Source organism: Papaver somniferum, chromosome 2, assembly GCF_003573695.1.
Source record: "Papaver somniferum cultivar HN1 chromosome 2, ASM357369v1, whole genome shotgun sequence".
NCBI classification, from domain to species: domain Eukaryota; kingdom Viridiplantae; phylum Streptophyta; class Magnoliopsida; order Ranunculales; family Papaveraceae; genus Papaver; species Papaver somniferum.
In genome coordinates this window covers 78,561,498-78,633,586 of record NC_039359.1, presented here as the reverse complement: position 1 = coordinate 78,633,586, position 72,089 = coordinate 78,561,498, and the positions used below count along the sequence as shown (strand labels likewise).

The 72,089-nt window shown below is 34.7% G+C and overlaps 4 long non-coding RNA genes and 1 other non-coding gene across 5 annotated transcripts; 4 read left to right on the top strand and 1 right to left on the bottom strand.

Annotated features, from left to right (window-relative positions):
• Nucleotides 1-18,992: 18,992 nt before the first annotated feature.
• On the top strand, nucleotides 18,993-19,914 carry LOC113348130. Its single transcript, XR_003359505.1, has 3 exons — nucleotides 18,993-19,021; nucleotides 19,133-19,191; nucleotides 19,697-19,914. It is a non-coding gene; the product is annotated as an uncharacterized LOC113348130 (long non-coding RNA).
• Nucleotides 19,915-20,091: 177 nt separating this feature from the next.
• Nucleotides 20,092-20,627, top strand: LOC113348129. Its single transcript, XR_003359504.1, has 3 exons — nucleotides 20,092-20,167; nucleotides 20,270-20,354; nucleotides 20,470-20,627. It is a non-coding gene; the product is annotated as an uncharacterized LOC113348129 (long non-coding RNA).
• Nucleotides 20,628-23,695: 3,068 nt separating this feature from the next.
• On the bottom strand, nucleotides 23,696-24,396 carry LOC113353603. The gene is made up of 3 exons (XR_003361397.1): nucleotides 24,295-24,396; nucleotides 24,114-24,206; nucleotides 23,696-23,949 (listed from the first exon to the last, which is right to left on the bottom strand). It is a non-coding gene; the product is annotated as an uncharacterized LOC113353603 (long non-coding RNA).
• Nucleotides 24,397-42,613: 18,217 nt separating this feature from the next.
• LOC113353602 lies at nucleotides 42,614-43,054 on the top strand. Its single transcript, XR_003361396.1, has 3 exons — nucleotides 42,614-42,678; nucleotides 42,804-42,875; nucleotides 42,961-43,054. It is a non-coding gene; the product is annotated as an uncharacterized LOC113353602 (long non-coding RNA).
• Nucleotides 43,055-45,017: 1,963 nt separating this feature from the next.
• TRNAM-CAU lies at nucleotides 45,018-45,089 on the top strand. The gene has a single exon. It is a non-coding gene; the product is annotated as a tRNA-Met (tRNA).
• The last annotated feature ends 27,000 nt before the right edge of the window (nucleotides 45,090-72,089 follow it).

The window sequence follows — 72,089 nt, the reverse complement described above, 5'->3', positions numbered from 1 at the left end:
AAGTTGCAAAAGAGGTATATGACTAAATCCGTAATTAATCGTTTATATCTTAAGAAGAAATTACGTACTCTTAAAATACATGAAGGAATGTCTATTATAGATCATATTGATGATTGTAATAAAATTCTCTTGGATTTGGCAAATATTGATGTCAAAACTGAAAATGAAGACCAAGCATTGGGTTTTCTTTGTTCCTTACCACCATCTTATGATAATTTTGTTGATACCGTAATGTATGGAAAAACCACAATTTCCATGGAAGACGTTAAAGCGGCTTTGAAATCTAAGGAGTTAAATAGGACGGGTATTGATGGTAAAGATATGGGTCGTTTGTAAGAGGAAGAGGAAACCAAAAGGGTGGTTTAGGTAGAAAAAGATCAAAGTCAAGGTCTAAATCTAAATCCGGTAAATTCTATTGCTATTTTTGTAAGTAACAAGGGCATTTTAATAAGGATTGTCCAAAAAGGAAGAATGTTGAGAAGACTATGGTTAAGTACAAGCAAACCCAATCCGGTAAATTTTATTGATATTCATAGTTAAGCACAAAGATGAAACTTTTATTAATTTCAAGAAATGGAAGACTATGGCTGAGAAGCAAACCGGAAGACAAATCAATGCTAGGAGACGGAGAGACATAGTTTGGAATTCGTGGAGGTGAGTTCAATGAGTTCTGCAAGGAGAAAGGGACTGTGAGACACCGCACAGTCAGAAAAACACCTCAGCAAAATGGTGTTGCAGAAAGGATGAACAGAACCATAATGGAGAAGGCAAGGTGCAATGCTCTCCAATGCGGTTATCAAGAGAGTTTTTGGGCAGAAGCAAGCAAACACATCAGCTTATTTAGTGAACAGATCTCCATCGACTGCCATTGAGTTAAGACTCCAAATGAAGTTTGGACAGATACACATGCTAATTATGAAGACTTGAAGGTTTTTGGATGTCCAGCCTATCCTCATGTGAATGAGAGGAAGCTAGATCCTAGAGCAAAGAAGTATATATTTTGTAGGTATGCATAGGTGTGAAAGGCTACATGTTATGGTGTCCTGAGAAAGATCAAACAAGTTTCTCATCAGTAGAGATGTGAAATTTGTGAGCAATCAATGTTGAAGCAAAAGAATGAAGATTAGATGGAAGAGCAGAAGAGGGTGTTAGCGATAAGGTGAAGCTTGTGACCAGGTGGAACTTGAGATGCAAGTTCAAGGAAGCAATGCGACTTTCCGATGATGATGATGATCAAGACATTGTTAAGAACCTGCCCAAGAAGAAGAACACAAGTTCATCAATACAATCTTATAAGAGACAGAGAGAGGAGGCAAGTTAGAATACCTCAGAGATATTCATGTTGATTTTGTTGCATATGCACTTGCATTGGGTGAGAGCATAGATAGGGATGAGCCAAGAACCTATAAAGAACCAATAGTGGTGAAGAATCAGCAGAATGGGGAGCTTCTGCAATTGAAGAAATTGAGTCTCTTGACAAGAATGACACTTGGGAGATAGTTGAAAGACCTAAGGGACAGAAGATTGTGGGAAGCAAATGGGTCTTCAAGAAGAAACAAGGTACTTCATATGGTGAAGGAACAAGGTACAATTCAAGTCTTGTGGCAAAGGGGTTTACACAAAGAGAAGGGATTGACTACAATGAGGTATTTTCTCCCATTGTTAAACATAGTTCTATTAGAACATTACTTGCTATGTTTTCTTTGAATAATTTAGAATTGGAACAACTAGATGTTAAGATAGCTTTCCTTCATGGTGATTTGGAAGAGCGTATTTATATGCAACAACCAAGAGAGTTGGAATTTCCTGACAAAGAAGACCATATATGTTTGTTGAAGAAATATTTGTATGGTTTGAAGAAATCTCCAAGGCAGTGGTATAAAAGTTTTGATACGTTTATGTTGGCAAATAGATACGACAGGAGTAAGTATGACAGTTGTGTATATCACAGGAAACTCCAAGATGGTTCATTTGTGTATATAATCTTGTATGTTGATGATATGTTGGTTGCTTGCAAAGACATGTTAGAGATGCAGAAGTTGAAAGTGCAGTTGAATAGTGAGTTTGAGATGAAGTAATTGGGTGCAGCAAAGAAGATATTGGGCATGGAGATTATGGAAACCGAGCTGAAGGAAAGTTGTATTTGTCCCATAAGGCTTACATAGAGAAGGTGTTTGAGCGGTTTGGTATAAAAGATGCGAAACCAGTAATTAATCCTTTGGCAGCTCATTTTAGACTCTCTAGAAGGCAATCACCTCAAACTGCAGATGAGGCAGAGTACATGTCTCGAATTCCATATGCAAGCGCAGTTGGTAGCATCATGTATGCTATGGTTTGTACAAGGCCGGATATCGGAAAAGCTGTGAGCGTGTTAAGTAGATACATGGGAAATCCCGGAAAGGCTCATTGGAAAGCTGTAAAGTGGATTTTAAGGTATCTAAGGGGCAGTACAGATGTTGGTTTAGTGTTTGATAAACACTATGGTGATTCGACAGATGTTGTGGGTTATGTTGATTCTGATTATGCAAGTGATCTTGATAGAAGAAGGTCGTTGACAGGTTATACTTTTACATTGTGTGGTAGTACTATCAGTCGGAGGTTGGTTTTGAAAAGCACAATTGCATTGTTTACAACTGAGGAAGAGTACATGGCACCCGCGAAGGGACTGAAGGAAGGTATATGGTTGATGGGTTTGGTTGGTGATCTAGGATTCAAGCAAGAGAGTGAAGTTTTGTTTTGTGACAATCCAAGTGACATTTACTTGACCAAGAATCAGATGTATCATGAGAGAACGAAGCACATCGATGTCAGGTATTATTTTATCAAGGATGCAATTAAGGAAGGTAAAATAGTGATGCTAAAGGTTTCTACAACAGATAACCCTGCAGAATTGTTGACGAAGACGGTTCCAAGTATCTGCTTGAACTTGGTGTTGAGAGCCCTTGAAGGGCTACAAGAAGACGATGATGATGAATGGTGATGATATTCAAGTCAACGTAGAGATTTGTTGTATTTTGTGGCTTGAATACAAGTGTTAGTCTTGTATGGGCCTTATTCCTTTAGAGCCCGGGTGATAAACTTTTGTTGCACCAAAACTAGGGCATCAGGAGAATAAAAGGAAAACGTATTTCCTTTTGTTGGTAAGAGAAACTCATGTAATAGAGAGAGAAAGGGACGCACCAAAAGGGGGCTAGGGTTCGTGAGAGGGGATTTGGGGGAAAACACCTTATAACCTTGTTTAATCATAGTGGGATCATTTCGTTTTCTTCGCAAGTGGATATAGATCATATTAATCGAACCACCTTAAATCCTTGTGTTTTGTGTGCTTGATTTTACTTTGATTTCATTTCCATTTTCAATTCTTGATTGATTGTGCTTAATTGAGCCATTTGTTATAACATGATATAAGATAAAAATTATATTAGATTTTGGCGGTTAGATCATCCGACCGACTAAGCTTGGTATCCACCTTTAGCAATCATGTCAAAACAAGAAATATATGACCTCTCATTCCCATTGTTGTAAGAAGAAATTAAAAATAATACAATAATGAAAAACGATAAATTATATTTGTCGTCCTATGGATTTAGCCAATTTATAACATGTTTTTCATATTATATTTTTTTTTCAACTTTCTTCTCTTGTTTATGTGTTTTTTTTATTCTTTTTTGTTTCGTTTTGAGAAAAGGATTCCATTTTATTAAAAAACATAACATGATTAGAGTGCCATTAATTAATAAGTAGCAAAGAATCGTGGAACATCAAGAACATACAAGTACATGTCCGAGTATTACGACAAGAGAAAGAGAAGAAATACTAGGCAACGACACATTACAAGCATAAAAACCCGATTAAATTAGAAGAGAGGCGGTTTTCTAGACATAGTCTAATCTTATGATGCTGAATCTTCTTTGAAAAGAGATATTTCAAATCAAGAGTTTTTTTTTCCTAATTCTTCTTAATCGGAAGAGTCCAGGTTTAAATGACAGGAACTCGTCGCTGGAGTGCTTCAACCAACAAAGAACCAAATATTCAAAAATGCAAGGAAGAAATATGAAAAACACGTATCAAAAAACCCATGAAGATGCAGTATGGTCAACAACAAAACAAATGAATAAAAGGTTTGGTCAAATGATTTAACACAAATTATCGATTTAATGAACTTCGAAAATCGATTTACAACGTTAGGATTGTCCAAAACTTATTAGCCACAAGAGCTTAAATAACACATAAAATGTGGACAACATGTACAAGCTACGAGACCATTTATCTCTTTGGAAACCAAAAATATAATAGAAATTTTTAATATTATAATTTAGTGTTTACTAAATCGTGTTCAATAGTTTATCTCTGAGTCTTTAAATTATTTCTGTAGTTCTAAAATTTTCCATTCATTCTCCAAACATGCACACGGTGCATGATCAGTTGGTTAGGTTAACTTGTTCATTTTCTTTTCTCCCCAAAAATAGATAAATTCCAACTGTTAATATGTACTCCATCCATTTATATACAACCGGGAAAAAGATCCAATTAGGAATCGATCCCAAAGAAAAAGAGAGAAGACAAATAGCCAACACCGGGAGAAATATCACCACCCATAGGTCACGTACGTTGAAATTTCGAAAACTAAAAGCAAAAGGGCATTTCGTAATTTATAAATGTACGTCAAAGTCAACAAAAAGCATGCTAGATTGCGACTTCTGTAATCCGTCTTTTCCTTCTCCGGCATCTTCTCCGTTTTAATTTGCTGATAGGAGCTTTGACCGTGTTCTTGTCAACTCCTTGATTAAAACACTTCACTAATAGATATTCCAGTCAGGAGCTAGTATGTTTGGTAAAGTTCATGTTCCTCTATATTTAATTTCACCTATAACATGACATAAGTTCGCCTGTTAATTAGAAGCTTCAATTTTCTTCACACCATTGAGTGCCGTATGTCTCTTAGTCGAGCACAGATGGGTATATATACAACAATGTTGCAATAGCAAAAACAACGACAAAATCATCCACAAATCTTAAACACAAGCACTCCAAGTATAGACACACAGCTTATGTTGATTTTTAAGGCTTGTGACCATAGTTGCTTTTTTAGTAGTGAGTACTTAATTGTTGAAACGGTACGAGTAGTGTTATTTCTTGGTAAAAATGATATTCTGTTCAAGGATCCGTGTATTACAAGACATTCAGTCAAGGTTCAAACTTGAAATCCTTAAACTAATTCAACTTCAACATATCCCGCCCTTTCTTTTACTACAAACAATTTTATGTTTGGCCAATTCAACTCAAAGCTCAAATGACAAAATCCTATAAATACAAAAGAGCTCATCATCCAACATCATCATTCATACCAAAAACATATAGAGAGAGCTAATATATCCTTTTAAACCTAATATTTCTCCAGATCACATTTAACCATTTCCAAGAAAGAAAGAGCTAAGATTTAATTATCCTCTTGATTGAGTCTCATTTTTCTCTTACATAAACAAATTAATAATAAAGAGGTTTAAATTCAGTTCATTTTCTTTTCATTCGCAAAATTCAGAATATGGGTCTAATCAAAGAAAGAAGAGATGTCTTCAACGTAGTCGTATTTGCTGGTTTGTCCATTTTCTTACTCATCAACAATTTCCACAAGGTTGAAGGGATGAGGATATTGCAAGAAGATAAAGATATGTTATTGATGAAAACGGAAAATGAAGGCGTTGTCGACTCGAATAATAGGCTTCAACTTACAATTCATCAGCAGTCCTTGCAGAGCAGGAGGACACTTCCAAATCCTCGTTCACCTTCTCCGTGCACTAATCTCCCTGGTAGAGGTAACACTGGTAGATGTCCATCGAGTACGAGTGCCATGACGACCATGAACGTTGCTGGTATTTTTAAGGATAGTGAAAATACAAAAAAGAAAACGGAGGTTGAAAATAAAAACAGGATTGAGCTTGTAATTCATCAGCAGTCTTTACAAAGAGCAGTTCCGAATCCTGATACACCATCTTCATGTACTAACCTTTCTGGAAGATCTGGTGGTACATGTCCATGAAGTAAGTTTTACTATGAAGATGGAGTTGCATATATAACAAGATTAAAACCAAGAACATACCTATCTAGACTAATCTAACGGATATTTGATCGGTACACTGTAATTATCCGATCCTTACTCCACCCCGATTATTTTTTATTCTTTTTCCTTTTGCATGGGAACACATTTTCGGCAAGATGTGGGAACTGTGAACCATGCAAAGGGGGTGCTAATTTTTTTTTTCTCCCAATTAAGTTGGGTTCTCTTAAAAAGCTTAATTGTAAAGATTTGTTTAACAATAAAGATTTAGTAAACAAATATATTGATATTACATGTATTTGGTTTCAAAATGACAAATGACAATACCACCTCATGACTTATATCCCCATCGAAGGTGGATGTCTATGGGATAGATTTAATAGATGAAGGTACTCCTATATAGTGATATGATCAGCGCCAGAGTCTTAAGTTTGCAATTCATACAACAATAATGACAAGCTTGTAGGGTAACGCAAAAACATTTTACGCGATATAAATCTTTTAAAATTTCATATTTCTTGTAAGTAATCTATGCGTTATCTTTTATATTTAAGTATATAAAATAAATTTCAGCCGACAAACGGGCCCAATTTAACCCAATCTGTATTTCCTTCTTAGCTCTCTAATCTGCAATCTTATTCTTCATCTCCCAACCCATCTGACCTTCGAACTCTCAAGTGTTCTTCACCCTGTCTTAATTGAAAATAGCTACAGATCCCCTTTCACCAGCAGAAACTGATGAGAAAGAAAAGAGGAAGACGAGGATAATTTGGGTATTTCACCATTTTTTTTACGTTTTTGCCACGTGTATAGTACTGCCATTGTTGTAGTATTAGTTTTGCGGTAAATAAGAATTCGTTGCTCGGACTTGAAAATATTTTTAAAACAAAAATATATACAAAATTTGTCACAGGATCAAGAGACACTGGGACTCAGGATTCCACCATTAATCATTCACAGGATTCATATATTTATTCCAAATAGTTATAGCTCAAATAATAAGGACTCTCATTCTTGCCAAGGTAGATTTTTAGAAGATTAACTGTAAATCGAAAGCATGGCATATCAAAAGCACTATGACCAAGCATAAACCATCAAATGAAATGACAATCAATTAAGAAAAATCATAAAACGATTAATAAAAAGTGCAAGTAGTCAAAAAGAATTAAATATAATTATCATATGCGTGAAATATGGCTTCCTCCATCATCCCAGTATTGGGGTTTAGCTACTCATATTAATCATGTTCTCAAAATACATTTTTATAGCTCAAAAAGTTGATTAAAAGATGAGAAAATGCTAAAACAAAGATTCGCAACAGTTATAAGCGTTACAATTGCGCTGTATAAAACAAAACTGAAGTGTAGTAAAGAACGATACAACCTTAGTGATGTAAACAGCGACACAAGTGAACTGCTGCGGGTACTGTTGAAGAACGACGCTTCTGGAGCGTCAGTTCTTCATCTTCTTCCTCCTTCTCGAGCGCAGCAGCAGCAGCAGGAGAGATTTCTCCCCTTCGCTTCTCTCGGCTCCAAAACTTCCCCAAACTCTTGATAACCCTCTATCAGATCCCAAGGGTCCCTTTTATACCCAACAGGTGCAACGAATCACTCGCAATAACTCCACATAATCCTCCATTACTCGGAAAATATTTTTTTTCCATTTTCTTCACTGTCAGCCGAGATATGATCTTCTTCATCCACTCTGCCTTCACATATGAGCTGTAATACTTCCATAGTTGCATAAACACTTAAGAAGATCAGATATCTTCCCCATTTAGTCCACAAAACTTCCCAAAAATTCCTCTCACAGAGAACTCGAGCGTATCTCCCCTGTTTAACTCTCGATTGAAAGTTAGCAGATTCTAGCCAAATTTAACTCATTCCAACGCTCAGAATAATCTTGTTATACTCAATAGATATGACCCAATTAATTCCATCCATTTAGTCTCTCAACAAATCCATCGAAAATCAATTTGAAAATCTGCCAGGGAGAGAATATATTTTCCCGCCAAAACCATTATTTGAATTTTTTGTTTCCCACCAAAATTGTTTTTGATGTTTTGATCAATTGGTGATTATCCAGCCAATTCTAACTGAATTCGATCATACCGCTATCTCTGTTTAGCTCAATGGAAGATACCCAATGATTTTTAGCTGTTTTAGTCTCATTATAAGACCTCCAAAATCCTAATCCTAATTTGACAGCACTATTCACCCATTTTCCCTCCAAAATTCAAATATTTGAAATGTTGAAGATGGTGTCCCCCTAATCCAGTGGTCGCCCCCTTATCCTTTGCTGGAGTCCGAATAACACATGTCCCTTGGGGTGCCTTTAGTAATTTTTCTGGGGTGTTTCCAACACTTTTTCTGGGTTCCTCCGGTGTATTTCTGGGGTGTCTTTAGTACTCTATCCTAGGGTGTAAAACACCACTTTTCGAGCCAATTTCGCCGCAAGAGCTTATTTTTCCAAAAACATCTACAAAAATATAAAATAACACAATAAGTATTTAATCGAGTCTAACAATATAGAACATTGAGAACAAAATAGACACATAAATGCGTCTATCAAATACCCCAAACTTATTATTTGCTAGTCCTCGAGCAAAAATTATTTTTGAAAAGTGACCGAGTTAATCTCGGGTGGGTTTATCAGAGGTGTACCCACAAAAAACCATTTACTCCAAAACCTAGCTATCTACGCAGAACCTTGGAAGGCACTAAAGAATCTTCTTGGTTGGCATACAAACATTGACTATAGGAGGAAGTACCCTGATGCGAAATTCCAAAATTCATATATAAGTGACAGAGCTCTACTCAGATAGTTTCACTATGGACATCATAACCGGAGTCAAAACTAATCACATAGATAGATAATGAGATGGATATAGAAAAACATAGATGGTTTTGATGTTTACTAGGTGAACGGTGTTTCCCATATCTGTCTGAAAGCCACTACTAGGATGAACCTATCCTAATGGACTGAGATACCGGTCTGACTAATATCAACACACTGGCATATACAAGGGAACCAGTGATTGACTACATAGAACAATTTTTTTTTTTTTTGATTAACGGCATGAATAGATCTTTTAGATCCAAACGCATGCTTCTTGTCAGCAGATTACATGATAGTTCCCACGGGTCCTGCGTTCCACGCTTGCTTAGGCGACGGAGACAGGGAGAACACATACATATTGCTATCCAAGTGTTAATGTTTATTCCGATTGGTCTAATTGGTATGGTCTTTTTTTTTTTTTTTTTGGTATCTCAATCACTCTATTCCACCCTAGCAGTGGTAACAACTTGAATCGTGGGCCCTACCTACTCTCTTAGAGAAACATAGTTTAAAAACAAAACAAAATAAGAATAGAAGTGAAAAGGACTCAACGAGATATGGTGAAACTATCATGTTATTACTAACACCTGAGCTCTGTGCTTTTATGAATAGACTCTTTCGATGTTTCCATCTAATCAGATTGGTTCCTCAACTCCTATAACCAAGATGTTCCCATCCACTTAGATTGGTTAGTGGTAACCTTAATAAGCATAAATTTCTAGGCTCTGGAGTCTATTTATTTATTCTGCAACTGAAAAGTTTCTCCCATACCCCCAAACTTAAATCTAACATTGTCCTCAATGTTCTAAAGATAAAATTAAAAGCATGAACAAGGAGAGAAATTGTTACTATTTGAAGAAAAAGATTTAAGGAAAGATATTACCGTGTTGCATGAGATTGGGTTACCTCCCAAGAAGCTCTAAGTTTAAAGTCTTCAGCCAGACATCGGAAGGAATTAGTCATCTCATAGAATCAAAAAGTAACAGTCGAAATAATTGTGGGTCTTCAAAACCAAAAAGAGCTGACAAAAGGAAACTACAATAACCCAAGAAAGTGAACAAGGATAGCATGCCCTTATCTAGTTTCCTGATTAAGATATTTATATCTAATTGTGGTTCAGGTTCAGGTTCTATGAAAGGGTCTAAATAAAATATTTTCATTGGTTGCGCTTCTTCATAGGTGGGATCTGAATCATTAGGTCCTAGAGTCTGGAAAAACTCAAATAAGAACTTAGAAGAACAAAACAATAACCTAAATAATTGAGGATCCTCTAAGTCAATCAGGTTTGACTTACATAACTGACCACAATGAGAGTAGTGGTCATTCTTAAGAAAATGTGTCGATTCTATCAACCTAAATTACTTAGGCTTAGTCTCAGAACTTAATAAGTTACACATTTGAAATTTATACGTTCCCACAATTGGAAGCAAACTATTTGGTGGGAAAACAAATTCAATCTTGGTATTATTCCTGGGCAAAACCACATCAACCAGAGGATGGGTTTCTAATGACTGAACTTCTTCCTGGACATCATTAGGTTCGGGAAAACGAGTATGAAGGTAATCTTGTAAAATGGTCGAGGCAGAGATATCAAGTCCAAAATGAGGGATCTTTGTAAGAGCTAAAGGTATGGCACAAGGAGAATGATAATCACCCCCAAACTTAGATTTTTGGGTATCTCTAGATAGACTAGCTACAATTTCCTTAATTTCTAGATCATTGGAATCCTGAAAATAGTCAATTGCTCCTTCGAGGTTATACTCAAGCGACGCATCCTTACTCATATTTAATAGCTCTAGCTACGAGTTCATTTTCTTCGTCTAAGACTATTGTTTCTAAGTCGCTAGACTCTAAAACAACATTTTCGGAATAAACCCGTTCCTCTAAAGCATTATCGGCTTCGTAATCAAAAGGAAAAACTACATCGTCTAAAACGGTGGTATCCCTAATCAAATCCTCGTCCTTTTGAATAGGTGAATAATCATAAAAATTATTTGGATTTGAACTAGAATCATTATAAAGCTCAATTGGATTAATAGATTCCTGATCACTATGCCTACACATTTCAGATTCTTCATTACTACTATCCTCATCATAATAGTACGAAGATGATTGAACCTTATCTAAATAAGTAGTGTCTTTTATTCTAACCTCGTCCTCTAAATTAGGCAAATATTCACTATTGATATCAAGGGTAGAATTAGAAACACTATTTTGGAAATTTAGATCATTTCGAGCAGCATTAGCTAACTGTTCATTTTCTGCCTCTAGACGTGCCTGAATTTCACTGAGCATAACACTTATACGTTCACTACTCTCGTTTATCATCTCAGAATACCGTGTACACTCTTCTTTTAAACTATTCATTGCAACTAAACGTTTATACGTCCTTTTAATCCGTTGTTGGGTCTCTTCTAGAGAAGGAACAGGTTCAGAAATATCATAATCAGGACTCGTTTTTAAGTAATTTTCCAAAAACGCGTAACTAGTACTATAATGTTCTTGATTTTCTTGCTCGTAAGACCAATTCGCGTGTGGATAGTAATTGGGCTCACTATGGTATGAACCATAACCTTGAAAAGGATGGCGTTCCCAACCACTATTCCCAACATGGTCATAGAAAGGATGATGTCCATATTCAAATTCAGGTTGATAATCATTGTATTGGCTTCTATCGTACCAGTTCGACATTCTTAATTGCAAGGGAATTCTACACAACCACAAACAAGGCCGACTCGACTCCACCAAAACAAACCTAAAGATTTCTAGCAAACGAAAAGCATGATGGCTTCACTTAGATTGTTTCTAGACTTGCTTCTATCTCTCGAAGGGGAATTCGTTACAGTTTGAGAAAACCCCTCTGGAATCAATCCGAGCTAATGTGAGGAAACTTGAGGCGAGGGAAGCTCAATGGAGCTTTGATACCCAAGGCCTCACCGGCATTACAAGGCAGTTCATTTCAACTCACAATAACCTTCTTGAACTTTGAGGTGTGCTTAAGAAAGTAACCAATATCCTTCGAAATTTTTTCCTAATAAGCGCGTTACCCTATCGGTCTCGTTCTAGTCAAGTTTTAAGCTTGGGTTCGCGTTAGGTTTAGTTTTCCTAAGGCGGGCAAGAAGGGAGCGGTGATGAAATCCGAAACTTTATCTTGTATTGGCCAGGCCTTGCCCTTTACTAGGAATTTAAAAACAGTCCAAATTCGTCCTCAATCAATGAATCACCTTAAGGAATACAATAACTCGCTTACAGGAGATTCGCGAGTGTTTCGATGGACTTACCTCCGGTACCAGACGGGGGATGAACCGTTGAAGTCGACTCGGGCCACGACTCCTATGTCATGTACGAACCCGAGGGGCCGAGACGATATAGTAATCGTCGTCCTTCCCTGCACACAGTTTATATAAATTTTCTTTTTAATTAATAATACCCTTCCGTAGGGTATGAAAAATAATGTCCCAAAATTTAAATTCCAAAATCCATAAAAAAAAAGTGCAAAAGAAAAAATAAAGTCTAAGAAAAATAAAAAGTCTAAAAAAATAAAAATAAAAAAAAATAAAATACAAATATCTCTCTTTTTTTTTCTCTCTTTTTTTTTATCAAAATAAAAAATAAATAAAAAATCTTCTTCTTTCGCCCCTTTCGCTTTGCCTTTTACTCCAGTCTTTAAGTATTCACCAAAAACTTTGGCAAAATTTTCTTTCGCTCCAACTTCCAAAATCTGAAAGAAAAAGACAAAAACCCAAAAACGTAAAGAAGAACAAAAATAAAAATAAATAAAAATAAACCTAACAAAAATAAAAATAAATCTATATACAAGTCCGCGTCGGCGGCGCCATTTCTTTATTGTAGTATTAATTTTGCGGTAAATAAGAATTCGTTGCTCGGACTTGAAAAGATTTTTAAAACAAAAATATATACAAAATTTGTCACAGGATCAAGAGACACTGGGACTCAGGATTCCACCATTAATCATTCACAGGATTCATATATTTATTCCAAATAGTTATAGCTCAAATAATAAGGACTCTCATTCTTGCCAAGGTAGATTTTTAGAAGATTAACTGTAAATCGAAAGCATGGCATATCAAAAGCACTATGACCAAGCATAAACCATCAAATGAAATGACAATCAATTAAGAAAAATCATAAAATGATTAATAAAAAGTGCAAGTAGTCAAAAAGAATTAAATATAATTATCATATGCGTGAAATATGGCTTCCTCCATCATCCCAGTATTAGGGTTTAGCTACTCATATTAATCATGTTCTCAAAATACATTTTTATAGCTCAAAAAGTTGATTAAAAGATGAGAAAATGCTAAAACAAAGATTCGCAACAGTTATAAGCGTTACAATTACGCTGTATAAAACAAAACTGAAGTGTAGTAAAGAACGATACAACCTTAGTGATGTAAACAACGACACCAGTGAACTGCTACGGGTACTGTTGAAGAACGACGCTTCTGGAGCGTCAGTTCTTCATCTTCTTCCTCCTCCTCGAGCGCAGCAACAACAGCAGGAGAGATTTCTCCCTTTCGCTTCTCTTGGCTCCAAAACTTCCCCAAACTCTTGATAACCCTCTATCAGCTCCCAAGGGTCCCTTTAATACCCAACAGGCGCAACGAATCACTCGCAATAACTCCACATAATCCTCCATTACTCGGAAAATATTTTTTTTCCATTTTCTTCACTGTCAGTCGAGATATGATCTTCTTCATCCCCTTTGCCTGCGCATATGAGCTGTAATACTTCCATAGTTGCATAAACACTTAAGAAGATCAGATATCTTCCCCATTTAGTCCACAAAACTTCCCAAAAATTCCTCTCACAGAGAACTCGAGCATATCTCCCCTGTTTAACTCTCGATTGAAAGTTAGCGGATTCTAGCCAAATTTAACTCATTCCAACGCTCAGAATAATCTTGTTATACTCAATAGATATGACCCAATTAATTCCATCCATTTAGTCTCTCCACAAATCCATCGAAAATCAATTTGAAAATCTGCCAGGGAGAGAATATATTTTCCCACCAAAACCATTATTTGAATTTTTTGTTTCCCGCCAAAATTGTTCTTGATGTTTTGATCAATTGTTGATTATCCATCCAATTCTAACTGAATTCGATCATACCACTATATCTGTTTAGCTCAATGGAAGATACCCAATGATTTTTAGCTGTTTTAGTCTCACTATAAGACCTCCAAAATCCTAACCCTAATTTGACAGCACTATTCACCCATTTTCCCGCCAAAATTCAAATATTTGAAATGTTGAAGATGGTGTCCCCCTAATCCAGTGGTCGCACCCTTATCCGTTGCTGGAGTCCGAATAACACATGTCCCCTGGGGTGCCTTTAGTAATTTTTCTGTGGTGTTTCCAACACTTTTTCTGGGTTCCTCCGGTGCATTTATGGGGTGTCTTTAGTACTCTATCCTAGGGTGTAAAACACCACTTTTCGATAGGGATGGCCATTTTCCCCACCCAAACCCATCCCCTTGGGTACCCGCCCCTATTGGGTAGGGTTTTACCCGTACAAACGGGGTTGGGGTTGGGTATGGGTAATACCCGAAATTAGTGAAGCGGGGATGGGGCGGGGATGGGATTCTAGGTCCCCGCCCCATACCCGCCCCGTACGTTCCCATTTTAGGATTTTATATTTTTATTATATTTAAACTTAGATATTATATTATATTATAAAAGAAAAGGTAAAAGTATAAGATATCATTAATTATTTATATTATATTTAAACTAATAAATTATATTATATTATATTATAAAAGAAAAGGTAAAAATATAAGATATCATTAATTATTTATATTATATTTAAACTAAGAAATTATATTATATTATATTATAAAAGAAAACATAAAAGTATAAGATATCATTAATTATTTATATTATATTTAAACTAAAAAATTATATTATATTATATTATTTAATTATTGTATTGATTATATTATATTATTTAAGCTTTCTTTATTATATATATTATATTACTTTATGTGTATATTACACAGTGATCCCAAAATGACAACTATATCCACACAAGGTGAATCCGAACAGTCTGAACACCATGTCGAGACAATTTCAAGTTCTCCAATGGATGATGACCATGGTGAAACTGCCGAGGCAAACATTACAGGTGATTGTGATAATTCCGAAGGTGAAATTTCTATAGTATCAGGGAAGAAAAGATCCATAGTGTGGAACCACTTTGAAAAGAAAAAGATAAAAGGGGAAGACAAAGCAGTTTGCAAATATTGTCATAAACCATTAGGAGGAAAAAGCACAAATGGGACTAAGCATCTACACGCACACATGAAAAGATGTCCTCGACGTAAACAGCAAGACATAAGACAATCAATAATCACTCTGAGTAAAAAAAGTGACGGAAGAAGTCAGCTTAACACGTACAGTTTTGATCAATCGTTCGCTAGGAAGGAACTTGCTTATATGATAATCATACACGAGTATCCTCTTTCCATGTTGAACATGCTTGATTTAGACGATATTCAAATGCGCTTCAATCGTTGTTTAAGGTGGTATCTCGGAGCACAATTAAAAGGGATATCCTTAAAATCTATGACGAAGAAAAAACTAAAACAATGGAGGTGCTACAAAAACATCAAGGTAAAATTGCGTTGACTAATGATATGTGGACTAGTATGCAAAAGAAAGGATACATGGTTATTACGGCTCATTTCATCGATGAATCGTGGATCTTGCAAAGCCGAATTATCAGGTACGCGTATTCATTTAATGATTTCAGGCATTGGATATGCACGTCATAAATGAAAAATCACTACCATTAATTTTGTTACTGATTAATTACTAGTTGCTACGTAGTACGGTCTAATCAACCATCTGAATTTTATTTTGTATTAGGTTTATGTATGTGCCATGTCCGCACACGGCTGAAGTCCTGTCAGCCGCATTGATGGAGTGTCTGCTAGACTAGAATATCGATGGTAAAGTATCCACTCTTACTGTAGATAATTGTTCCACTAATTATCTTATGATCCAACTTCTCCTAGAAAAATTATCAAGTAACTTACTGTCGGGTGGAGATATTTTTCATATGCGTTGTTGTGCACACATATTAGCTCTTATAGTCAAGAAAGAATTAGAGGGGATCAAAGGAGCAATCGAATTGATTCGTAATAGTGTTGCTTACTTGAAAGCAACACCAAAACGAGTTGAGAAATTTGAAGAGGCCGCCCGTTAACTAAATATTTCGAGTATAAATAAGTTAGTTCTTGATTGTGAGACAAGATGGAACTCAACATACCTGATGCTTAATACTGCTATTAAGTATCAGAAGGTTTTTGCTCGACTAAAGCAACGTGAGCCACAGTATGATTGTTTGCCAGATGATGAAGATTGGTTGTTGGCAAAGGAAATGTGCGACAAACTTAAGATATTTTATACCTTCACAGAGAAGTTTTCCGGAGTAAAATATCCTACCACCAACCTTTTCTTTCCAAGTTTTTGTGATATTAGATTGTCATTAAATGAGTGGAAAAAATCTAAAGTTGGTGTGATTAAGGAAATATCATATGAAATGATAGAGAAGTTTGAAGAGTATTGGTTTGTGATCAATGGAGTAATGGCCGTAACAATTATGTTAGATCCAAGGTTTAAGATGAAATTGATTGAGTTTTATTTTCCACAAATTTATGGTCAAGCTTTTTCAAAAATCGAAATTGATCGAGTACGCGATTTATGCGTTGATTTGGCAACGGAGTATGAACTGAAAGTAAAATTTGCTGAAACATCTGTTAGCCAAAATGATTTGTCTTTCACTTCAGAGATGCATGGTTTTAACGATGACGTAGATCCTTTGGAAAAGTTTGATATGTTTGTCTCTAATACTGCTCCTACTAGTACTGTTAAGTCAGAATTAACCAATTACTTAGAAGAAGATCTTTTACCTAGGATTGGTAATTTTGACATACTAGCATGGTGGAAGACAAATGGGATTAAATATCCAGTCTTGCAGTGTATGGCTAGAGATATTTTAGCGATTCCAGTTTCAACGGTAGCTTCCGAATCAGCTTTTAGTACCGGAGGTAGATTTGTGAGTGTCCAACGTAATAGACTTCATCCAAAAACGTTGGAATCTTTGATGTGCGCTCAAGACTGGCTATGGGATATGCTGAATGGTAATGAAATTCTCTTTTTATTGAAATGTTTTTTTTTTACATTTAATACATCATTATGGTTATATGATACACTTTCTTATTTTGGCTAGGTGGATCAAAATTCGATGGTGAAACATTTTGGGAAGACACTGGAGCAGACGATGAGGTGATCAACATGGAGGAAGATACTTGATAAGAAATAATTAAGAACTAAAATGAGTGATGCTCGTTTATAGACCAATTTGTTTTTCTTTGCTTGTTTTACGATGAATTTATGAGTTTGAAATTTTAAATTATTCTTATTATTATTGGTCGAACTTAGGTATTGATTATTAAATTAACTCATCATATTTAAGCTTAATGTTATGGGTAACCCGTAAAAAACCCGCCCCGTACGGGTATTTCTCATACCCGCCCCGTCCCAGATCAAGCGGGTAATGGGGAGGGTGTGGTTTTTTTTTTGAACGGAGCAGTGACTGGGATACAAGATCCCCGCCCCACGACCATCCCTACTTTTCGAGTCAATTTCGCCGCAAGAGCTTATTTTTCCAAAAACATCTACAAAAATATAAAATAACACAATAAGTATTTAATCGAGTCTAACAATACAGAACATTGAGAACAAAATAGACATATAAATGCGTCTATCATCCATGTCAGCTAACTGGTGAACCAACGAAATATGTAACGAGAGGAAGTTTCCCTAATTTTATTTCCGTAGGGGAGGTAACTCTAATTATGATCTTCGGCAGGAAAGGTAACGCAAAATCCCCCAATTTAAAACTAAGATTTTTGGTAACATGTTTATCATATAAAACTTTACATTCCTACAAAAAATGAGAGCATTCCGAAATCAGAAACTTCACAATCCACAAATTTTAATTACACTTTCAGTTGATATTAAATACCTAAAAAAAATTCATGAGAATATACCTGATTAAAAGAACAAATTTAAATCACTGATTAAAAGAAAATACCTGAATTATGAATACCCGAATGAATCCAGTGAAAGGTTTGTTAGTCCTGTACAAATAAAAATAATACAAAATCATTAGGAGTATGATTTCCAGAGGGGAAAAAAAACGGTGTCAGCAAAAAAAAAATCATTAGGAATATGATTTCCAAAGGAATCGTTATCAGCAACAAAAGAAAAAAAATGGGAATATGATTTCGAAAGATATCAAAATAAATGTGGATATCAAAATAACAGGAAAGAAAATATTGGAGTACGATATCGAAATTATTAGGATATATGCATATATTAGGATATATTCATATGTCAGGAGATATTTAATATTTACTAATAGAAATAAATGTGAATATCAAAATAGAATAAACCTTATTCTCATATTTTCTTAATTTTTTCATAACATAATTTAAAATAAAATAAGCCTAAAATAAAAACTAAATTAAATAAAACCGATTTTGTTTTTTTTGTTATGTCTTGATATGTATTATATTTTTCGTATAAAAAAATATTTGCAACTAATAATTATAGTATTACAGTGATATGAGAATAATGTAGCTAACCAAAATTACCAATGTTTTGTAATTATTAGAGTGTTGTTTCCTAACATAAAAATTTTCTTTCCATAACAGAGATTTTGTCTTCTTGATGCTCTCTATATAAAGCGCTGGAGCAAACGTAACGTCTCAAGGTTTTTTTTATTCATTTTTTTTTATCTTGCTACGGTTTTGCTTTTTCATCGGGGCGCTGCTATACCTCTTCTCCGATCAACGACAAGGTCGCATATTGATAAGGTGGTATATTTACATGAACGTTTATTTTTGCTTTTTAGTCTTTTTGCTTTTTAAGGTTATGTTGTTTTCTTCCGTTTCCTGATGTTTAGGATTTTATTGACTAACCTATTTTAGGATTTTATTGACTAACCTATTTTTTGCTATTTGTTTTGCACATGTAGAATTAAAATTATAATCAGTTAGCAGTAATGGAGGTCGTAACCGCTGCTCATGAAAACTGGTAGTTTTATTAATCTTGCTATCAATAAAATTAAGAAAATTAATCTTGATACTTTTATCTCTTATGGGTGTTCTTTGATTTTGACAATTTTATTTAATTTTTGGTTCATAGATATAAAATCAGAAAATTATACAGCACGGGTTTTGATGAATTCGCGTGTGATGACCTAGGTAAATCTTATACGTCAATACTTTTGTTAATGGCTTTGTACTCAATAATTTCTTTGGCTTTGAAGTTGTGTTATGATTTTCAACGCCTTCATACTTCCTCTTTATTTGTTATCTTTTCTTTTTTAGCAATTTTTCCTTTGGAATATTGGTCAAACATCAGGTCGAGTTGCATGCTGCCGATGCCAAGTGTTCCAAATACTAAACAGAACCACTTGGTTACTCATTACGTATATGAAGAACATAATGAGAAATAAACAAAATTTAGTTTTCCCTACCTTTGTTTCATTTATTAGAAAAAAAAGTTTTAGGAGTTGTTGTTCTTAGTAAAATAAAAGGAGCTCAAAGAAATTATGTAGTGTCATGTTTTAAAGACTTAAAAAACGCACCCCTAATTTTATATTAACATGTACTTTGTTTTGATCCATGGCATATATTTTGGTGCTATCTTTTTTCTTCTTTTTCTTTTTTGTGTTTCAATGGTCCATGGTTGCTCTTTGTTTTGCAGGTCATCTCATCGATGAATGTTAATAAACGAGTTAGAGTCGCTATATCAAGTGACAACCGCTCATTTGTAGCCATATTTGGATTTTTTTTTGATGAATTTTAATCTTCATTATTTCTTCTTCGCAAGTGGATTCTTTCCTTTTCCTTTGTGGTAAACGTTAAATCTTTTGCTCCAGTTACTTTAGGTCTACTATTGGTATTGCCCTTAGTGTTCCAGTTACCAACCATAAGGTAATATTTGGAATCAGTTTTATTTGTTTTTTCTAAGAATGGTGTAACTTCTTTCTAAATTTGCTGCATCTAACTTGGTTTGTTAATTATTAACCCTTTTCTTTTTATCCCTCATTGTTGCACATATGTATGGTTTAGCGGTGCAGGTATATAGGTTGTTTTGCATCTCATTTGTGTTTGTTCTGGGGAGTGGGGAACCATTTTCAAGGTGATGGTCATTGTTGTTGATTCCCTACTTCAGGTTTGTACTATTAGCTTTTATTTTTAACTGCATAAATTTTAACTGCATAAATATGAGAAAAATCATACCAGGAACATGTTTCTTATGAAAATTCTGGAAAAGGTGATATCCCCTGCACTCATGTGAAAGTCTACATTGGACATTTGTTGAATCACCACATTGAAGAATCGACTTAGTTGACTGGCATGTGAGTATATACCTAGATGTCTAATCTTAATTTGGTTTTGTTTGTTTTTCTTTGTCGTGACATAGGTATCCATAATGCAAAAATACTAATGATATTTTTATTTCATTTTTTTCAGTGTAAGATATGCAATTGATATCGCCAACGAAAAATATGCGCTCATGGGTCTATAATATATATTTAGCTGCTTGCCTTATCCTGACTTCAGCAGATGCTAAGCGAGGGCATCATAAATTCTGATGGAGCGTTGCTGATTTAAAATTTTTGTTGATGATTGCAAGATTTTAGATGCCTTGTGATGACAAATTCAAATGAGTCTCTCACAAAAAAATAAAAATAAATAAACAAAACGTAGAAAATAGAATACCCCAAAGAAAAGATACGAACAAATAGAAAACCATAAATAGGATTCTTCTAAAATCGCAAACCATTGAAAAAATGTCCTAAAGTCATTTTATTTTCAAATAACCTAACCTAAAAGGAAATTGTAAATCCTTTTCTGGAGCGGTGGGTTCGAAACTAAGTGCATGAAATCCAATACAAAAGTTATATGCGAAATAAATAAGTAAAGCGGGTGGAGAACCGAGATTATACCCCAGCTCCATCAAGGATGATGTTACGAAGGAGAGGTTTTTGGGTGGATTGACTTAATGCTTCCTTGATTGTGAAAATGAAGGAAATGGGCACCTTATATATGATTAGTTACAAGTTCTGAAATACTACCTTTGTTTTAAAAAAATAAGTTGGTATCGTGTACAAACTACACATGAAACAAGCCTACGGAGGGAGTAATTACTTCTCAAATTTATTGAATTAAATTTTTTATATCAATTCATTTATAGGTTTTACTCCCAAAATCCATTACAAGACATCCTTTACACTTGGGTTCCAAAACTGTTTATCTAATAATTCACGGGTCTCTGTAAACTTACTCAATGAAAAAAATCAGGCTTAGCTATCCCTATTGGAATAACTCACCGACCTCACAATTAATTTACCCAACGAGATCAAGTTTAAGTATCATAGAATAAGCGTTCCTAAACAGGCACGCAGATTTGAACTATCATACATTAGCAGGTTCTAATATGAATTTTCATGCGTTTGTTGCGCCAAAATGAAACACGTTAGTATAGTGGAATTCACAGGTACGTAAGCCTACACAATGATTATTTAAATATTTATGTTCATTCAGTATGTTCACAGGAATTGATTTTTAAATATACAAAATACTCAGAGAAATCACGTATCCAATTATTCTTAATTTAAAAATTTATTTATCGTGTAAATTACAAGTACATATATAGTGTCGGGCAATTCTTATAGTTGTCGAATATATTTCATTGCATTATTTCAATTCGACTGAGGTAGAGGATATATCGGTTCGTCGTACGGGTAGTTTTTCATAATCATCTCAGTAATTTCATGAGAAAGTATTTCTGTATTTGATTTTATTTTTTCTGATTTTTTTTTTTGTATTTATCCATGAGACAGTATTTCTGAGTTAGTGCAAAAATCGAAATAAAACCAAAAAGGATGCCAAGAAGTTACCAAAAAAAAAATATCTGCTCGATATCCATTTAACCTTGATAAAATACCAGCCTAAAATCTATTTAACCTTGAAAATATCCGCTCGATATCCATTTATACATAAAAGATCAAGTGCCTAACATGATTTATTCTTTTACATTATGATGTATCACGATTTCGATGACGCTTCTGCGGATAAAGCAAAGGTATATAATAATTTAATGGACTTAAAATGAAAGAATATAATGAATTCTAGAAAGAATCAAAAATTTGGAAAAAAAATCGAGCAACATAATTTTTAATCAATTTACGAAGTTGAAATAAATACTGCATGTTTTGAAGATGTTGTGTTGCACTTCTTTATTTTATTGTCTGTTTCATTATTGGCTATTGAAATATTTTATTTGTTTTTACTGTCATGTGCTTCTTCAATTTTTAATACTTTCTTAGAAATATTTTTTATTCTTAATGAAATAATTTTACATACAATCCAATATTAGATGAGCAAGAAATAGACCCGTACATGGCACGGGTGACAAACTAGTATATTTAGAGACAGACTAGATATCCACTCGCCAAAATACGAATTAGAATGGTTAAAAACCAATTGGATGTCTTGCTTACCCCTATTGAAACTGGTCAAACCTGTTGGTTATATGAATGATAAATTGGAAGATAAGTTGACTATGGTATAAGTGTAACAAAGTCCAGAAGTAGGGAGCACGTTTGGTGGAGACTAAATACGTTGATACTCCCATTTTGGTGGTTATTGACGGTTTTGATCTGATGGTCCTTATTATGTCTTTCCATAAGACTCGATCAAGGGACTAATATTACACCTTTTCCTTTATGTGACCAAATATGAAGGGGCGCCACTTCTAACTGTCGCATATGTGAGGAAATGTCTAGTCACCAAGAGACATGAACTACTGCATAAAAACCCAAGTTTTCTCTTTTATTTTTTACTGGAAAAATTAATCATAAAATCTGTTTTAGAAATCTGAGAGTTTGTTCTACATCTTGCGTTCGCTGCTTTCGAAATATTCAAGTGCTATGTTACTTTGAGAGGAGCCGTTGTATCCTGGGAAACCATCACCGCTAACTATTCAGCATAGTATATAGGGTGAATTGCGTTTTAAGGAAAGAGTCACTACGGGAAACATCATCATTGACGACAAAAGATAAGCGTTGTAGTACCCCTACGACAACTCCATTTCATGCATTGTGGAACGGGGGTATTGTAGAAAGTCCAAGTTTTTCTACAATGGTTGACAAGTGTTGTAAAGGGTGATGTGATTCATGGTTCGACAATAGTTTTTCAATGTTGTGATTCTCTTTCGATTTTTTTTGATAACCTAACACAACTCTTGCTTGTATTGTAGAACAATCGTGGACAACATAAGTAGCATATCGTAGAAATTTTTAACACAACACTTATTCGTATTGTGAATATTACAGTTAGTACACTTGTTAGCATTGTAGAAGTACCTTGATACAACTATACTATGTGTAGTAGGACTATCTTGGACAACACATAGTTATGATTGTAAATAAACTATTTTACAATACTTGTGAATAAGATCAAACCCATATTTCAGAATATATATTTCACTTTTGTCACTACTATTTGTGAAATGTAAAGAAACAACTAGATTAAACTGAAATGTAAATAAAAAATTGGATTAAACTGAAAGACTCATTCAAATTAAACCAAACCCAGAATTAAAGCATTCACATACCAATGTGATATACACAAAACATACAAAAAAGTGGCAGTGATATGTCTGTTACCAAAAGTTAAGTCTCCAAAAAGATCACAAAAGATTAAGAAGTCTATTAGTAGATTATTCTATCTTTGGGCCATGTGATAAAATTTGAAACAACATCATGAACAGTTCTGACTTCTGAAGTAGCTTGGTAGACAAGAGCATCATCCACATAAGAAACCTTCACACATACAGTGTAGGCTCCAAGACCGATTGGTTTTCCATGTATCTGCTTACTTGGATCTGTTTCAGCAATTTCAGCCTCTGCAACCACCTCGTCCTCCTTGTACCAGCTTAACAACTTGCTTCCAAATAAATGTATCAATACATGAGTCATCAAGAATAGCATAACAACATGGTATTATCTCAGAATATTTCTACGATAAAACTTTGTAGAGAACTTCAAACAATTATATTTTTAACGATGCAATAGCTTTCACATGGTGAATATCAAGACTGTAGAACATACCAATTTCACCTCCAATCGGGCGTAACCTTCTCGACTTATGGTATGTGGGGTGGTGTGTTTTGAACGATTTTCTTGCATTTTTATTCTTCTGACCTGAATAGAAAAGTAAAAAAATCATTTGACAGACTTTAAAGTTTTTAATACAAATATATAGGCATTATATATAATAGAAATTACTTACTCTGAATTCAATAGAGTCTACATGTTTCACAAACTCTTCCCACTCCCTAACTGTCATGGTCCTGGGCATTAACTTCTCCAGCCGTTTCTTTTGTTCTTCCCCTAGTAGCCGATCCAAAGCGTCGAGTACCAAACCAGCTTTCCTTGACCTTGCTTCTCTAAGATAAGTTGCACAGATGGATCACCAATCGGTTGTTCATTAGCGTTGAAGGAAATTGTTCTTTTCGGATCAGCAGAATCTAAGCCTGTACAATCAGAAAGACTGATAAAGGTAATACTCACAATGTTGAAGTGCTTCAAGTAACGCCGCAATGAGTCAATCCTTAGTACTGGCAGGTTCACCTTCTGGTAATATAAGAACTATCAATATATTATTATCGTAAAGATCGATTTAGGTGCAAGAGAAGGAACTATCAGGTGTGCCGAATTCTTACTGGTTGAGGTTGATGTTTGTCAACATTGAATTGAGTGAGAGTTATCTCTGTAACTCATCTTGCAGGCAGGTCATTGCGTGGAAAGCGACGGAGGCTTTGGCAGTCGAACTCTAGGTCCTCTTTGTTGTTTATGGAACATCATAGAACCAGCTGTATCAAAGATTGAACAAAGACTATCAAAACAGGTTCAACAACTTGTCAATGAAGAGCAATTGTCATACAACATATATGAGTAAGTAGTTAAGTTTGCGACGTACAAAATTCATCATCTCTAGTTCTCTGTGTCAGTGCTGCAACATGAGTTTTCAAACCCGTAAAACCTAACATTCATCTAACCCATTTCAATGAACTTCAACAGCAGCAACACAATTGATTCTCATCTGATTCTTCCTGATAGCATCACCAGTTACTCAACCTCAGACATCACCATCTAATGCAATTTCAACTTCAGCTACACCACTGCAACCTCCACCTCAACTGCAACCCGACATTTCAATCTTAAACTTCCTGTGTAGCAATCAAAATCACCACTATCAAATTCATATAAAAACCCTGTGTATTCCTTCCATGACATCCTTCACAAAGATCTACAACATACAATTGAAATTCAAAAAAAAAAAATTATCAATTAACAACAATCGATCCAAACGCATAAACCATGTAAAATCCATGGTTTTTGTACAAGAAATCAACAGCGAAAAGGTGAAGTTACTGAAAATTACCCGATATTCATCAGCACCAACATTTCTTCGGATTCAAACAAAGTCCCAACATCAACCATTCCATCTAACCAGCAACACCGACTCAAAATCAGGTTCGAGATTCTGCCAAGCTTGAGCTTCAATTCCTCATCTGCAATTTGAATTTCACCAATATCCTAATTTATTCATCATAATAACCACCACCATCATATCTTGATTTCTCATCAGTTCAATCTTCTCAAACCCCTAAAATCCAGTGAACCCATCTATGTAAGTTCAATCCCCACCTTCATTCTCCCACTTATCCATTAATTCAGAAACAGAAGCTTCATTTCTTCGACCTAGTCTTCTCGGCAAAGAAAACTTCGTACATCTGTTGTTTCTTTCTTGACTTGGCCTCAGAGGTCTCTCTAAACCGAACAAGCACATCCTAGATTTCATTTAAGTGAAGAAATCGAAGAAGAATGAGACGGTAGTGACAGAGATTTAATATCTAGATTCACCGCACCACTAGGTTTTTCTTCATTTTTTCCGGCTAGAAGCTGTATTTTAAATCTTTAAATTGAGATTCAGGGTCGATTAGAGTTTCAGAAAACGGTTTTGGGGGTAAGAAATTTAGAATGAATTGAGTAAGAAACTTGAGATTTAGGGTTATGAAATTGGATTTTCTGAGAGTGATTTAGCCTTAAAAGATGAAAGTTTAGAGTGGGGAAAGAGGAGAAATTAGGGTTTGCAGAGAGAGACGCAGGTAAGAGGTGGAGAATGAGTAGAGGTTTTCTCTCCCTTCTTTAGTTTAGATAACTCAAAAATACTCTGGACCGTAGATACGGAGGTCATACGAATTGCATAAATTATGGGACGATGTAGATTAATTTTAAGATGCTCATACGGATTGAGAAACTTGTGTGTTTCTCTTTGTGCTAGTTTAAACTCGTGTATTCGGTTTAATTATCAACTTTCGATATGCATAAAAATCGAAAAAAAATATTAATAAATTTAGGACATTGTTATCGACATTCTGATATAAAAAATCCAAAAAATATATAAGAATGAAGCTGAAAACTAAGAAGTGAATTTGATAATTGGTGTGTTTCTTTGTGCTTTTGTGCTTTCTCTTTGTGCTTCCGGTTTGAATTTCGACTAGTTACATAGGTCATGAAGTAATTTCGACTAGTCATACAGGTCATGAAGTAGCTTTAGTTCATATTAGTAGCATGATACATCATCGAAATTGATGAATATGAAGCTTAGTGTCGATTCGAACTTCAAATGTGGTATAACAACATACAAACTAGGAACCAAGAAGCTCTGAGAGGGTTCTGACTTCAAACTTAGCATGATACATCATAAAAATCGATAAGTATGAAGCTCAATGTCGATTCGAGCTTCAAACTTGGTATAATGGCATACAATCTATGAACCAAGAAGCTTTGAGAGGGTTATGACTTCAAACTTAGCATGATACATCATCAAAATTGATGAATATGAAGCTTAGTGTCGATTCAAACTTCAAATGTGGTATAACAACATACAAACTATGAACCAAGAAGCTCTGAGAGGGTTCTGACTTCAAACTTAGCATGATACATCATCAAAATCGATAAGTATGAAGCTCAATGTCGATTCGAGCTTCAAACTTGGTATAATGGCATACAATTTATGAACCAAGATTCTTTGAGAGGGTTCTGACTTCAAACTTAGCATTGATACATCATCAAAATCGATAAGCATGAAGCTCAATGTCGATTCGAACTTCAAACTTGGTATAATGGCATACAATCTATGAACCAAGAAGCTCTGAGAGGGTTATGACTTCAAACTTAGAATGATACATCATCGAAATTGACTAATCTAAGTCAGAAACTTGGTAAGAACGAAGAAACCATCCATTTACAGGTAAGATTCCTTCGAAATATTCTACGAAACCTTAAACAAACCTTATTTCTGCATATTATATGCATACCAGGCTCCGAGATCCAAACCTGGCCGCGAGTTGACTACTCTAAGTCATAAACTTCGTAAGAACGAAGAAACCATCCATTTACAGGTAAGATTCCTTCGAAATATTCTACGAAACCTTAAACAAATCCTATTTCTGCATATTGTATGCATACCATGCTCCGAGACCGAAACCTGGCCGCGAGTTGACTACTCTAAGTCAGAAAATTGGTAAGAACGACGAATCCATCCATTTATAGGTAAGAGTCCTTCGAGATATTCTACGAAACCTTAAACAAACCCTATTTCTGCATATTGTATGCATACCAGGTAAGATTTCTTTGGAATAATCTACGAAACCCGAGTTTCTCGTTCGGATGAACTGGATAAAAAATATATCAGAATTGAACATCCCAGGTTCGAAGATTACAAGAGTTAAAATGACCATATTAACCTTACTAGAAATAAAGGTAATAAATATTATGGAGATTGTGAAATTACTAAACTAACCTTATCTGAAATAAGTAAAGTAAATATTACAGATAGTGAAAATGATCATATTACGCTTCATGGAAATTTGTGCAATAAATATTATGGAGATTGTGAAAATGACCTGACTATCCTTATCGAAAAAAAGTAAAGTTAATATTACTTCTTGTGAAAATGACCATATTACCCTTCTTGGAAATTAATGCAATAAATATTATGAAGACTATGAAAATGACCAGACCACCCTTACCGGAAAATAAGTAAACTAAATATTATAAATTTTTAAAAGCACCATATAACCCTTACTAGAAATAAAGGTAATAAATATTATGGAGACTGTGAAAATTACCAGACTATCCTTATCTGAAATGAGTAAAGTAAATATTACAGATAGTGAAAAATGTACATCATCAAAATCGATAAGTATGAAGCTCAATGTCGATTCGAACTTCAAACTTGGTATAATAGCATATAATCTATGAAGCAAGAAGCTCTGAGAGGGTTCTGACTTCAAACTTAGCATGATACATCATCGAAATTGACTACTTTAAGTCAGAAACTTGGTAAGAATGACGAATCCATCCATTTACAGGTAAGATTCCTTCGAAATATTCTACGAAACCTTAAACAAACTTATTTCTTAATACTGTATGCAAATCAGGCTCAGAGATCGAAACCTGGCCACGAGTTGACTACTATAAGTCAGAAACTTGGTAAGAACGAGTAAACCATCCATTTACAGGTAAGATTCCTTCGAAATATTCTACGAAACCTTTAACAAACCTTATTTCTGCATATTGTATACATACCAGGCTCAGAGATCGAAACTCGGCCACGAGTTGACTACTCTAAGTAAAAAACTTGGTAAAAACGACGAATCCATCCATTTACAGGTAAGATTCCTTTGGTATATTCTACGAAACCTTAAGCAAACCTTATTTATGCATATTCTATGCATACCATTCTCCGAGATCGAAACCTGGCCGCGAGTTGACTGCTCTAAGTCAGAAACTTGGTAAGAACGACGAATCCATCTATTTATAGGTAAGATTTCTTCGAAATATTCTACGAAACCTTTAAAAAAACCCTATTTCTGCATATTGTATGCGTACCAGGATCCGAGATCGAAACCTGGTCGTGAGTTGACTACTATAAGTCAAAAACTTGGTAAGAATGACGAATTCATCCATTTACAGGTAAGATTCCTTCGAAATTTTTTACGAAACCTTTAAAAAAACTTATTTCTGCATATTGTATGCGTACCAGGCTCAAAGATCGAAACCTGGCCGCGAGTTGACTACTATAAGTCAGAAACTTGGTAAGAACGAAGAATTCATCCATTTACAGGTAAGATTCCTTCGAGATATTCTACGAAACATTAAAAAAATCCTATTTCTGCATATTGTATGCATACCCGGATCCAAGATCGAAACCTGGCCGTCGAGTCCCCCAAACCTCATTTTTTCCCACATTCTATATTTTAACTTCAACAACACTTATAAGTGTTGTTATACGTTTCTATTAAAAAAAAAAAAACCTAAACTTGTGAACTGTAAGGATGGTTGATGAGCTAGACATCCATGCATTAGGTTCATGTTCGAATCTCCCCTCTAACGTATTTTTCATTATCATATTTTTGTGTTCTTCAACAACACTTGTGAGAATTGTGATAGGCTAAGTCACTACACTTATGAAACAAAGTTGTTATACCTAAATGTCGTCACAACAGTTTTGCTAAAGGAGTTGTCGTTTGTTTTCTTAGCGCAACCCCTTGTTCCTAAGGGTTGGTAGTGATGATATACGACAACTCTTCCTTTGAAACGAGTTGTAAAACATAGGACTTTCTACGATGTATAGCGAAGTGTTGTAAATCTCCAGTTGTAGATGTATATTTTTCCCGTAGTGAGTGATCCTCGCCTCGGTTAATCAAGTTTGATTCCTAATCCCCAATCTTAGTTTTATTGTTTTGAGTTTGAAGCTTTGTTCCGTTAAGCAGATCATAGAGAATTATTTGTGCGCAGACATAAGGTATGTTCCGCACTGAATACTTGCTTGTAATTGCTTTCGTTATTTGGTGATTCTTATTACTGTCTCAATTCACGTTTTGGTATAATTGAATATTGCATTTGAAGTACGATTTAAGAATCCCTTTAGACTTATCATATGTTTGCATCATTGCCTCAATTAATTAATTACATAGTTGTTGAATGCATCATCAAACTTTGTAATTACAGTGAGCACACGTAGTAGGAATTAGTTGAGCATCTTGTTGGAATAAACTAAAGTATAATAGTATAACAGTTGATTGAAATTAAGTTAGAATTTGGTCTGTCATACACGAATTCTTGTACACAGTAGTATACCAAGAACAACAATCTTAAAACGCAATTCCCTTGTTATTAGTTTAGTCTTGTTACTGTGCGTAGTCAGAATTTGGCGGCTGTGACATATTTTGTTATCAATATATTTTTGTTGCATATTGAATATCTTTATTACAACTCAACCATGAATTCTGAGTGCTTGAGTTTAGTTTCTGTTGTAACAGAAATTAATATGCAGATCAATCCACATGAGTGGTGGATTGATACCGGAGCGACTCGACATGTGTGCTTTGATCGCTCTATGTTTTCTACCTATGAGGCCATTAATAATGGTGAATCTGTGTACATGGGTAATGGCGTGACTTCAGTAGTTCAAGGAAAAGGAAACATTGTACTCGAATTTACTTAGAGTAAGAAGGTTACTTTGATAGGAGTGCTACATGTTCCTGAGATTTGCAGAAACTTGATTTCTGGTGATTTGCTGGTTAAACATGGTTTCAAACTAGTATTTGAAGGAAGTAGTTTCGTAATATCAAAGAATGAAATGTATGTAGGAAAGGGTATTTAGACGGGGGCATGTGTAAGGCCAATGTAGTGACTGTTATGCCTACAATTAATAAAGTTCTCCCTTCTGCGTACATTGTCGACTAGAGGTTAGGCCATGTGCATTATAATTCTTTAAGGAAATTAATGAATATGGATCACTTGCCTAAATTTGATATATATACATCACAAAAATGTGAAGTTTGTGTTGAATCTAAATTCACTAAACCTCCATTTTCTGTTGTTGAAAGAAACACAGAACCTTTGCGCTTAATTCACACAGATTTGTGTGATTTAAAAATGGTTCAAAGTAGAGGTGGTAAAAATTATTTTATCACATTCATTGATGATAGTACAAGGTACTGTTATGTTTACTTATTAAGAAGTAAAGACGAGGCAGTTGAGAAATTTCAACTTTATAAAAATGAAGTTGAAAATCAATTGAACAAGAAGATCAAGATTCTTAAGAGCGATAGGGGGATCGAGTATGAATCTTATTTAGATGAGATTTGTGCACAAAGTGGGATCATTCATCAAACTACTGCTCCCTATTCGCCGCAGTCAAACGGTATTGTGGAACACAAGAACCGTACGTTGAAAGAAATGATGAATGATCTTTTAATAAATTCTGGTGCACCCGACAACTTGTGGGGGGAAGCTTTGCTTACCGCAAATTACATTTTGAATAAGTTGTCTCACGAGAAAAAAGAGAAAACCCCTTATGAATTATGGAAAGGTAGAAAACCTTCGTATAAATTCATAAAAGTGTGGGTGTGCTTAGCAAAAGTTAGAGTACCATTGCCTAAAAGAGTTAAAATAGGTCCAAAGACGGTTGATTGTATCTTCATTGGGTATGCTGAAAACAGTAATGCCTACAGATGTCTTGTCTATAAAAATCTGAAATTGAAGATATTCATGTAAACACAATTTTGGAATCAAGGGAGGTTGAATTCTTTGAAAATTTGTTCCCATGGAAACGAGACAACAATATAAATCCTTTAAAAAGGAAAACAATTGTTGAAGAAGGAAATGTATATACTAACACTTCACAGGAAACCGTTGAAGATCCACGTATAAGTAAGAGGGCTAGAGTTGCTAAAACTTTTGGCTCTGACTTCATAACGTTTATGTTAGAAGACGAGCCTCGAGCATATGCGGAAGAAATATCCACCCCGGAAGCAACATTTTAGAAAGAGGCCTCAAACAATGAGATAGATTCCGTCATGCAAAACCACACATGGGATCTAGTTGACTTGCCTAACGGTTTTAAACCATTAGGTTGTAAATGGGTTTTCAAATGAAAACTGAGAATTGATGGAACTATTGAAAAGTATAAAGCCAGATTAGTTGCTAAAGGCTTTAAGAAAAAACAAGGGTTAGACTATTTCGATACATATTCTCCCGGTACTAGAATCAGTTCCATTCGAATGCTTATAGCAATATCAACATTATATAACTTAGAAATACATCAAATGGATGTTAAGACTGCATTCTTAAACGGATAATTGGAGGAAGAAATATATATGGAACAACCGGAAGGACTTGTGGTGCCCGGTAAAGAAAAGAAAGTGTGTAAATTGGTTAGGTCCCTTTATGTGTTAAAACATGCGCCTAAACAATGGCATGAAAAATTTGATAAAACAATGTTATCAAATGGATTTAAGATCAATAAGTGTGACAAATGTGTCTACACGAAAACCTCAACAAAAGGTTGTGTAATTCCATGTATGTATGTAGATGATATGCTAATAATGGGTAGTGACCTAGAAGCTATAAAATCTACAAAGAAAATGTTGTCTAAAAATTTCGACATGAAAGATTTAGGCAAAGCAGATGTCATTATTGGAATTAAAGTTACTAGAACTTTGAACGCCATAAAATTATCTCAAGAACATTATGTTGAGAAAATTTTGGATAAATTCAATAAGAATGACAATAGAGTTGCTAGTACACCTATAGATTCTAGTACTCATCTTGTTAATAATATCGGTGAAGCAACAGGTCAATTAGAATACTCTAGAATCATTGGGAGTCTAATGTATCTAATGAATTGTACTAGACCAGACATAGCATGTGCAGTGAGTAGATTAAGTAGATTTACGAGTAATCCAAATATTACTCACTCGAAATCCCTAGTACGAGTTTTGAGATATCTAAGGAAAACGAAAGATTATGGATTGCACTATACAACTTATCCACCGGTGCTTGAAGGATATGTTGATGCAAACTGGATCTCAGGTTCTGATGATACTAAGTCGACAAGCGGCTATGTATTTACTATGGGTGAGTCTGCGGTATCATGGAAATCATCAAGACAAACTTTAATTGCTAGATCAACAATGGAATCTGAATTCATTGCATTGGATAAAGAAACAGAAGAAGCAGAGCGACTTCGGAATTTCCTAGAGGATATATCGTTATGGCCTAAACCTGTGTCTGCAATAAATATACATTGTGACAATCAAGCAGCGATTGGTAAGGCAGAAAGTAAGATGTATAATGGTAAGTCTATACACACTCGTCGTGGACATGATACCATAAGGGAATTGCTCTTTAGTGGAGTTATAACAGTGAGTTATATAAGATCAAAAGATAATCTAGCGGATCCGTTTACAAAAGGATTATCTAAATAGCAAGTATTTTCCTCATCAAGGGGAATGGGATTGATGCCTAAAAAAGACTAAGTGGCAGCGGTAACCCAACCTAGCGATTGGAGATCCCATGGTCTAGGTTCAAAAGGGACAACTATATTGTGAACTACTCGCCAGAGAATACTGAAAGAGATTTTTTCTACTCCCATTTCCATGATGAAATAGTCAGTGTTGCATGTCAGGAGAGAGGTTAAGAATATCTTTTAATGATTCCTATGGCTTAGAATTATCAAAGCGAAGTATGGCAGGGTACTTCTAATAGGAGATCACCTATATGAGTGTGAAGTGGGGCCGCTTCCGTGAGAACTACAAGGCTATGTTACTCTAGAGCACTCATGAAAATTGGGATTGTTCAAGGCCGAAATGAACACAACTGAGAACAAAAGATGAAAGGAAAATAAAATGTGTGATATCTACTGCATTGGTGTATACTATACAGTTGAATAGTTTAAGACATCGTGTTCACTAATCAACCAGTGCACCCGGTAGATAATCGCTGTGGAATATTCAAAGCCAAAAGCTATCTTTCCAAAGGGAGTGATTTTCCGTATAGAAACTCTCTCAGTGTCTGCATTATAATTATTTTATTTTCATTGCATGTCTCAATTTTCATTCATATGTGGGGGATTGTTGGTTATATGAATGATAAATTGGAAGATAAGTTGACTATGGTATAAGCGTAACAAAGGTCCAGAAGTAGGGAGCACGTTTGGTGGAGACTAAATACGTTGATACTCCCATTTTGGTGGTTATTGACGGTTTTGATGTGATGGTCCTTATTGTGTCTTTCCATAAGACTCGATCAAGGAACTAATATTACACCTTTCCCTTTATGCGACCAAATATGAAGGGGCGCCACTTCTAACTGTCGCATATGTGAGGAAATGTGTAGTCGCCAAGAGACATGAACTACGGCATAAAAACCCAATATTTTTTACTGGAAAAATTAATCATAAAATATGTTTTAGAAATCTGAGAATTTATTCTTCATCTTGCGTTCGCTGTTTTCGGAGTATTCAAGTGCTGTGTTACTTTGAGAGAAACCGTTGTATCCTGGGAAACCATCACCGCTAACTGTTCAGTATAGTATACATGGTGAATTGCGTTTTAAGAAAAGAGTGATCCTCACATCGGTTAATCAAGTTTGATTCCTGATCCCCAATCTTAGTTTTATTGTTTTGATTTTGAAGCTTTGTTCCGTTAAGCAGATCATAGAGAATTATTTGTGCGCAGACATAAGGTATGTTCCACGTAATAGGAATTAATTGAGCATCTTGTTGGAATAAACTAAAGTATAATTGTTTAACAGTCGATTGAAATTAAGTTAGAATTTGGTCTGTTATACACGAATTCTTGTACACAGTAGTATACCAAGAACAACAAAACCCGAGGTGTCCAATGTTGCTAGTTCTGCCACTGAAATCATCATAGGTGAAGGTATTGCTGTATTAGTGGCGGAGCGAGTAATTAATATTAGTGGGGGCTAAAAAAATTCAAATAAATTTTAGTGAACCGATACTAAACATAGATGGGCCAATTACAAATTATAAAATAAAATTAGGGACATTTAAATAACTTTTAATATTTTAGGGAGCTAGAGCCGGGTTTGTCAACCCATGGCTCTCCGTAAAAAAAATTAAAAAATAAAGTGAAAACTACAACCACACCCATTCTTACACTTTTCCCTACTGTGAAATCCACACGCGTGAAATATCACACGCGCACCCAAAATTCCTGTGAAAATTATTCCGTCACCTAGAGTTTTCGAAATTACGTTTTCTTTTTCCAGTTTGACCTCACCAAACAAAACCTCAGTCGTTCACAACTTTAGTTTCAGTTTTGAGAAATTCAGTTTCGAGAGAGAGATTTATAGCTGAGCGATTGAGAAGGAGAAGGAGATAGAATACGAGCGAGAGCTGAGAGATTGAATTATCGAGAGCTGAAGAAGGAGATGATTTGGGAGATTGAATTATCGAGAGATGAAGAATTCAAGATTTAGCCTCACTTTCAGTTTCTGAGATTCAGTTTCGAGAGATTGATAGCCCAGAAATTGAGAAGGAGCTGATTGAGAGATTTTATTTTACTCTAAAATTCAAGCTTCAGGTTCGTTCGCGGTACATTCCAATGTTGATTCTGATTTTTATTTAATATTGGTTTGATTCTAGGTTTTAGTTTCTGTAAGCTCTTCTAGGTTTCTGAAGCTTAATTTAGGTTTTCGAATCGGTTTTTAGATCTTTTAAGCTTGTCTTTGATTATTTTTTTTGATTTTTCTAGGTTCTGAAATTGTTACGATCAATGTAGATATTTTTCGATTCAATTTTTTTGTTTCGATTTCATGTTCAGATGTTGATACATCAATTTTTTAGGTTTCGCTTCTTTCTATTCGATTTTTCATTTGATTTGTTTTTCCACTCCCATTTTTGATCTGTTTTCTGTTACGTTAATGGAGATTATTGATTTTGGTATCTTGTTGATTTTTGATCTGATTATGGTTAATGTAGATTATCTTTGCTGTTGTTGATTAGATCTTTTAATTTTGAGTAAGAATTCTTGTGAAGCAATATGCAGGATAAATATGTTTGATTTTTTCTCTTTTGTATTTTTGCAGGGTGAAATGCCTGCTACTAGTGCACTAGCTGTAATTCACCACTTTAGTGAATTCTTAGCACCTCCTATTGATATCAACACAGCTCTGGAGAATTTGAAGACAACCGTTTGCTATAAGTGGACTCGTTTACTACCTCATCATGTCAGAATTTCTTTTAATGATGTATGCAAGTTTGTGCGAGTTGATTCCATTGTTCTGCTTCAGTGTTTTGTATCTCGTTGCCACTGCAAAGGTCAGAAGATCTTTGATTTACTTGTTGAAGTTGGATCCAATTATTCCAACAGTCGTAGTAGAGCTTCATCAAGTAGACGTTTAATAGAACCTGAACCAGAAGAAGCGATGGTGAATTTCCTTGAAGATGGTTCTGTGCATATTAACAATGTTCTTAGGACTGAGGGCTGGGATAAATTACTTGGTAATGCTGATAAAGTTTTTTATGGAGGTGTAGCAGAGGTATGTATTGCAGTAAAGAAATACGAGTTAAAAACTGGGCGTGTTCTTATATATACTAAGAATGAACCTAGCAGGTTCTATGCAAAATTCTCTAACGTAAAATGCCCTTGAGAGTATAAGGTTTGTGTTGTGATGTTGAAAACAAGATGCTTAAGGTTAAGAAGTATGTTAGTAGTCATACCTGTGGTGTTGGATGTGAAAGGCTTTTCCAAAGGCTCGACAATAAATTTGTTGCTAGTCTTATCAAGGATGAAATTAGAAGTGATCCGAATTTCAAAGCTTCTGATTTGAAAAAGTTTTTAAAACTAGCTACGAGATCAATGTGAATATTACGAAGCTTACAATGGAAGAGAAAAAGTGTATGAGGATATATTTGGTGATGAGGCCATTTCGTATTCACATCTGGTACGTATGTAGATGCTATTCGCAGCACAAATCCTGGTAGTTGGATTGATTTTCAAGTTTAAATGGATGAACCTGAATCGAACGAGGATAGTTCAACTGAATTAGAAGATGAGGCACCTTAAAATAAGTTTGTGCGTATTTTTATTGCTTTCGAGCCATGCATCCATGGTTACCGTTACCTTCGTCCCATGGTTTATGTCGATGCTACCTTTCTTACAGGGAGATATAGAGGATGCCTCATGGCTGCAACCGCTATCAATGCTGAAAATGGTAATTTTTTTGATAATGCATCCTTTTTATACATGTGCTTAATGTCTCATGCATTATTTATATTGGATTCATAATGTATTATGCATTATTGTTTTGACTTTTCTGGTTATGCATCATTTCTGCTTAGATGCATAAGACATTATACATTATTTTGGTTTAGCTGGATAATGTCTTATTCATTATTGTTTTCACTTTTCTGATTTTAAGCATCCTTTTTATGCAAGTGCATAATGTCTTATGCATTTTTTGTTTTCACTTTTGTGGTTATGCATCATTTCTGTTTAAATGCATCAGACATTATACATTATTTTGTTTTAGCTGCATAATGTCTTATGCATTATTGTTTTCACTTTTCTGATTTTTATGCATCCTTTTTATGCAAGTGCGTAATGTCTTATGCATCATTTGGTTTAGATGCATAAGACATCATGCATTTGTTTTAGATGCGCATACTTCATATAGACGTTGGCTTGATTTTATATTTTTTGATGTGCACGGTTCTTTCCACTAGCCATGGCCCTGGTAGCTGGTGAAGATAATGATAACTGGGAATGGTTCATGAGGAATTTGAGTAATGTTCTTGATCATGATCAAAGGCCAATCACATTTTTATCTGATCGTGCATAAGGATTAAAGAGAGAGATTCCATTTTACTTTCCTGGAGCCTTCCATAGTATCTGCTATTATCATCTTAAGATGAACTTACCTATTAATGCATCTGACGAAAGGTATGGTGCCGTTATTGATTCATTTCAAGCTGCTGCATATGCTCTTAGTCCCGAAGGTTTCCAAACTACCATCGTTACGATTAGGGGTCTTGGTTATGGTTGGTTTGCAGACTAAATATTAGATATCCCTCCAGATAAGTGGTCAAATGCCTTTTTTCAGGGTTGTAGGTATGGTAGGACATCTTCTACTCTTGCTGAATCCTTCAATAGTTGGATGAAGGCACACAAGAAGCTCCCTGCAAATGCTATTCTGGATCAGATAAGGAAGGATGATGTCAGAAAGGCGGAATACTGGTAAAAGTTTCATAACAATTCTCACACCGAAGAATGAAGCTAAGATGAAGGCTCTTATTGATGAGGGTTTAACCTGGATGGTTATACAGTCCGATACTCATGTTTATGAAGTGGAGGGAGGGGAGAGTTCTCATAGTGTTAACCTTGATGCAAGGACATGTACCTGTCATAGGTGGCGCGTATATGGATTCCATGTGTGCATGCTTTTGCGTCGCTAACAATGTCTGGTTCTAATCCATATGATTTTGTTGAACCTTATTTCACTACTGCATACTTTAATAACGCATACAACCATACAATTCATCCTATTCTGAACTACAACAAGCCTGAAGTTTATGAAGGTGATGATATTATCGATATACCTGATGTTAGGAGGACGCCAGGGAAACCACAAGCTAATAGACATTTGAGCCGTTACGAGAAGCTTCCTAGGAGAGCTATGCGCTGTGGTAATTTTTTTGAGATTGGTCATCGCAACAAGAAAACTTGTACAAATCCTACCTGTTACAAGTAGCCGCCGAAGAAGCCTAAGGGAAGTTAAGGGAGAGCATTTAGCTTGTTGGTTTCTTCAGACTATTACTTTTACGTTTGAACCTAATTCACTTTTCTTTAGTTAGTTTTAGTATTGGTTTTTATGAACAAGTATTTTTTCTTTAATTAGTTATTTTGATTTTTATGAAAAACACTTCTTTTTTCACTGTGTGTTTTTCTGTTTCTATCAGATAATGTTATGCATAATAAATTATGCATTAGTTTTAAAGATGCATAATGGGTCATGCATTGTTTTCTGAAGATGCATAACGGGTTATGCATTATTGTTTTAAGATGCATAATCTTTTATGCATTCTTTTTCTAAGATGCACAATCTGTTATGCATTAGTTCTATCAGATAATGTTATGCATAATAAATTATGCATTAGTTTGGAAGATGCATAACGGGTTATGCGTTATTTTTTGAAGATGCATAATCTCTTATGCATTTTTTTTCTAAGATGCACAATCTTTTATGCATTTATTCTTTTAAAGATATCATGTTATGTTTATAATCGGGGGTCAAGGGGGAAATGCCCCCCTCGTTATCATAGAACGAGTTTCTACTTTTTGTGAAATAAGATTGCAACAAATACATATAAAGAATATATAAGAAGCACTGAAACAAGCATTGATATATATATATATATAAACATCGTATGATAACAAGTTTTCACTTCAGACAATCTTCATGCCAACACATTACACATAACTACTGACTGAAGTTAAGCTTTACTCCAACTACTTTCCCATTAGTTTTTACTCCCAAGTTAAATTGCTCAACCTACCAACAACACACAGGTGGTTAAAACAAAGTTACGTTTGAACCTTTCTATTATGCACATCATCAGGAACATTTACGCACGACTTCATCACATTGACGCGCAGCTTCATCTCTGACGTCTTCATTGGCATCTATCGCCCAATTTTTTCCAGGATCTGTCAGCATTTTCTATACCAAACTTAGTCTTTTCTGGTTAGCTTTTTTTACCGCATCTTCCTTATTCAACCCCAGCCATTTCTGTTTGACTTGATACTTCATACTCATCTTCATATAGTAGCATACAAATATGAGGCAGTCGGGGTGATGACCTTGTTCAGGAACAATCTTGCAAAGAATATCCTTGTATACAAGCGGTTCCCTCTTTATATCCACGAAATCTGGTGATAGCTTCAGATTGTCATATCTTTCGACCAAATATGGCATACAAGCCTTTGCCATTATAAGATCTTGTCTCTTGCAGTTAACTTCGTGGCTTGAAAGACTGTTATAAAAGTTCCACTCACCATCTACAAAGTCATACTCTAACAATGTCCAATGTGTACCAGCAGGGTTTTCCTTTATCATATAGTTCATTGGAATGAACATTTTCTCAACTTTATCACGGAGATTCAAGATGAATTCTCCAACATATTTAGCAATACCATCTTTCTACTTTGTTTTAAAAAGTACTGCAAAAGAAATATTTTTCAGGAATTTTTTTTTAGCGGAGGTGCACAAAAGGTGTAGGAAAAAATGCTTAATAACTTGTTATGCAGTTTAAAGTTAGTTGCATAACTTGTTATGCAGTTCAAAACTAGTTGCATAACATGTTATGCGGAAGCAATAATATTGGCATAACATGATATGCAATGATGAATAACTTGTCATGCAGAAAACCTAGTTATGATGACTTGTTATGTAGCAAAAGTAACAATTTTCAATGTTAAAGTGTTGGGAAATGATTTTCTTTTTTTTGACTTACCCAAGCATCCGGGCTCATGAATGCAGACTCCGCATACCTATGTTCAATACTATCAGCTTTCTCTTCATATTTCCACTTCCTAAACAACCTGTAACTGTAGTAGCTGAGTACTTGTTCTTCTAGGTATTCATTGTTCATTAGCTTCCTTATTACATCTCTGTGAATCCGAATATCCCATAAGTACGGGTCTTCTCCTTCTCTGATACTCCAAGCCGAATTTCTGTAGAAGACATAATCAGTGAGATGTTTATTCAAGTGACATACGGCAGAACCATAAACCAGAGGCTTGTGTTATGCATGTATTGTTTTAGAAGCATATTTTATTATGCATGGGTTTTTTTGAAGCATAATTTTTTATATATTTATTTCATAAGAAGCATAACCTGTAATGCATTGATTTTGTAAACAAACATAAAGGTGGTTTTTATATATACTTACAGGCTGTTGGCATTCTCAAAGTATGTCTCCAGTACTTCCATCAAGTCTGGTTCTATTGTATCCTTGTAATCTTGAAAGCATTCCATTGTTTCCAGTGGAGGTAATTTTCTAAACGGCCTTCCAACAAAAGTACGAGGATTTTCTTCTTCAACTTTATCCTCATCGGGCTTGTCTTTTTTATTCTGCTGCTTCCCTAGGTCACAATCTTTGAGAATTATATTGTTTGTCCTATCATTACATGTTGTCCTTTCGTTGATTCTTCTTACCTTGCTTCCTGGTTGGTTCCCATCCTCTTCTGTCTGGTCTGCTTTTCCCTTCCTTTATTGGTGTTTTTCTTCAGAGGTTGCTTCTTTGCAAATTTTGTTCCTGGAACATATTCCTCTTCTAGTTCTTCTTCCTACAGATTCATCTAACCAAAATGTGTTAGATATAACCAATAGATTCCAAGATTAGACACATGTGTTTTCTGTGGGGACGCTGTTACTGAATATGCTCAATGCTGTCATCCTTATTTTGTGTTCCAGTAGCTATGGGTCTCCCAGGACATTACTGCTCTCTCTTGGTCTCAAAGACCACTCACTGGTACTACCTTGAAACTTTACATTTTTCTTTCATATATATATATATATATCTCAAAGGAAGTAATAGTAGGCAGTGATAAACATTAAGATTACTCTGTTCTGCAGGATACATTAAAAACCATTGTTTCCTCTGTAACTGAGAATCGCGTCTGGTAGTTAAATGTTTCCCTAGTAGCACGCCTGTTTCTGCGTTCATCTATAATACATCAAGGAATCAGTTATTTAGTGGGAATAAGAAGGAGGTGGATCAGTTCCATAGGTTCATGATCGAGACATCTTGTATTCCTAAAAAGAAAAGATGAAAAGCATCAAACCTTACACTTTGGTTTTATCGTTTCATTTTCATCACTCTTTTCTTGTTCTTGTAATTTGATAGTAGTTAACTTTGCATGTTTGACTATAGTTTTATTAATCAACAATATTAATTAAGCTCTTTTTTTGCTAATTCGTTCCATTTCTTCTTGGCCAATTTTATATCTCGACATGCATGATCTGGGATATACTGAGTGCACTTCTAATACTAATTAACCTCTCTATGTTAATAACCAGCTTTGACGGTGTTAAAATGACAATTTAAGTTCCCCCTACTAGCCTTCTGTCAGCAGATAGCTACTTCATCTAAATTGGTCCCATATTAGTCCTGCCGGGTCGCTTCTCAGGAGACTGGTGAACTCTAATTGCTAACAGAACTACATGTCTATACCTATCTGGTCGCTTCTGAGAGTTTCCTTCGCAGTGGTGTGGAGGAACTACATGTCTATACCAATAAACTTACTACAGTGACTATTGAGTCTGACATACTGACTTAGGGGAGCAATGTGTTTATCAGAAAATCTTGCTTGGATGTCAGATCCAAGATCTAAATTAACTTTTTATAAAGGAAGCGTGCTGAGGTCTCAACGTGCATATGGAATAATGATGGAGCTGATTCAGCTCATCAAATTACTACTGTAACAGCAGAGGTGGGGTTAGTTGTAGCTTGTAAGTACTATTATGCTTATAAAGCTGGTTTATTTAAAGCATGCTATTTCTTTCTGTTAATCACTTTGTTCAAGGATTATCGAAGTGTCAAAGCATAGGTCTTTCTTTACCTGCTCTAGCTTTTCGCTCGTAATGTTTAGTTATTCGTTTTCTGGTACTCAATAAGAAATAGGAAATTCCAATTTAGTGGATTTTTAGGATTTGAATGGCGAAGATAAATAAAAGCAACATGAAGAGGAAATGGCAGGCCAACAACAAGAAGAATATCCCAAATGTACGCTCCCCTCTCTTTGTTTCTTCAATTTAGATGTTTTTCTTTTTTCTTAGGGGTTTATTGAAAAAACTGAATTTATTATTCAATCTACACACTGTATTATTGATGAATTACTATTGTTGTAGGAATCTACTGATAAAAAAGAGCCAATTACTCAACCTGCTCCTTATTTTATTGTAGTTCATGGACCTCCCAAGGTGATTTACTTAGTAACTGTGAGTAGTTTTTACTTCTTTACTGGAAATTTGGATTTGAAATTTAAAGCCTAAAACTGATGTGCAGGTTGGGAATTCCATGTTGATTTAGCGTCTAGTAAGGCATTATACCAACCATAATCTTAATGATACTGCAGGGCCCCATTTCGGTCATAGCAGGTATGTTATCTTCATAGTTTTGACTTATTTTAACTAGTAGACATTAGTTTCACAATCTCATTGTGCTTTTGGTTGAGTGTTTTTGTTAGGTGAACAAAGACGGATAGAGTTTGCAGAGTGTCCTACTAATATCAATGGCATGATCGATGCTGCAAAGTATGCTGACACAGTGATATTCGTCATCGATGTTTGTTATGCGTGCGAAATGGTATGTTACACACTTACACTTTACTTTTGTGATACACAAGTTTAGGAAATTCAGCATGGGTGTTCCAAGTATGTTCAACTTTTAAACAAGCTATAACCAATATGTTTGCCTTACTATAACCAATATCTTTGCCTTACTGCAATATGTTTTTGCTGATTTCAGGAAACACTGAGTTTGTCAAACTTTAAAAAGTTCATGGCATACCCATGGTTAGTTGGGGTGTTTACACATCTTGACTGCTTTGAAGATATAGGTGAAGATAATGAAGAAATACGAACAGCACACTTCAAAAAAGATTCAGGAATGAAATATACGAAGGAGCACAGATTTCTGCCTATCTGCTCCAGTTGACGAAATGTAAGTATATTTGGATGGACATATCTAACTAGCTTCATAAAGTTCTTATTCCAAAACCCTAGCATTTTGTTCATAACATTATCCTACTTTTGATTCCAACGGACTCGCGAAAAGGGTAAAAGGAATATGAAAGTAAATTCAAGGAATGTACAGCATGATTTCTTATCCATCTTGTGATCTGCAGGTATCTGGGGCAAGGTATTCGCGTACCGGCAAGCTTCATATTGGTTATGGAGTTCCATCCTTTGTCATGGCGATCTGCACATCCTTTTGTGCTGGTAGATTGTTTAGAAGATATCACTCCTACAGACAGATTGCACATGGATAAAAACTGCAATAGAGACATGATTTTGTATGGTTATCTCCGGGGTTGTGATATCAAGAAAGGAACTAAGGTACTTGTTTTGGGTACATTCACTGATAACGAACTTGATTTTTATTCCCATCACTATACATGAGTTATTTTAGATAAAATAATGTGTCACCATCTATGTTATCATGAAGAAAACAGCAGTGTGTCTTATGTTTCGCTTTCATTCATCTTCTTCTATTATATCATGCTTAAAAAAAAAAAATTGATAACAAAGTGTCGTTCTGACACAGCTATCTTATTAATGAGAGCATATCCGAATGAATCTGCTATAACATGCTCCTAAATCACAATTTGCTCATACTTTTGCAGTCTTTATTTTCCTTCATATTTTCCTGACTTGTGCAAATTTGTTTAATTGAGAAGGGTACTGAAAATACGATATTCAGTGCACATTTTAGGTAATAAAGATAAAGAGCGGCCTATTTGTTGAATTTTATGGACTTCTGGATAGGGCTCATTAGCGGAAGAATGGGAACAAAAAAAAGGTCATAGTGATTATTAGTAAAAAATTACCCTTGTGAAAGTTGTACTAGTGTTCTAGTCCATACCCCTTTGCTGGGTTTTTTGATACCTGGGTTTTTTGCACTTTCTTTACTTCTTTTGGCACAAGTTGTACTTGCATTTTGTTCCGTCAATATATGGACTAATTAGCTGTGTTACTTCAGGTGCAGGTGCATATTGCTGGCATCAGTGATTTCCCTTTAGCTGGCGTTACAAGCTTAGCTGAAACTCGTCCTTTACCACATATTGATGGCACTGATCTGAAGGTACCCACTGCAGATGTTTTAGTTTTTACTTTTTGCTTGAGATAAACAATTCTTCATATCTATCAACTAGACTATAAGAAGGTGAAATACATTTAAACACAAAAGCACTTCTACCCCAATTCTGTCCTGGTGTATCCCCAGTCCTCACCTGAAATTCGTTTATTTGTGTATACATAACTTCCAATTCCAACAATGTTTATTTATGGAGCTTGATACTGCAGCTTTGTTCCTCAAGGGTGTACTGTAGACTTAAACAACAAATCAGAGTGGCGCAGCGGAAGCGTGGTGCGCCCATAACCCACAGGTCCCAGGATCGAAACCTGGCTCTGATAATGATTCTATTTTCTTCCTGCTCCTGATCAGGAGCTAAAGGAAATGGCTGGATTGGTGGAATACTAATATGCCATATTCTCGGTATCCTGGAGCATCAACAGGCATGACCATAGTAAAGCGGCTAACTCACGGGGCATGAAGAATATCTGACTAAAAATGAATGGTTTAGGTTCGGTGTAACGATTCCTAGTGAAATATGGGAAATATAGGACAAGTGGGAGAAACTGCTCGAGCTAAAAAAAAAAAAGAATCTCCCAAATTATCTTTTTGTCTTCTTTTGTTTGTTTGCCTAAGTTTATCTTCAAATCCTGACTCCTCCACAACGAGTGATCCTAGTTCCCCGAACACCCACCACTTGTGAGAGTTACATCTTTGCATGCAACAAACAACTCAAAATCTATCTCTCTTAAATTGGGTTGAAACGGTAAGACTCTGTTGTTGGTTGGTAGAAGAAAATTCTGTTCAAGGATCCGTGTATTTGATTCAAATTTGAAATCCTAAAACTAATTCAATTTCAACACATCCCACAATCCTTCAACAACAAATTTATGTTTGACCAAGTCAACATTTTAAAGCTCAAATGACAAAATCCTATAAATACTCCCACATATCTCATTATATTCCAACATCATCATAATTAACCAAAAAATATAGAGAGAACTAAAATATATATTCATAAACCTATAATTTCCCTATCATATTAACCATCTCCAAGAAAAAAGAAAAAAATAAAGAAGAAAGAGCTAAGATATATCCACTTAAATCTCATTTTTCTCTTGTATCAACAAACAATCATCAAGAGGATATTGTCATTCACAAACATGGGTCTAATCAAAGAAAGAAGAGATGTTCTCAACGTAATCGTATTTACTGTCTTATCCATTTTCTTGTTCATCAACAGTTTCCAACATGTTGAAGGGATGAGGATATTACGAGAAGATAGAGATTTGTTATTGATGAAAATGAAGGCGTTACCGACTCGAATAACCAGCTTGAATTTACAATTTATCAGCAGTCATTACAAAGTAGGACATTTCCGAATCCTCGTTCACCTTCTCCGTGCACTAATCTCTCTGGTAGAGGTAACAGTGGTAGATGTCCATCGAGTGCCATGACGACCATGAACATTGCTGGTAGCCTTGAGGATAATGAAAATGTGAATCAGAAGACTGACGAGGTTGAAAATAGAAACAAGATTGAGCTTGTAATTCATCCGCAGTCCTTACAGAGAGCAGTTCCAAATCCTCGTACACCATCTTCATGTACTAACTTTCCAAGAGGATCTGGTGGTAGATGTCCATGAAATAGTAAGATAACCAATGACGGTTATTAATCCAGCTCGGCCATCTGCCATCCCAAAGAAGATGAAGTTGCATAACTAGATCGTAGAGAGCTTAATCTATACTAATATATAGGATTTGATTGGTATGCCGTAAATATCCGATCCTTAATTAGTCCACTGATATTTTTTTATTCTTTTTTCTTTTGCATGGGAACACATTTTAGGCAAAAGTCTCCGGTTGTGTGAACCATGCAAAAGGTGCATGATCAATTGACCATGTTAATTAATAATTTTTTCCCAATTAAGTTGGGTAGTAAATAATGTAATATAATATTACAAAATTTGGTGATGTGGTTTCTTTGTTTCCAAACACAGATATCAATAAATTTCACATGGTTGTTATTACGGGTACTAATTTACTTGAAGTGTACCAATTCAAAGGTGTTTTGTTTTATTAGAAATTTGGTATATTCCAAGTAATTCGGTACCCTTATTAGTAATTTTTTAAATTTCAAGGTCATAGTCTGAATAATCATTTTTATCAACATCAATGGTAGATTTTTTTCTTTTTTTGTTTTAAATTATTATTTTAGTAATTTGGCACCCCTTACTATTGATGTACCACATCAATGGTAGATATTCAATAAAATAGGTTTAATTAATTTTCTACAAGCAAGTTAGAAGGAAATTTTTATAGATTAAGTGGGTTAAGCATGACCTCCATGAAAGACAAGACAAGAAAATAAGAGAGACTACCATGTTATAAATACCAAAACCTATAAATATAGAGTTGTTAAAGACTAGACCAACAATAACGCGACGGATAACATTTCATATATTGTATTTTGTGCCTTGAATACAAGTGTTAGTCTTGTATGGGCCTTATTCCTTTAGAGCCCAGGTGATAAACTTTTGTTGCACCAAAACTAGGTATCTGGAGAATAAAAGGAAAACCTATTTCCTTTTGTTAGTAAGAGAAACTCATGTAATAGAGAGAGAAAGGGAAGCACCAAAAGGGGGCTAGGGTTCTTGAGAGGGGATTTGAGGAAAACACCTTGTAACCTTGTTTAATCATAGTGGAATCGTTTCGTTGTCTTCGCAAGTAGATATAGATCATCTTGATCGAACCATTATAAATCATTGTGTTGTGTGTGCTTGATTTTACTTTGATTTCATTTCCATTTTAAATTCTTGATTGATTGTGCTTGATTGAGCCATTTTTTACAACAAATTGGTATCAGAGCTCCTGGTGGGAGCGATCTAGGATGGCAGCAAAGTATGAGATTGAGAAATTTGATGGAAGGAATGGTTTCAATCTATGGAGGCTAAAGATGAGGGCTGTTTTAGTACAACAAGGTTTGGTGAAAACTTTGAAGGGGAAAACGGGTTTAGGAGCAACATTGAAGGATGAGGAAAAGGATGAAAAAATGGAGAAAACACATGGATTAATTTTATTGTGTTTGAGCAATGAGGTCTTGAGAGAAGTTGCGACGGAAACGACACCGGACGGGCTATGGAACAAGTTGGAAAAGAGGTATATGACTAAATCCGTAATTAATCGTTTATATCTTAAGAAGAAATTACGTACTCTTAAAATGCATGAAGGAATTTCTATTATAGATCATATTGACGATTGTAATAAAATTCTCTTGGATTTGGCAAATATTGATGTCAAAACTAAAAATGAAGACCAAGCATTGGGTTTTCTTTGTTCCTTACAACCATCTTATGATAATTTTGTTGATACCGTAATATATGGAAAAACCACAATTTCCATGGAAGACGTTAAAGTGGCTTTGAACTCTAAGGAGTTAAATAGGACAGGTATTGATGGTAAAGATATGGGTCGTTTGTAAGAGGAAGAGGAAACCAAAAGGGTGGTTTAGGTAGAAATAGATCAAAGTCAAGGTCTAAATCTAAATCCGGTAAATTCTATTGCTATTTTTGTAAGTAACAAGGGCATTTTAAGAAGGATTGTCCAAAAAGGAAGAATGTTGAGAAGACTATGGTTAAGTACAAGCAAACCCAATCCGGTAAATTCTATTGCTATTCATACTTAAGCACAAAGATGAAACTTTTGTCAAGTTCAAGCAATGGAAGACTATGGCTGAGAAGCAAACCGGAAGACAAATCAAGTGCTTGAGGACAGACAATAGTTTGGAATTTCGTGGAGGTGAGTTCAATGAGTTCTGCAAGGAGAAAGGGACTGTGAGACACCGTACAGTCAGAAAAACACCTCAGCAAAATGGAGTTGCAGAAAGGATGAACAGAACCATAATGGAGAAGGCAAGGTGCATGCTCTCCAATGCAGGGTTATCAAGAGAGTTTTGGGCAGAAGCAGCAAACACATCAGTTTATTTAGTGAACAGATCTCCATCGTCTGCCATTGAGTGTAAGACTCCAAATGAAGTTTGGACAGGTACACATGCTAATTATGAAGACTTGAAGGTTTTTGGATGTCCATCCTATGCTCATGTGAATGAGAGGAAGCTAGAGCCTAGAGCAAAGAAGTATATATTTCTTGGGTATGCAAAGGGTGTGAAAGGCTACATGTTATGGTGTCCTGAGGAAAGATCAAACAAGTTTCTAATCAGTAGAGATGTGAAATTTGATGAGAAATCGATGTTGAAGCAAAAGAATGAAGATCCAGATGGAAGAGCAGAAGAGGGTGTTAGGGATAAGGTGAAGGTTGGTGACCAGGTGGAACTTGAGATGCAAGTTCAAGTAAGCAATGCGACTTCTGATGATGATGATGATCAAGACATTGTGTAAGAACCTGCCCAAGAAGAAGAAGCACAAGTTCATCAGTACAATCTTATAAGAGACAGAGAGAGGAGGCAAGTTAGAATACCTCAGAGATATTCATGCTGATTTTGTTGCATATGCACTTGCAGTGGGTCAGAGCATAGATAGGGATGATCCAAGAACCTATGAAGAAGAAATCAGTGGTGAAGAATCAGCAGAATGGGGAGCTTCTGCAATTGAAGAAATTGAGTCTCTTGACAAGAATGACACTTGGGAGATAGTTGAAAGACCTAAGGGACAGAAGATTGTGGGAAGCAAATGGGTCTTCAAGAAGAAACAAGGTACTTCATATGGTTAAGGAAAAAGGTACAATGCAAGTCTTGTGGCAAAGGGGTTTACACAAAGAGAAGGGATTGACTACAATGAGGTATTTTCTCCCATTGTTAAACATAGTTCTATTAGAACATTACTTGTTATGTTTTCTTTGAATGATCTAGAATTGGAACAACTAGATGTTAAGATAGCTTTCCTTCATGGTGATTTGGAAGAGCGTATTTATATGCAACAACCAATAGGGTTTGAAGTTCCTGACAAAGAAGACCATGTATGTTTGTTGAAGAAATCTTTGTATGGTTTGAAGCAATCTCCAAGGAAGTGGTATAAAAGTTTTGATACGTTTATATTGGCAAATGGATACGACAGGAGTAAGTATAACAGTTGTGTATATCACAGGAAACTCCAAGATGGTTCATTTGTGTATTTACTCTTGTATGTTGATGATATGTTGGTTGCTTGCAAAGACATGTTAGAGATGCAGAAGTTGAAAGTGCAGTTGAATAGTGAGTTTGAGATGAAGTAATTGGGTGCCGCAAATAAGATATTGGGCATGGAGATTATGGAAACCGAGCTGAAGGCAAGTTGTATTTGTCCCATAAGACTTACATCGAGAAGGTGTTTGAGCGGTTTGGTATGAAAGATGCGAAACCAGTAAGTACTCCTTTGGCAGCTCATTTTAGACTCTCTAGAAGGAAATCACCTCAAACTGCATATGAGGCAGATTACATGTCTCGAATTCCATATGCAAGCGCAGTTGTTAGAATCATGTATGTTATGGTTTGTACAAGGCCGGATATCGGAAAAGATGTGAGCGTGTTAAGTAGATACATGGGAAATACCGGGAAGGCTCATTGGCAAGCTGTAAAGTGGATTTTAAGGTATCTAAGGGGAAGTACAGATGTTGGTTTAGTGTTTGATAAACACTATGGTGATTCGACAGATGTTGTGGGTTATGATGATTCTGATTATGCAGGTGATCTTGATAGAAGAAGGTCGTTGACAGGTTATACTTTTACATTGTGTGGTAGTACTATCAGTCGGAGGTTGGTTTTGAAAAGCACAATTGCATTGTCTACAACTGAGGCAAAGTACATGGCACCCACGAAAAGACTGAAGGAAGGTATATGGTTGATGGGTTTGGTTGGTGATATAGGATTCAAGCAAGAGAGTGAAGTTTTGTTTTGTGACAATCAAAGTGACATTTACTTGACCAAGAATCAGATGTATCATGAGAGAACGAAGCACATCGATGTCAGGTATTATTTTATCAAGGATGCATTTGAGGAAGGGAAGATAGTGATGCTAAAGGTTTCTACAGCAGATAACCCTGCAGAATTGTTGACGAAGACGGTTCCAAGTATCTGCTTGAACTTGGTGTTGAGAGCCCTTGAAGGGCTACGCGAAGACGATGATGATGAATGGTGATGATATTCAAGTCAACGTGGAGATTTGTTGTATTTTGTGGCTTGAATACAAGTGTTAGTCTTGTATGGGCCTTATTCCTTTAGAGCCCGGGTGATAAACTTTTGTTGCACCAAAACTAGGACATCAGGAGAATAAAAGGAAAACATATTTCTTTTCGTTGGTAAGAGAAACTCATGTAATAGAGAGAGAAATGTACGCACCAAAAGGGGGCTAGGGTTCTTGAGAGGGGATTTGGGGGAAAACACCTTGTAACCTTGTTTAATCATAGTGGAATCATTTCGTTTTCTTCGGAAGTGGATATAGATCATATTAATCGAACCACCTTGAATCCTTGTGTTTTGTGTGCTTGATTTTACTTGGATTTCATTTCCATTTTCAATTCTTGATTGATTGTGCTTGATTGAGCCATTTGTTATAAAATGATATAAGATAAAAATTATACTAAATTTTGGCGGTTAGATCATCCAATGGTACACATCCGACTAAGCTTGGTATCCACCTTTAGCAATCATGTCAAAACAAGAAATATATGACCTCTCATTCCCATTGTTGTAAGAAGAAATTAAAAATAATACAATAATGAAAAACGATAAATTATATTTGTCGTCCTATGGATTTAGCCAATTCATAACATGTTTTTCATATTATATTTTTTTTCAACTTTCTTCTTTTGTTTAGGTGCTTTTTTTTATTCTTTTTTGTTTCGTTTTGAGAAAAGGATTCCATTTTATTAATAGCAAAACATGATTAGAGTGCCATTAATTAATAAGTAGGAAAGAATCGTGGAACATCAAGAACATACAAGTTTATGTCCGAGTATTACGACAAGAGAAAGAGAAGAAATACTAGGCAACGACACATTACAAGCATAAAAAGCCGATTAAATTAGAAGAGACACGGTTTTCTAGACATAGTCTAACCTTATGATGTTGAATCTTCTTTGAAAAGAGATATTTCAAATCAAGAGTTTTTTTTCTAATTCTTCTTGATCGGAAGAGTCCAGGTTTAAATGACAGGACCAACAAAGAACCAAATATTCACAAATGCAAAGAAGAAATATGAAAAACACGTATCAAAAAACTCTATGAAGATGCAGTACAAATGGTCAACAACAAAACAAATAAATAAAAAGTTTGGTCAAATAATTCAACACAAATTACCGATTAATGAACCTCGAAAATCGATTTACAACGTTAGGATTTTCCAAAACTTATTAACCGCAAGAGCTTAAATAACACATATGATGTGAGACAGCGTATACAAGCTACAAGACCATTTATCTCTTTGGAAACCAAAAATGTAATAGAAATTTGTTATATTATAATTTAGTGTTTACTAAATCTGAGTTCAATAGTTTATTTCTGAGTCTTTAAATTATTTCTGTAGTTCTAAATTTTTCCATTCATTCTCCAAACATGCACACGGTGCATGATCAGTTGGTTAGGTTAACTTGTTCATTTTCTTTTCTCCCCAAAAATAGATAAATTCCAACTGTTAATATGTACTCCATCCATATATAACAAGATTAAAGCGAAGGGCCCAAGTGCATGACCAATCTAGACTAATCCAATGGATATTTGATCGGCATACTGTAAATATCCCCTCCTAGTTCCACCCGATTATTTTTTATTCTTTTTTATTATTATTATTTTTTTTTTTTGCATGGAACACATTTTCGGCAAAAATCTCCCATTGTGGGAACTGTGAACCATGCAAAGGGTGCATGTTCAATTGACCATGTTAGTTTATTTATTTTATTTTTTTATCCCAATTAAGGGGGGTTCTCTTGAAAATCTAAATTGTAAATATTTGCTTAACAACAAAGATTTAGTATAACCCGAGCTGTCTGATAAAAAAAAAAGAAGATTTAGTATAAACAATAATATTGATATTACATGTATTTGGTTTCAAAATGACAAACGACCGTGACACCACCTCATGGCCTGGACAAATCCCGGTCCAAGGTGGATGGGTATGAGATAGATCAGTATGTTTGTTTGTTTTTGGGGTTTTTTTTGAGTGTATCCTTAGGCTAAGTTTGGTATTGCTGTAGCTTTTGTAAAAGCACTTTTCTGCTGTTCTGTGCTGTGAGAAAAAAAGCAGTTAGACGTTTGGTAAAATATTAATTAAAATTGAAGCTGATTAAAAAAACAATCAAAGTGTGTTTGGTAAAATTTCAGATTCAACCATTGTTGTTATAGAAAATGACAAAAACAGATATATCTCTAGTGGAAGTTTTATTCAATTTTATTGGGTTTAAAAATAATTAATTTTTTTACTATATACTATTAATGTTCATACTAATTACCACTATTATTATGATTATTAAAAAATTATTTTACTTATCTAATATTTGTTTTATTTTTACTGTTGACAAATTAAATTAAATGGTATATAAAATAGTTTGAAAAAAAAGTCACAATATTTAAAGAATGCAGTATAAGAAATAGTGATTGTATATAAATTTAAGGGTAACTTTTGTCATTTATAAAATAAAGTAGGGATAAAAAAGATAAATCAAGCATTAAACTTAGGTGAAACCACAAATTATGCTTTTGTAGCTTTTCAAAGCTCCTCCTCCCCAGCTTTTAAAAATTGAGGAATTTGGGAAGTGCTTTCGATAAAAACAAGTTTAATTTTTTTATACCAAACACCAATATCAAAAATTATTGACATATATAGGTTTTCAAAGTGCTTTTGACAAAAAACAAAGCTTTACCAAACTCAGCCTTAACCGCATTCGTGATTAGACTTTTTCGCTTAATTTTTAATAGTAGTAATTTTCCATTAAAGTAATATTTTTGTCCAAAATACCCTTAATGTATCCGTAAAATTTGATTCAAAAGTTGTTGCTATGCTCAGTGCAAAGTTAAGTGCACCTCCAACGAGACATCTGTGTCTTTAATATTCGGATGTGTAAATAAGACGTCCTCTGCTGACGCCATCAAAACTTTCCTTAACTATAGGAAGATCAACAAGTAAATATTTCTTGGGTATGAAAAGGGGGTGAAAGGCTACATGTTATGGTGTCCTGAAGAAAGATCAAACAAGTTTCTTATCAGCAGAGATGTGAAATTTGATGAGCAGTCGATGTTGAAGCAAAAGAACGAAGCACATCGATGTCAGGTATTATTTTATCAAGGATGCAGTTGAGGAAGGGAAGATAGTGATGCTAAAGGTTCCTACAGCAGATAACCTTGCAGACATGTTGACGAATCCGGTTCCAAGTATCAAGTTCAAGCATTGCTTGAACTTGGTTGGTGTCAACAAGTGTTGAGAGCCCTTGAAGGGCTATGCGAAGATGATGATGATGAATGGTGATGATATTCAAGTCAAATTGGAGATTTGTTGTATTTTGTGCCTTGAGTACAAGTGTTAGTCTTGTATGGGCCTTATTCCTTTAGATCCCGGGTGATAAACTTTTGTTGCACCAAAACTAGGGCATCAGAAGAATAAAAGGAAAACCTATTTCCTTTTGTTGGTAAGAGAAACTCATGTAATAGAGAGAGAAAGGGACGCACCAAAAGAGGGTTAGGGTTCTTGAGAGGGGATTTTGGGGAAAACACCTTGTAACCTTGTTAAATCGTAGTGGAATCATTTCGTATTCTTCGCAAGTGGATCTAGATCATCTTAATCGAACCACTATAAATCCTTGTGTTTTGTGTACTTAATTTTACTTTGATTTCATTTCCATTTTCAATTCTTGATTGATTTTGCTTGATTGAGCCATTTGTTATAACATCAAATAAGACAAAAATTATATTAGATTTTGGCGGTTAGTGTTGGAAAACGATTAATAAAATATGATTTTTAAAGTTTTAATAAAAAGTTATAATTTATTGTTTTCTTTTGTGAATGAAAAAACTTATTAGTCCCACACCGTGGAGTTTCCACTTTTTAGTTGTTTTAAGAGACTATATAAGCTTTTTAGTCCCACATCGGGGAGTTCATCTTTTTAATTTATATTGTTCCATTATATAAAGAAATTCACTACTTTTGTAAAATCTATGGGAAAGGGGATTCTTCAATTTTAAGAGAGAAACCTCCAAGGAAAAATATTTTATAGTGATTTCTTTAATGTTCACGATTTTCCTCAAGTGTTTTTCTCGGAGTTGCGAAGCTCAAGTTGAGCATCTACTACATATGCTAGTAGTAGGTGTAGTAGGGTGTTTTATCCTGGAGATATCCGTCCTGTGAGGGCTATAGCATCACTCTTGAGTGTAGCCGGGCGTTAATGTCTTAAGGGAAGCTTGTTGAACACGTGACTCACTCTGTTTTTCAAAGTTTTTCCTTGTTGTTGTTGTGGAGATATGGGAAGCTCGCTCGTTTCGTCAAATCCATCACTTCCATTACAAAGGAGCTAAGTATCAATAACTTTTGCTTATTTGATTTTTCTTTGTTTTGATTATTTCACCCAACAATCTTAAGACATTAGAATTTGTAATAATCATGGTTGTTAATTGTGGAGTGAAAAAACGAAAAACGAATTTTTGGTCAACTATAGAGTTTCGAGTTTATCTCTTAACCTTTAAGGAATTTAGTTGAACCCTTTGGACATGATGTAGTAGACATCTTTATAGTTATCCACATATATTTTCAGAATTTTTTGAATTGTAAAAGTATTTTTTTGATATTTTACAAAACAGAGAAACGTTTCTGAAAAATTCCGACGAGCAGAAATTTGTTGTTAATTAAAGTAGTTTTTATTGGGTAACCATGAGTTTTTTGATATGTTGATTAAAACGAATTTTGTAGATATAGATGTTATCTTCAAAACTCATATTTTATTTTCCGATTCAGAACTAAGGTTTGTGAGATGTGGTGTATTAGATGATTGGGAAATTACCGTGTCTGTGGTCAAAGTATAAACAAAGATTATGACATAAAATTGGAAAGGGACATGGATACCAGGAGCATGTGGATGAACACAAGTCTTCCAAATCTGACAAAGGAGAGAACATCAAACAACTCTAAGCGTAGTCTTCAGAAGAAAGGTATGTTTCGTAAAACTGAATCCGGCATTACTTTAATTAAGGGTGATTGTTATGTTTGTAAAATTCCTGGACACACGGAGGTAAATTGTAGAAAACATAAAAACCTTAATAAGTAGAAAGTTAATTCCAATTGAATTGAAAAAAGCTAGAACGAGTTCAGTGGCATAAAAACCTTAATAACCAATGTGAGAGACCAGTAAGTGGACTCTGGAGCCACCAAGAATGTTTATTGAAACAGAGACATGTTCGCCTCCTATCAGAGGATAAGGGATGTCGAGAAACTCTTTTTGAGTAACTCATCTGCAATAGAGGCTGCATAAAAGGAAAAGGTCGAGCAGAAGATCATATCTGTAATATTCTCACATTGAATGAAGTTTTCATGTCCCGAGCATATGCGAGAATCTTGTATCTTGTTATGTTGTAGATGGAAAAAGATTTACGATCTTAGTTAAATCTGGAAAACTTGTTGTAACTAGACAATGATTTTTTAAGCAAGAGTTATAGGACTTCGGGTCTATATAAGCTTAAAGGGAAAACTGATGAAGTGAACATAGTTCATTCTTGTGCTTTCTTTGTGTTATTGAATGTTTTTCGTGGTAGACTTTGAACCGTAAACTTATAAGTCAATGCTTAAACTAGCCAGCATAGGCTGCGTACCCAAATTTAGTTTGGATTTTTGAACACAAAAGTGAAATATGTGAAGAATCAAAATATGACCACAAATGTTCAGAGTAATTCTATGCCCTTAGAATTAATTCAGTTAGGCCTAGTTGACATGAGTTCAACCCAAAACCACTGTGTTAAAAGATGGTTTATAACTTCCGTAGATGATTGTACGAGGTACTATCTTGTATACTTTCTTAGGGATGAGGATGATGCCTTAGAAGCCTTAAGATGTATAAACTTGAAGTTGAAAACCAATTAGAAGCCTTGAACATAACAACTGTATCCTTAAGAAGATGATAATTGCCATGTTGACTAGTTCAGGATTACCTGCGGCCTTGTGTGGGGAGGCAGTCCTCTTAACTAGTATATCCTGAATAGAGTACTCTTTTAAGGATCAGATGGAACCCCATATGATTTATGGAAAGGTGGATGACCTTATTATGAATGTGTCAAAGTGTGGGGGTGTTTGACTAAGATTGTAATTCCTCTTCCAAAAAGAACTAGTTTGAAACAAAAAATGTTGATTGTGTTCATACAGGGTATGTCGTATACTTCTACATATAGATTTTAGGTTGTGTGTTCTGATTTTTCTGACTTTGGTGTGATTTTTCTGACTTTGGGTGTGAATATCATTACGGAATCTAGGGATGCTGAGTTCTTTGAACATGTTTCTTCTTAATCATGTACCTCATTAGAGATGTGATGTTGATCCCCTAGATTTATTTTCAAATAGTCATAACTTATCTTAAAGGAAGATGAAGTTGAGGTTGAGCCTAAGGGAAGTAAAAAAATTAGACTTGAGACTTCTTATGAAGCCGACTTCATAACATGCATAGCTTAGTATGAGCCCTAGACTTGTAAAGAATCCTTGACATCTACTGAAACCCCATTCTGGTAAGAAGCTTCATTTAGTGAAATGGACTCAGTCCGTCGGAACCAGACTTGGGAGATTTCTAGTTTACCTCCAGGGAGTAAGACCATGTGATGTAAATGAGTCTTTAATAGGAAACGTTAGGTAGATGGAACTGTAGAAAAATATTAAGCTAAGTTGGTAGCTAAAGGCTATAAACTAAAAGAAGGTGTAGATTTCCTTGATTTTTATTCACTTGTGACGAGAATTACTTCTGTTAAGATGCTAATTGATATTTCTGCCATAAAAAACTTGGAGATACATCAGATGGATGTAGTGAAAGGTAATGAAGACAAAGTTTGTAAATTGAACGAATCTTTTATGGTTTTCAAATAAGCACGTAAACAATGACATGGAAAATTTGATCATGTGATAATGTGTAGTGGATTTAAGTTAATGAATCTTACAAGTGTATTTACAAGTAACTTGTTAAGGATGCCTATGTGATTGTATGCTTGTATGTTGATGATATGCTTATACTTGATACAAACATAGATGTGATTAATTCCACTAAAAAACATGCACTGAATGAGAACGTTGACTATAAAGACTTAGGCTCTTTCGATGTAATCTTAGGGATGAGGATTAGAAGAAAATCAAAAAATTATAGTCTTATTCGTTCTCATTATGTTGAATTTGTGCTTATGAGATACAATCAGTCTGATTGTAAGCTTGCGTATACTGCATACGATTCTTCTTGTTGACTCGAGAAAAATAAGGGTAATGGAGTATCTTAACTTGAATACTCAAGAGTTATAGGATGTCTGATGAATTTAATGAACTATAAGAGTCCAGACATTGCCTATATTGTGAGTAAGTTAAGTATATATACTTGTAGTCCAGAACAAGAGCATTGGGATGCACTTAGTAGAGTATTGTGGTACCTAAAATACTCTATTTCCTTTTGTTTGATTTATGAAAGGTATCTTGTCGTCCTTGAGGGACTTCGTGATGCAAACTAGATAGTTGACTCAGAGGAGTCTAAGTCTACGAGTGGATATGTTTTCACTCTAGCAAGAGGGTTTGTTTTTGGAAGATTTCCAGACAAACATATATTGCAAAATTCATTATGGAATATGAGAGTATTGCGTTAGATAAGGCACGAGAGGGGGCCGAGTTCCTAAGATGCTTTTTAGAAGACATTCCTCTGTGGCATAGGCCTGTGCCATGCTATATCTATACATTGTGTTAGCCAAGCTATAATAGCTAAAGCTAAAAATAACTAATCTCAATCGAAGTTATTTCCATTGATTGGATAAAGTGCAAGGATAATATCGCACAACCTTTGACGAAAGGTTTATCCAAAGAGATAGTTAGAAATGCATCGAGGGGGATGGGGCTTAAGCTCATAAATTAAACTTGCCATGAAGGATACTCAACCTTGCTGACTGGAGATCCCAAGATCAAGGTTTCGAATGAGACAACTAATTTGTGGTGGGTAAAGGTAAACACTATCAGATAATTTCATTCTCTGTCCCTTCCATATGGTGTAGACGTGATAGTGTGACTGCATGTGAAGGATGACTTTTAAGAAGTCTTAATGAGTTCTATAGTTTCAATTTAAGATTGAAGTGGGGTGTAGCAGTAACACTCTTTATGGAAACTCACCTATCTGAATGAGAAAGTGGGGCCGCTTCCTATGAGAATATGAGCTTTAATTTTCTAGAGCATTTTTAGAAACAGGATATGTCCAGGGAAAAATTGGAAAAAAACGGCACGAGCTTGGCAACAACTTTGGAGATATCATCCGTGATTGTTTTCGCGAATTACATCAATCACTAGCAGTTCAAGACACAGTTCACTATCTCTAGCAAGTAATTCCGGTAATATCTCACTAAGAAAAGGTTCAAGACCTCATGGACACCTCTGCCTAAAATGATATTTCCTGCGTTTCTTATGTGATTTTCGTTTTGATGGTTTTGGTATTACTGGAACTTAGGACCTAAGGGTCACTAAGGGTTCACTAGTTCATGCTTTTTCACTTTGGTGAAAGGAACCTTTAGTCTTACTTGTGAGGAACTAAAGATGAAATCTCTATATACTATATGATTTTTGCAATCCATAGTATGACTCTGGGGTCAACACACTGTTGTGTGAAGGAGATGATGTTGGAATGGCTAGTATAACTTAAACATGCACGACCTGTCAGTTTGTTCAGTCAGTTTGCGTGTGAGATTGGGTTGTTGATTTACCAAGATCTATCTGTGTTTTCGTGTTTTCTTGAGTTTTCATTCATGTGGGGGATTGTTGGAAAACGATTAATAAAATACGATTTTTAAAGTTTTAATAAAAAATTATAATTTATTGTTTTCTTTTGTGAATGAAAAAACTTATTAGTCTCACACCGTGGAGTTTCCACTTTTTAGTTGTTTTAAGAGACTATATAAGCTTTTTAGTCCCACATCTGGGAGTTCATCTTTTTAACTTGTATTATTCCATTATATAAAGAAATTCACTACTTTTGTAAAATCTATGGGAAAGGGGATTCTCCAATTTTTAGAGAGAAACCCCTAAGGGAAAATATTTTATAGTGATTTCTTTAATGTTAACGATTTTCCTTAAGTGTTTTTTCGGAGTTGCCAAGCTCAAGTTGAGCATCTACTACATATACTAGTAATAGGTGTCGTAGGGTGTTTTATCCTGGAGATATCCGTCCTGTGAGGGCTATAGCATCACTCTTGAGTATAGCCGGACGCTAATGTCTTAAGGGCAACGTGTTGAACACGTGACTCACTCTGTTTTTCAAAGTTTTGCCTTGTTGATGTTGTGGAGATATAGGAAGCTCGCTCGTTTCGTCAAATCCATCACTTCCATTACAAAGGAGCTAAGTATCAATAACTTTTGCTTATTTGATTTTTCTTTGTTTTGATTATTGCACCCAAAAGTTAGATCATCCAATGGTACACGTCCGACTAAGCTTGGTATCCATCTTTAGCAATCATGTCAAAAAAAGAAATATATGACCTCTCATTCCCATTATTGTAAGAAAAATTAAAAATAATACAATAATGAAAAACGATAAATTATATTTGCCCCGTCCTATGGATTTAGCCAATTTATAACATGTTTTTCATATTACATTTTTTTGCAACTTTCTTCTCTTGTTTAGGTGTTTTTTTATTCTTTTTTGTTTCGTTTTGAGATAAGGATTCCATTTTATTAACAGCAAAATATGATTAGAGTGCCATTAATTAATAAGTAGGAAAGAATCGTGGAACATCAAGAACATACAAGTACATGTCCGAGTATTACGACAAAAGAAAGAGAAGAAATACTAGGCAACGACACATTAAAAGCATAAAAACCCGATTAAATTAGAAGAGAGGCGGTTTTCTGGACAGTCTAACCTTATGATGCTGAATCTTCTTTGAAAAGAGATATTTCAAATCAAGAGTTTTCTTCCTAATTCTTCTTGATCGGAAGAGTCCAGGTTTAAATGACAGGAGCTCGTCACTGGAGTGCTTCAACCAACAAAGAACCAAATATTCAAAAATGCAAGGAAGAAATATGAAAAACACCTATCAAAAAACCCTATGAAGATGCTGTATGGTCAACAACAAAACAAATGAATAAAAGGTTTGGTCAAATGATTTAACACAAATTATCGATTAATGAACTTCGAAAATCGATTTACAACGTTAGGATTGTCCAACACTTATTAGCCACAAGAGCTTAAATAACACATAAAATGTGGACAACATGTACAAGCTACGAGACCATTTATCTCTTTGGAAACCAATAATATAATAAAAAAAAATTTATATTATAATTTAGTGTTTACTAAATCGTGTTCAATAGTTTATCTCTGAGTCTTTAAATTATTTCTGTAGTTCTAAAATTTCCATCCATTCTCCAAACATGCACACGGTGCATGATCAGTTGGTTAGGTTAACTTGTTCATTTTCTTTTCTCCCCAAAAATAGATAAATTCCAACTGTTAATATGTACTCCATCCATATATATACAACCGGGAAAAAGATCCAATTAGGAATCGATCCCAAAGAAAAAGAGAGAAGACAAATAGCCAACAGCGGGAGAAATATCACCACCCATAGGTCACGTACGTTGAAATTTCGAAAACTAAAAGCAAAAGGGCATTTCGTAATTTATAAATGTACGTCAAAGTCAACAAAAAGCATGCTAGATTGCGACTTCTGTAATCCGTCTTTTCCTTCTCCGGCATCTTCTCCGTTTTAATTCGCTGATAGGAGCTTTGACCGTGTTCTTGTCAACTCCTTGATTAAAACACTTCACTAATAGATATTCCAGTCAGGAGCTAGTATGTTTGGTAAAGTTCATGTTCCTCTATATTTAATTTCACCTATAACATGACATAAGTTCGTCTGTTAATTAGAAGCTTCAATTTTCTTCACACCATTGGGTGCCGTATGTCTCTTAGACGAGCACAGATGGGTATATATACAACAATGTTGCAATAGCAAAAACAACGACAAAATCATCCACAAATCTTAAACACAAGCACTCCAAGTATAGACACACAGCTTATGTTGATTTTTAAGGCTTGTGACCATAGTTGCTTTTTTAGTAGTGAGTACTTAATTGTTGAAACGGTACGAGTAGTGTTATTTCTTGGTAAAAATGATATTCTGTTCAAGGATCCGTGTATTACAAGACATTCAGTCAAGGTTCAAACTTGAAATCCTTAAACTAATTCAACTTCAACATATCCCGCCCTTTCTTTTACTACAAACAATTTTATGTTTGGCCAATTCAACTCAAAGCTCAAATGACAAAATCCTATAAATACAAAAGAGCTCATCATCCAACATCATCATTCATACCAAAAACATATAGAGAGAGCTAATATATCCTTTTAAACCTAATATTTCTCCAGATCACATTTAACCATTTCCAAGAAAGAAAGAGCTAAGATTTAATTATCCTCTTGATTGAGTCTCATTTTTCTCTTACATAAACAAATTAATAATAAAGAGGTTTAAATTCAGTTCATTTTCTTTTCATTCGCAAAATTCAGAATATGGGTCTAATCAAAGAAAGAAGAGATGTCTTCAACGTAGTCGTATTTGCTGGTTTGTCCATTTTCTTACTCATCAACAATTTCCAAAAGGTTGAAGGGATGAGGATATTGCAAGAAGATAAAGATATGTTATTGATGAAAACGGAAAATGAAGGCGTTGTCGACTCGAATAATAGGCTTCAACTTACAATTCATCAGCAGTCCTTGCAAAGCAGGAGGACACTTCCAAATCCTCGTTCACCTTCTCCGTGCACTAATCTCCCTGGTAGAGGTAACACTGGTAGATGTCCATCGAGTACGAGTGCCATGACGACCATGAACGTTGCTGGTATTTTTAAGGATAGTGAAAATACGAAAAAGAAAACGGAGGTTGAAAATAAAAACAGGATTGAGCTTGTAATTCATCAGCAGTCTTTACAAAGAGCAGTTCCGAATCCTGATACACCATCTTCATGTACTAACCTTTCTGGAAGATCTGGTGGTACATGTCCATGAAGTAAGTTTTACTATGAAGACGGAGTTGCATATATAACAAGATTAAAACCAAGAACATACCTATCTAGACTAATCTAACGGATATTTGATCGGTACACTGTAATTATCCGATCCTTATTCCACCCCGATTATTTTTTATTCTTTTTCCTTTTGCATGGGAACACATTTTCGGCAAGATGTGGGAACTGTGAACCATGCAAAGGGGGTGCTAATTTTTTTTTTTCTCCCAATTAAGTTGGGTTCTCTTAAAAAGCTTAATTGTAAAGATTTGTTTAACAATAAAGATTTAGTAAACAAATATATTGATATTACATGTATTTGGTTTCAAAATGACAAATGACAATACCACCTCATGACTTATATCCCCATCGAAGGTGGATGTCTATGGGATAGATTTAATAGATGAAGGTACTCCTATATAGTGATATGATCAGCGCCAGAGTCTTAAGTTTGCAATTCATACAACAATAATGACAAGCTTGTAGGGTAACGCAAAAAACATTTTACGCGATATAAGTCTTTTAAAATTTCATATTTCTTATAAGTAATCTATGCGTTATCTTTTATATTTAAATATATAAAATATTATCATTCATGTGATACTTTTTGTTTTCACATTATTAAATACTACATATGTTCTTGTAATTGTAGTTAAACAATGCTTTGTATTTTTAGGATTATTTTTTAGTTTCTTAATTATATAATGCCCCAGTCAAATTATATGCATAACAATCGAATAGTGTCAGAAAATTCCGGTTGGTTTTACGAAATCTCGTTTATATGAAAGTGCATTTGTGAAATAAATTTTCAAAACATTTTCAAAAATCTAAGGGGTATATTTAACGTTTGGTACCCAGTAAATGTCCAACACCTAATTTTGATACCCAATATTTGAAATATTCCGCATTGGTACCTAGACTCGTGAGAGACTGTCAAGTCAGACGGTTGACTTAACCTTCCATTAACTAAATAATTAACATTAATAATAAACAATTATATTTAATAGCGTTTGTATTTAACAGCGTTTGGGGTTTGTTAGTATGTGACCTACAAAATTCATCTGGCGGTCAGAAATCGACTGATCTAACGACTCATTTGATAGTTTGTGTATATGCTGCAGCTTAGGGTTAAGTATACTGATTAAAATTGAAGGTCAGAAATCTATATTCCTTTTTTTTTCTGAAAGGAATATAGATCAGTATGTTTGCTTTTTGGGGTTTTTTGTGTGTATCCTTATGCTTAGTTTGGTATTGCTGCAGCTTTTGTAAAAGCATTTTTTTGCTGTGTTGTGCTGTGCTGTGAGAAAAAAAAACAGTTAGACGTTTGGTAAAATATTAATTAAAATTGAAGCTGATTAAAAAGATAATTAATAGGGAGAAAGCCACTTTTACTAGACGGAAAGCTGACTGTGGTCTGGTCTTGTTGACTTCGGGTTAATATGGGGTGAATTTAATAATTAGCTTTCGCAAACAAAAAACATTTTGCAGTTCGATTTCCCAAATACCTTACCCGATATCTTTTTTTTTTGATCGATCAAAAAGAATGGATTAAAAAGCACACAACCCGTGTGCATGCGGATACAACTGACAAAGAGCGAAAAGCCCAGAAAAACAAAAATCAACTAAACCAAAGAAGTTTCTAAGAATACAAAGAGTACCAACAAAAGAAGACACAATTTGTGAAAACTAACAACTTGTGAGATCTAATAAACCAGGAGCAACTTGCTGACCGCAATGAGTGACCATTGCCAATTGTCAATTAGCATACTCATCAACATCTTCTATAATTAAATCATCGTGATTTTTTGTAAGATCGCTAAACATTATTTTACGATTAGACTTTTGAGATGGAAACTCTAAGCCTCGTGAAGAACCAAACTCCAAGAGCTTATCTAGATTGCCTATACATCAACATAACCTATCTCAAACTGTAATGGTTGAACCTCCATTATTTGAAATTCTTAAATCATTTGTAATTAACACACAAACAATAAGGAATATTAGCTTGATTCCATATTGCTTCATAAACTATAGTTTTCTTCTTGTATAGGGATGTCGGGACAACACTTCCTGTTTCTGGTGTTGCAATCACGAACTTCCTCTACGGACTCGAATATCTAATCACATAAAATAACAAAAATAAAATAGGTCGTGTGGACACTCATATATGTTAGAGGTGATCGGGTGGACTCGAACATCTAATCATATAAGTGATCATATATGTTAGAGGTGAGTTCAGTTAAGTCCAAAATAGATCGGGATGGACACTCATTGCATATATCATCTCCAACTGGAGCAACATAAAAAGTTATATATATGAGTAAAAAATCCACAAAATTGGTCAAAAAGACCAAAACACAAAATTCCTGGGTGAAATAGATTCTTAGCTTTTGATACTGTTTATATAGCCAAACATCAGAATATACTGTTTATATAGCCAATTTGGATATTTGGCCCAGGAAAATTAAAATAAAAAAATATGTCTTACCTAAAATACCCCTAACCTTCTAAACTCTTCTTTTCAAAGAGAATTCATTTCCCTTTTCAAAACCTCCCCTTCCTGGCAGAGCTCGTTTATTCCTCACCTGCAGAATTCGATCAAAGTTTCAGAGCTCGTGTCTTTTTGAGATCTGGTTGATCAATCATGGTGATTAATGATTGTTGAATAGTTTGTTGAATCGAAGTTTCAATTGAAGTTTCAACTGTTGAATCGAAGTTTCATCTAATAGCGTCGAACGGTAAATTTCAATTGAAATAATTTTGATTTGGTTTTTGTCCAATTGAAGTTTCTCTGTCGATTTTGAAGTAATTTTTAGTTGTTGATGATTTTTTATGAATTTGAAGATTAATCTTTGTTAATTTTTGATTTTAGTTGTTGATTTGGAATATCCAGGGTTTAGTTGATTATGTGACATTATTTGGGTTTGTCTCGAATCATGTTTTCTAGGGTTTAGTAATCTTATTTTCAATGCAATATACACAGATGCAAACCAATTTTGGGTTTCGGAGACGGTGGAGGAAATCGATTTCTGATGGTTTTTGGTTTAGGGAAACAGTGGACGAATTTGTTCCTCTTCTAGTTTGTGAGAAGATGAAGAAGAAGGATGTTGGCGGTTTTCATCTGAAGAGAGAAGGAGAACGTGGTTTTGTTGAGGAGACGGAGAACGTGCAGTTACAAAAGGGTAATTGGGTCAGTTTCAATTAAAAAGTTGAACTGTCCATTTGACCCAGACGAAACTTCTACCAGTGCATATGGCCCAAAAAACTTGTGTTTTTGGCTATATAGCCCATTTCCTGTAAAAAATCATTGGATATGCAAACAAAAATAATTAAAGAAGTAAGTTAATAGAAATCATTCTAGTTGCGATCATGAAAAATCGAAAACTATATATACTGGTTAACAAGTTATTATATATTTTCACTTTGAGCTATTAATCATCTCTCCATCTCCGTGTGTTGCAGATTTAGTATAATTAAGATCATTTCTTCAACTCGTCTTTGGTATCTTGGGTTTAAGATGATAGACTTTGAACAATTGAACGTATTTGATATTGTTAGGGTTTACAGATTGTATATATAGATCGGTTAAGGTTATACAGGAAATCAAAATCCAAAAGCAATTATTACGAGAAAGCATAATTCTAAATCTACACAAAGTCAAATAAGTTGGACAAAAGTCAGCTTTCCCTTTAGTAAAAGTGGTTTTCCCCTATTAATTATCATTAAAAAAACAATAAAAGTGTGTTTGGTAAAAATTTCAGATCAACCATTGTTGTTGTAGAAAATGACAAAAACAGACATATCTCTGATGGCAGTTTTATTCAATTTTATTGAGTTTAAAAATAATTAATATTTGTACTTATAATATTATAATGTTCATACTAACTACCACTATTATTATGATTATTAAAAAAATATTTTACTTAATATATATATATATATATATTCAATGAAACTAAAATTAAATAATTATTTAATATTTGTTTTATTTTTACTGTTGATAAATTAAATGAAATGGTATATAAAATAGTTTGAAAAAAAGTAACAATATTTAAAGAATGCAGTATAAGAAATAGTGATTGAATATAAATTTAAGGGTAACTTTTGTCATTTATAAAATAAAATAGGGATAAAAAAGATAAATCAATCATTAAACTTAGGTGAGACCACAACTTATGTTTTTGTAGCTTTTAAAAGCTCCTCCTAACCACTTGCTACATCATCTTCACATTTCTTTTCAAGAGTTCTTGGAGATAAGGCAAAATCGACAACCCAACAAATCAAGTGTTTTTGAATTCATGTCAGTGATCATAGACATTTCAATATCAATGATGATGTTGAACCCTACTTCTACTTTTAGTGTGCGTCTGACACTACATAACTTTACAAGTATCTCTTTAGAAGCTTGGGGATTCCATGCTGATTGTAGAACTAGAGAAGAGATAGAAGTAAAGGGAGTTGAAGCAGCTTTTCAATGGGAAACTCAGTTGAGTGGTCACAATGTCATTTTCTAATGTGACTCTGAACCTATTCTCAGGTTGTTGGCGGGAATGTACGCGAAAGCTAGAGAACAGAGATTCAAGATTAGTGAAGACTTTGACTCAAACCCTAATAATTGCATAAACTTTAAAGAGCAAGGTTTTATATTGAAAAATAGATTTGTAATATCTCAAGAAGCTTATATTCCAACTTATTGTGATAGATTTGCTATAACCAAATAATGGACATGGGAAAATCTTATAACACTTCTAAACAAACTGGATTTCCAATTTTGGAATGCAACTGTAATCAACTCTTTTCCTCACTATAATGAGGTAGCAGATAATTTATTCTATGGATGAGGTTTCTCCAACCTTTTCGGAAAAAAAAATGCTTTTTGAATTTATCAATGATTAGTACAACCATGTCAGTTTCTGTCATTTGAAATGTTTGAACCCAAACTTTTGAACTATAACTTATGATGAGAATAATGTTTCGTACAATGGTTTCTTCATTTTCGTTGAACCACCTTATAATTTCAAAAACAAAGATCTTTCTTTGCATTAGCTTTCACCTAAGGTTGACATGCTTTTCATTTATTATAAAAACAAATGAATGCAATAAAACAACGTCATGGTTTAATTTCTCGGTCTTTACTGTTTAGATTTCCCCGGAGATACTGATCAGAAGCCGACGTAAAGCCAAACCTACCCTGGGTGGGTTGAGCTAAGGTAAGAGACCTAAAATTGCATTTTACCATTTTTGTTGGGCCTAAATCGTTTTTAGTGGTGAGAAATAGATGGGTGGATGCAGATTCGGTATCACCCGCGTCAAATCCTTATCAGTGATGGACTTAAGACGTCTATCCACGTCCAATCCATTATCCGTCGGGTTTGACATTTGCATGTGGACTGATGAGCGGTTTGGATGTGGCCGTACTGACAGATTTCTATTAGAAAATAAATGAACACTGGTAAATGTTTATTTAATTAAAGTAATATGACTTAGTTTTAAAGATTAGGTTACTGAAATTTAAGAATCCGATGGCATGGTTAATAAACCTAAAAAAAAATAAAAAAAAATCTATATACAAGTCCGCGTCGGCGGCGCCATTTCTTTATTGTAGTATTAATTTTGCGGTAAATAAGAATTCGTTGCTCGGACTAGAAAATATTTTTAAAACAAAAATATATACAAAATTTGTCACAGGATCAAGAGACATTGGGACTCAGGATTCCACCATTAATCATTCACAGGATTCATATATTTATTCCAAATAGTTATAGCTCAAATAATAAGGACTCTCATTCTTGCCAAGGTAGATTTTTAGAAGATTAACTGTCGAAAGTATGGCATATCAAAAGCACTATTACCAAGCATAAACCATCAAATGAAATGACCATAAATTAAGAAAAATCATAAAACGATTAATAAAAAGTGCAAGTAGTCAAAAAGAATTAAATATAATTATCATATGCGTGAAATATGGCTTCCTCCATCATCCCAGTATTGGGGTTTAGCTACTCATATTAATCATGCTCTCAAAATAAATTTTTATAGCTCAAAAAGTTGATTAAAAGATGAGAAAATGCTAAAACAAAGATTCGCAACAGTTATAAGCGTTACAATTGCGCTGTATAAAACAAAACTGAAGTGTAGTAAAGAACGATACAACCTTAGTGCGGTAAACAGCGACACAAGTGAACTGTTGCGGGTACTATTGAAGAACGACGCTTCTGGAGCGTCAGTTCTTCATCTTCTTCCTCCTCCTCGAGCGCAACAACAACAACAGGAGAGATTTCTCCCCTTCGCTTCTCTTGGCTCCAAAACTTCCCCAAACTATTGATAACCCTCTATCAGCTCCCAAGGGTCCCTTTTATACCCAACAGGCGCAACGAATCACTTGCAATAACTCCACATAATCCTCCATTACTCGGAAAATATTTTTTTTCCATTTTCTTCACTGTCAGCCGAGATATGATCTTCTTCATCCACTCTGCCTGCGCATATGAGCTGTAATACTTCCATAGTTGCATAAAGACTTAAGAAGATCCGATATCTTCCCCATTTAGTCCACAAAACTTCCCAAAAATTCCTCTCACAGAGAACTCGAGCGTATCTCCCCTGTTTAACTCTAGATTGAAAGTTAGCGGATTCTAGCCAAATTTAACTCATTCCAACGCTCAGAATAATCTTGTTATACTCAATAGATATGACCCAATTAATTCCATCCATTTAGTCTCTCCACAAATCCATCGAAAATCAATTTGAAAATCTGCCACGGAGAGAATATATTTTCCCGCCAAAACCATTATTTGAATTTTTTGTTTCCCGCCAAAATTGTTCTTGATGTTTTGATCAATTGGTGATTATCCAGCCAATTCTAACTGAATTCGATCATACCACTATCTCTGTTTAGCTCAATGGAAGATACCCAATGATTTTTAGCTGTTTTAGTCTCACTATAAGACCTCCAAAATCCTACCCCTAATTTGACAGCACTATTCACCCATTTTCCCTCCAAAATTCAAATATTTGAAATGTTGAAGATGGTGTCCCCTAATCCAGTAGTCGCCCCCTTATCCGTTGCTGGAGTCCGAATAACACATGTCCCTTGGGGTGCCTTTAGTAATTTTTCTGGGGTGTTTCCTACACTTTTTCTGGGTTCCTCCGGTGCATTTCTGGGGTGTCTTTAGTACTCTATCCTAGGGTGTAAAACACCACTTTTCGAGCCAATTTCGCCGCAAGAGCTTATTTTTCCAAAAACATCTACAAAAATGTAAAATAACACAATAAGTATTTAATCGAGTCTAACAATACAGAACATTGAGAACAAAATAGACACATAAATGCGTCTATCAACCATGTCAGCTAACTGGTGAACCAACGAAATATGTAACGAGAGGAGGTTTCCCTAATTTTATTTCCGTAGGGGAGGTAACTCTAATTAGGATCTTCGGCAGGGGAGGTAACGCCAAATCCCCCAATTTAAAACTAAGATTTTTAGTAACATGTTTATCATATAAAACTTTACATTCCTACAAAAAATGAGAGCATTCCGAAATCAGAAACTTCACAATCCACAAATTTTAATTACACTTTCAGTTGATATTAAATACCTAAAAAAAATTCATGAGAATATACCTGATTAAAAGAACAAATTTAAATCACTTATTAAAAGAAAATACCTGAATTATGAATGCCCGAATGAATCCAGTGAAAGTTTTGTTAGTCCTATACAAATAAAAATAATACAAAATCATTGGAGTATGATTTCCAGAGGGGAAAAAAACGGTGTCAGCAAAAAAAAAAATCATTAGGAATATGATTTCCAAAGGAAAAAAAAATCGTTATCAGTAACAAAAGAAAAAAAATGTGAATATGATTTCGAAAGATATCAAAATAAATGTGGATATCAAAATAACAGGAAAGAAAATATTGGAGTACGATATCGAAATTATTAGGATATATGCATATATTAGGATATATTCATATGTCAGGAGATAATTAATGTTTACTAATAGAAATAAATGTGAATATCAAAATAGAGTAAACCTTATTCTCATATTTGCTTAATTTTTTCATACCATAATTTAAAATAAAATAAGCCTAAAATAAAAACTAAATTAAATAAAACCGATTTTGTTTTTTTTGTTATGTCTTGATATGCATTATATTTTTCGTATAAAAAAATATTTGCAACTAATAATTATAGTATTACAGTGATATGAGAATAATGTAGCTAACCAAAATTATCGATGTTTTGTAATTATTAGAGTGTTGTTTCCTAACATAAAGATTTTCTTTCCAAAACTGAGATTTTGTCTTCTGGATGCTCTCTATATAAAGCGCTGGAGCAAACGTAACGTCTCAAGGTTTTTTTTTATTCATTTTTTTTATCTTGCTACGGTTTTGCTTTTTCATCGTGGCGCTGCTATACCTCTTCTCCGATCAACGACAAGGTCGCATATTGATAAGGTGGTACATTTACATAAACGTTTATTTTTGCTTTTTAGTTTTTTTGCTTTTTAAGGTTATGTTGTTTTCTTCCGTTTCCTGATGTTTAGGGTTTTATTGACTAACCTATTTTAGGATTTTATTGACTAACCTATTTATTGCTATTTTTTTTGCACATGTAGCATTAAAATTATAATCAGTTAGCAGTAATGGCGGCCGTAACCGCTGCTCATGAAAACTGGTAGTTTTATTAATCTTGCTATCAATAAAATTAAGAAAATTAATCTTGATACTTTTATCTCTTATGGGTGTTTTTTGATTTTGACAATTTTATTTAATTTTTGGTTCATAGCTACAAAATCAGAAAATTATATAGCACGGGTTTTGATGAATTCGCGTGTGATGACCTAGGTAAATCTTATACGTCAATACTTTTGTTAATGGCTTTGTACTCAATAATTTCTTTGGCTTTGAAGTTGTGTTATGATTTTCAACGCCTTCATACTTCCTCTTTATTTGTTATCTTTTCTTTTTTAGCAATTTTTTCTTTTGGAATATTGGTCAAACATCAGGTCGAGTTGCATGCTGCCGGTGCCAAGTGTTCCAAACACTAAACAGAACCACTTGGTTACTCATTACGTATCTGAAGAACATAATGAGAAAGAAACAAAATTTAGTTTTCCCTACCTTTGTTTCATTTATTAGAAAAAAT